Source organism: Pinus tabuliformis, chromosome 7, assembly GCF_031772625.1.
Source record: "Pinus tabuliformis cultivar Carrire ecotype Pingquan chromosome 7, CPIR1, whole genome shotgun sequence".
Classification (NCBI taxonomy): Eukaryota; Viridiplantae; Streptophyta; class Pinopsida; order Pinales; family Pinaceae; genus Pinus; species Pinus tabuliformis.
The window spans coordinates 1,602,599,870-1,602,671,958 of NC_142293.1; positions in this window are offsets into that span (position 1 = coordinate 1,602,599,870).

Here is a 72,089-nt window from a genome sequence, read left to right on the forward strand (position 1 = left end):
AGAATGAAGAAACCTTGCAGCATCTACTGGATACTTGTCCGCTTGCAACTCAAATTTGGGAGAAGGTGGAATTTAGAAGTCAAAGACGATGCAGAGAGGCGGGATGCATAATAAAAACCATACGGCAATGGCCGAAAAGCCCCTGCAACAATGGACTGCTCAACCACCTATGGAACATAATTCCAGGTATTTTGCTGTGGAACATTTGGAAGGAAAGGAATAGGCGCATATTCAAAAACCTTAGTTCGAATAAGGAGGACATATGGAACAGAGTACATGCCAACATCCAAGAAACCATGCTATTAAAGACTTGGACTCAACAGGATCTCCCCACTGAAGACAATGAGAAAAATATCTTAAACAACTGGGGATTGCAAATGCCACAGGAATTAACTACACAGCAGACAACAAATTGCAAAGGCAGGGAAGATGGGAGATGGGAAGCTCCACCCATGCACTCATACAAGCTCAACTTTGATGGGGCTTCTAAAGGTAATCCGGGTACTGCAGGATTTGGCGGCATCATCAGGGATCACCAAGGAATCCTACAACAGATTTACTTTGGCAACCTAGGCTGGGACACCAACAACTCAGCAGAGCTGGAGGGTATGTGGCAAGGATTACTTACAGCTAGACGACACAATCTTCAACCGTTGATTGTGGAAGGAGACTCCCAAATTCTCATAAACATGGCCACTCGCATTCAGAGTGGGTCACAAGCCAGGAAGGTAGCCAATAGCTGGAGATTGGAGGCCAGGCTCAGCTACATGGCTGAGGAAATATGCAGCTATAATGCCATCTCTTTTCATCACACTAAAAGAGATGGCAATAAGATAGCCGATCTTCTAGCTAATATAGGGGTAGACTCAGATCAGTCCTTCCTTGAGGGAAACCTGAACATCATTCCCAACAATCAACTCAAGCAGGATTGTGAGAGTCTCATTCTCAGGGACAATGAAACCCCGGATGCGGGTGTCGAATCGAGAAGTACAGGCATGCCACATGCAGCGCATGGGCTGCCTCGTGTAAATCCCACAGCTCCCCGAAGGAGGACGTCTTATGGCAATTGAGCCCCCCAATTTGTTAATGCATTCAATGGAGGAGAGGAGAGGTAGATGGAGGAGCAGGGCGGAATTAATGTGCACCTGCAACGAGGAACTGGAGGAAAATATCACAGGCTTGATGGCTCGAGCAGGGTATTTTGGTCTGAGGAGAGTTGGCGGTCGTGGAAGCACAGCAAGCTTCGGCCAAGGACTGTTTCATTACCCTGTGGCCTGGAAACTTGTCTTTGCCGCCATTCTGGTTGCTGGGTTGGAAGGAGAGGGCAATTTGAGTTTTTGCAGCAACAAGTCTGGAAAAGGAATTGTCGGCTCTCAAGGGAAGGTAGCCAAGGTGAAAGCTGGGCATCTGAGAGTGAATTGGAAGGAAATTGCTGCTGCTACCAATTCCAGGTTCACCCTCGAGCATACAGAGGAAGCTTTAGACTTACAATGGTTAAACTTCGAGAACGACAGCCATGCAGAAGAGGTCCATCGAGAGGGTCTTCCTCACGAACCCCTGCAGCAGATGAGCATCACCACTGCTGCTGCTGCTACTGTCACCGGCGAGCTCGAGCAACCCCGCTACCCATTAGACAATTTGTGGAGGTCGGGAGTTCCTGTGAAGGGAAAACGGAGCTTCCTGTATTCGGCTCTGTGGTATTCACCTTGCCAAGCACTGAGGATAACGCAGGCGTTAATGCCCACATCTCCATCATGTTTACCAAAATTCCGGAAGAAGGTGAGGAAGAACACCCCCAGGACCCGCAGGAGAAGCAAATGGAAGACCCGGGTAAGGAGATTAGCCTTGGAAAAGAACACTTGTCTGTGGAAAAGAACACTGCTGAGGTGCTTCCAGCGTCTGATGCTGGAAGCTTGGGGGAATCAAGCCTGCAAGACCGCTTCCCTCCGGTGGGGCCACCTCCTCCAGGTGTGGAAGAGGAAACATGGCGGAAATTGTGGGAAGGGCGCGCGGAAGGTGATGGGTGGGCTTACGTGGTTGAAGATACGAGCCTGGTTGAAGAGGCGGAAGCACACCTCGCGACCATCCTTCCATCTTCAGCTCGTCTCCAAGATTAAAGCTGTGGCGGGTAACGTCCTGATTTTGTCATTTGGTCCTCTGGCATTTGCTTCTTCTGTCTCAGTCTTTTGGCATTTGCTTCTTACTTCTTTGTCCTGTTTAATTCTGAGTCTATGGTCGAGTCTATGGTATGGCCTTATCTTTGGGAAGTCGAATTGGATAGCTGACACCAGTGACACAGTCACGCTTACATCTGTCAGATATAAGGGTCAGACTATCTCTGCTGTTAGCCCCTCCGTGGGCAGTCATGTGTCTGGTTTACTGCCTTGAGAGTATGGTTCGGTGCTGCCCCTGTGTGGGAAGTTTTTGTTCTCATAATTCGGTTTGGTTTTGGCGAAGCTGCCCCTGCGAGGGAGCTGTAAGGTCTACAGTCAGGATTCCCAGGGTTACTCTTCAGGCTCTGGAAGGCATGTCATGCAGTTTGTAATCTTCTTGTATATATAATATAATGCTTAGATAGTTTTTACAGAGAAAAAAAAAATGTTGAGATAAGGATTGAGAAATTATGTACATCACTAATGAAAATAATGAATTGAGTTCATGGAAATCTTTGTTTTTATTGTCATAGTTAGATGCATTGCTCCATTTCTCTAGAATTTCTTCTCCTCCAAATAATTGATTGTAGCATTTAGGAATAATGAAGGAGCTATGATTGTCTTTTCTTCTATATATTCATAGAAAAATGAACACACACGTGTTTAGGAACATGATGTTATTAATCCATGCACATGCCTTCCCTTGAACCTAACTTAGTGGACTAGTTGGCAAGTGTATGTGATAGTGTGAACACTAGTAGGGATAATGTAAAGGGAATGTGTGCAGATTGTTAACACTGTGTGCCTTCCATGTGAGTATATAGCTAGGCTACCTATTGCAAATTTTCACCCATCAACTTCATGCAAGGGGATTTATGGATTTCATGTTTTAAATAAATGCTTAAGGGTGTTGATCTAATATTCCAATAAATCTATATTATTCAATACATTTGAATAGTCCTATAATATATATATATATATATATATATATATATATATATATATATATATATATATATATATATATAATCAAACTTATTATAATCACAAGAACTATATTAAATACTAACTGAGCTAAAATGTAAAAAAAAAAGTAATTTCAAATATCAAACCATCAAATATAATAAATACTTCACAAAAAAATGCAAAATGCATGGAGGAATTTTTTTATTCATTCTATTCTCCCTTACAACATAAGTTTTCTTGTAGATATGGTATCTGCCATCCTAGTAAAATCTCAAAATGTAGTCAATTGAAAAAAACCTATAAGACCTTATATTAGATTCTCATACAACAAATAAGCCAATAATCGTTGAAAGATATTCGTGTAGGAAATAATTCATCAATCCATATAGAAAATAGGACATTAACACCTAAATTTATATAATTAATATTATGGTTGGATGCTATTGCATTGTCATGTCAATATACAAAATGGAGTTGCAAAACTAATTAATGTGCTTAATCCAATTTTTATGTATAGTAAATTGTCTTATTCAATCCATTGAAAGAGAAAATGTAAATTATTACTTTGTTTTAGATGATGGCATAAATTAATTAATTTCATTTAATTTGAACATAAATCCCTTAATAACATTTATTTTTCTTTTATCTTATTATAATTAATTAGAAACCATGTTTATTAATAAAAAGTCAAATTAACTTAGCCTTAAAGGTTTTTGTGAAGTCTGAAGTAGTTAAAACCAAAGCTTGGCACATTGCCTCTTTAAGATGCTTAAAGAAGATAGTTTCTTCTAAGGTCCAAAAAAATGCATCTTTCTTCAGTAATGTTGTTAGAGATGTTATTATTTCCCGTAATTCTTAAAAAACTTGCAATAATCCTCTGTCAACCCAAGAAATCCTCGAAGATAATTTAGGGTTGTGGGGATTTTCCATTCCTTGATAGCTTTAATTTTGTTTGGATATACCGTAACACCCTTATGAGATACAATATGACCCAAATATTCCACCTCCTATACCCCAAAGAAACATTTGGAGGTTTTTGCATACAATTGTTTCTCCTCCAATAGTTTGAGCACTTTGTCAACATGTTGAGCATGGTCCTTCCAAGACTTGCTATAGATTGGTATATCATCAAAAAATACTAACACAACTTTTTCTTAAGGAAGGGTTTGAAAATGGAATTCATCAAACCTTGAAACCTGGAAGGTGCATTAGTAAGGCCAAAAGGCATGACCAAAAATTTATAATGATCTTCATGAATTCTGAACATTGTTTTCAGAATGTCTTCAATATTTATTCTAATTTGATGATATCTTGAACAAAGATCCAACTTGGTGAAGTAAAATGCTCCATGCAATTCATCCAAGAATTCATTAATGACATGAATATGAAATTTATCTTTAATAGTGAGCTTGTTGAGCTTTGTATAATCCAGACACATACACCGTGATCCATCCTTTTTGTGTACCAATACTACTAGAGCAGAGAAAGGACTTTATCTAGGTTGAATTATACATGCCTCTAGCATTTCTACAACTAAAAATTCAATTTCACGCTTTTGGGCATTAGGATATCTATAAGTTCTGATGTTTGGAGGAATGCTTTCTAGAATCAAGTGAATAACATGATCATGATCACAAATAGGTGGGAGGCCTTTGGGAGTCTCAAATACCTTGAAATGATTGTCCAAGATTCTTTTTAGATATGGAGAAACACATGATTTTGATGTTTGAACATATAGTGCGCATACTTGTGCAATTATAACTCATTGTTCTTTATTCAAAAGCTTTGGCATGCCATTAGAGTTGATTATCTTCCCTGGTTTCCCTAATATGTTGTAGCACCCCTCCTCCCACACTTACCCAAGCTAACTGGTCCACCGGGGTAAATATGTGACGAAGAGTTACTATGATATGATTCAACTCCCGAAGTACAATTAAGGAAGTGGAATTGATAAACCAAAACCAAATTGACCTTCCTCGGGAGCTACAGTACCCCTAAGGGTTAACCAACCACTCCAGGTGCCCAACCCTTGAGTTAACTTTCTTTTTAACTGAATTGGACCCCCATTCACTCCCATAACAAGGCCTCCATGCGACTGTAACCCTCTAGTCACTCCCACAACAAGGCATCCATGCGACTACAATATTTTTTAGGCAGTTTTGTGCTAGTGACTCCAAATTCTGAGCCACTTTTTCAGGGCTAGGACTCAGGTCATTGCCCAAAACTTGATGAAATTATCAGAAATAATAAATAACAAGAAGACAATGACTCTAATGAAAAACTTGAAAAAGTACCTAACCTGACTCATCCTAACCATGAAAGGAATTTTGTTAAACACATCATGAACATGTAATGTATAGGTCATAAAAACACACCTGAACATAGGGACCTCATACTTATTTGAGATTTGTCAAGAAGGTCTGATTCCGTTTCACAATAACTACATTATCATCTATTAGGTCATTCATTCATTATCTATTCATCTACTAATCAAAACATGATGAGAGCCATAACTCAAATCCGTCATAAACCATGCTTATAACCAACATAATAACAAAAGTAGAACAACCATTAAAGGCACATAATAACAAGTACATTTACACATAATACACAAAACAAAAAGAAATCGTATTAACATATGCAAATCCAATCATTCAAGGACTTCCACGTACCACCTGACCATAGATTGGTCCAAACCAAATATTTCTTTTAGCCAATCACCCCCGTGCCATATTTTAAGAATGAATGTGGGATCTCATGGAATAAACCAAGAAAACTAAACTAAGGCTTCTAGAGGCCAGACCATTTCAACCCTCAGCCAATGGTTCCACCTCACGACTGGACATCACTAACCATCACCAGATCATTCTCTATCCAAGTTGTCTAGGGCTCCAGAGAATTTGTTCCAACCCAACTTCCAGGACTAGTAACTCAAACCAAAACTGTAGTTGGGCTATAGAGTGTTTGTCCAACCAAGGGTCCTAGGATTGGTAAATCAACCCACTAAGGACTCCAACCAAGGATTTTAGGACTAGTAACTCAACCGAAGCTATTACAGATCATTTGTCCAACCAAGGCTTTAGGAACTAATAACTCAACCCACAACCATAAGGAACATGAGCACCAACTAGAAAAAAAGGTAAAACCACAACACTGTGGCTATCTAGGAATGGAAAGGCTAGGTAAAGCCATTATCACTCCAGGAAATCTTCCATGCTGATGAAAATCATAACCGAATAACCACATGCATATTCCATGCATGTCAAAACTAGCAAATAAATCATACATGAAACTTGATACCTGCAAGAAAAACCCATTGATCCTGATGTTCTCTTATGCTTTCCTACTCTTCCTTTTCCTTCTTGCTCCAAATCCTAGGTAAGCCACACTCCTCCAAGAGTGCTCCAAGAAAAATCTATGTGTCAAAGAGCATGAGAGAGGGAATAGAATGAGAGTGCCTAAGATTGAACTGACAAAAGTTGTGAATTGATACTCAGAAGCCTTTTTATCATTAAGGCCTCTATTTTCTTCATTTTCCATTATTTTTCCTTCATTTTCTTCCTCACCTGCAACCTATGACCTTTCACGTTCTTTTTCTCCTATTTTCCATTATTTTCATAAATAAAATTCAAATAAATGTCTCATGCCTTTCCAAATCCTTTTCCTTTGCCAATTTCCATAGACATTAATTAATCCCAAGTGATCCCCATCACTATGTTTTTGCCCAACATTCATCTTGGACTACGTGTCCTATGACCTTAGTTATATTTTGCCTTCATTAACTTTATAACATGGATTTTTAACGTGAGGTTGTTACAAACCCCTCCCCTTTAGGGGAACATTGTACTCGATGTTCAATGACACCTACAACCAACAAGATCACTGAAAACCAAACATACTTCCCATGGAGATTTATAACTTAGCTCATTGCAGTATTTACAATGAAAACCTCCTGAAAATCAAACCAACATGACACCCATACCGCTTATTGGAGATTTATAACACAACTCATTGCGGTATTTACAAATGAAAACCATATATAAATATGTACATATACCAAAACTGCTTTTCCTCAACTGAAAACCAATGAATGATACATAACCTGCATTTGATCATCCATCTCCCATCTAGCTTCATTGGGCCCAAAGTGCTTCCACTACATTTAACCTACTCAATTGCTCGGTTATGAAGCATAAGCATATTTCTCTACAAAATGCATTGAGGATCCAACTAGAATTCTCCTTCTGGTTCCACCTACAACATAGACCAATCAATCACATGATCAACATACTTAAGATACTTCTTAAGTAATGACACATCGAAAACATCATGGAATTTCACTTTCAGAGGCAGTGCAAGTTGATAGGCCACTGATCCAATCCTCTCAAGGATCTTGAAAGGCCCAAAATATCGAGGTGCTAGCTTCGCACGTGACCCAATCCTCAAGGATATTTTCTCGGGCTTGTTGGAAATAATACTAAGGGGGGGGGGGTGAATCAGTATTATCAAATCAATATAACTTTTTCATTTCCATATTAAGATTCATATACGCTACTTCAGTTAAGGAAAACCGCGTGTATACGCAACTGTGTTTAATCCAGTAAATTTATGATTCAGTTAGTTGATCCTTAATGAGTACATCAGAATAATATTAACCATATGAACAGTAAACAGGAGCAGTAAAATAGAACAGATCATCACACACAAGAGGCACACATGAACACCATGATATAAGGTGGAAACCCAATGTGGGTGAAAACCATCTGTTGCAAGTCGTCTCTATCTTCTTTTAATAAGAAACTTCTTTTTACAATATTTTTGTACTGGTGTAGTCTTATACCAGTACACAAGCTTCTACCTACAGAAGGCTACAACATTCTTTCATTCTCCAGCTTCTCCTGGAAGGGAGCTACAACCCCCTTAGCTCTTGTACTAGCCAATCCTTTTACTAGTACGTAGGTGCCTGCCACCGAATGCTCCAACCTTCACTCATTTTCCAGCTATTACTGGAAGGGAGCTACCACCCCCTTAGCTCTTGTACTAGCTGACATACTAGTACGTAGGTGCCAACCTACAGAAGGCTACAACCTTCTCTTTCAACCTCCAGGTACCACGTTTCATAAATTTTTAGACTGGATACTCCTGGAGCACAACACCATAATTTGAAGGCCACTTTTCATCTAATTTTCATATTGGACCCATCAATATCATTGAAGCACACAATCAATCAACACTAGTATCATCAATCTATGAGTCACCCAATACTGAATCACTGAAACCCTATCAACAAAATGCAGTCACCAGAACACAGAGCAGAACACTGAATTCTGCAACAATATTCAGAACCTACTGTATCATAAAAAATCATGCATCAAAGTGCATACGCTACTTGGAAGTGCCGAACCAGCGTGTATACACAACTTCACCAAGTCGAACCAGCATATATGTCATTAATTACCTACTTATAACTTCGCTCCACTTCCTGACTTCAGACATACCCAGATCATTACATATACAAAGATAATATGTATGTTAGCAACCAGATCTAGTTCATCAGATCACATAAAGATAAGTCATTCTGATCCTGATCCATTATAAATCTCATCCATCAATGCTGAAGCTAAACATAATCAACCAATCTGAATATGCAGAATACTGACACCAATACACAGTCATCATAACTCATCAACAAATAGAAACACCTGTAACTTCAAACATCATAGCTCATATGGTATACGCTACTTAGATGTATCTAACCTACGTATGTACGCTCTTTTATCATAGTAAACCAGCGTATACATCTGTAAATATTCATTCATGATTTGCAACTATTCCAAACTTGAGTTATACCCAGATCATAACACTTACAGAACATTACATGCGTCAGTATATAGATCTAGACTAAACAAGATCAAACCGTATAGAGATGATTCATTCTAAGCCATTAGATCCCGATCTATCCTTAGATCTTGTTCTCCATCAACTGTTGAGATTCCTCCTTAGCTTAGATCAAGCAATGCATCATGAACCCATAACCTGCATACTGGATCTCATACTTTATCAGATATTTAAGACTTTCTCAATGCCTTTGCCTAATGATCTTCTTCTCCTTTTATAGTCTTAGGCCTTACTCAATACCATGGTACAAAATCATTGAGAACCAATACTAGGGACCCAATACCTGGGTTCAACATTTCGGATGCAATACCAAGGACCAAAACCATAGGTCTAAATACCACAGACCCAAAAATAAGCTTTCCCACATGTACGCGCTTTTCCGCGCATGAAAGTGCGTGCACACGCATACGTGACTTTTGATCAGCAATCCCGCGTGTATACACACCTTTGTATATAGTGAACCTGCGTGTATACCCTAATTGGTATATAGCGAACCTGTGTATATACGTGAGTTGGTACATAGTGAACCTACGTATAACCTGCATATGTACGCGACTTGGTATATAGTGAACCTGCGTATATACTCTTCTTTCTTTATTCTTTGTAGTCTAATCATCAACTCTTAGCTACTGACCTACTGCACTATGATCTGTCATCTGTGTGAGTTGCCATCAAGGACAACACTTGTATCATAATTCCAACAATCTCCCCCTTTGGACTTAATGGCAAAGCTAACTTGTCGTACTGAGAACTGTCATCTGGTTCCTTTGAGCTGTCCTGCATCCCATGTATTCTGTCACATCTGATATCTCTTCTGTAGATTCATCTAGTTATATATAAGTGAGTTGTTCTTCTACGAGTGGGTTTCCATCAAGTACAACACATGCATCATAATGCCAACAATCTCCCCCTTTGGACTTGATGGCGACAACACCAAATCACTCTACCCCTTTGACATCAAGGGCAAAGGGCGGACCAAGATATTCTCTTTCCTTGATAAACATTCCGCTATCCATACTCCTCCTGAGTACCTACTAAAATCTTTGAATGAGCTGCCGCTTTGTATATCCCAAGGTGTACCAATCTGTCCATGCTCCCTCTGAGTACATGCTGAAATCTCTGCTCTGCTGAAGTGTGCTATTCATGCTCCCCTTGACTGTAAACAAGGTCTGCAAAAAGATGTTCTACAATAAGAGCATGACTCTATCATAAATGACCTTCCTATCACCAAGGAATCATACATACATCCATCTCCCAACCCAGTGGGGATACACCAATATTTACTCATCCACCCAACCAAGTGGGGATACGCCAGATACCAAATGTTTGTACATGGCTGAAATATTACATCATCCTTCCCATGCATAGTGGGGGTACAAATTACATCATATGACCAAAAGGGATTCATCAAATGACTACAATAGATAGAGACAAACTATTACATCATGAGTCTTGATATGACATTTATAACAGTGACCAACAGCAACAATCCTCATCCACATGAGCACCAAGAACTATAGGAATCCTGCATCATAACTATATTATATGATCTTTATGCATATGACGACAGCAGCATATGAGTGACTCATCATCAAGTAATGAAGATGTGTATTCAAGCTTTGTACTTCTCCTTATCCTTATGAAGATCACCACCATATATGCATCATCAGAGAATCAACGACAAATCTGATCTGAACACCAACTATGTAACCCTAAGAATCATATGAGATTTTATCATGGACAACTCATAACCATATCATAGCAATATGTATCATTTAGCCATATAAGCATCATCACCAAGGACTACTAACCATAATGACAACAATGCATTAAAAGTATATGCTCCCCCTGAACCTGTGCCATCTTGTTCACTGCCAGATCTAATCATGCATATATAAGCAAGAAGTATCAAGGCCTCATCATCATCAAGTTAGTATCAAAACAATTCTAAACATCTTACAAGTATCAAGACATTTCCACACATCATCAATAGAATGTAACCATTATCAAATAGAGCAAGTAATGGATTGAATCATATCAGACTCTTTTCCTAAGCCTCTCCCACTGCTTTTCTCAAACTGACATATACGTGACTGTGCACTAACTAACTCACATATATACACGACTTCCATTTATGAAACTTGCGTATGAGATTTAGGACACTGAATTTTTACACTTTCAGCTCCCTCTAAGTCTGTTATGTTTGTATATTGTGATGTGCCACATCTTTCTGACTGTACTTCCTTCTTCTTCCATATCTTCAAGTGTGATGATGTTTTCTCCTTTTGGTATGTTGCCCGTAATTTGTTCTTGCATTCCTTTGCTATATGTCCAATCTTGTTACATGCATAACATCTTACATGTTTCATATTCCTTCTGTAGCAATCAATAGCTTTGTGACCAAACATATTGCAAGAAAAACAATATCCCTTAAAGTACCTGGAACGTGATGATATTTCTGTGTGATGGTCTTGAACCATTATACTTCTGCATCTGGCTGCAACATGTCCAAGATTATTACATACATAACATTCAACATTATTCATCGGGGGAGTAAAAGATTTTCTTTGAAGAATTTCTTTCCTTGGTTGTTGATGGGATTGACCTCTCATCTCCTTGTTGAGTATTTTAGATTGTGCATTAGAGTTCCTTGTCTTATTTTGTGAACTAGATTCACCTTCAACAGATTCATGAAAACCAAGACCAGTTTTGATAGCAGGAGACCTTTGACTACTAAGAATATCATCCAAGATCTTAGTACTATCTTGAAATCGTAAGAGCTTATCCTTTTCTTCTAAGTTATCTTTTAGAATATTTACCTCAACCTGAAGTTGCTCTTCCTTTTCACGACACTACTTCTTCATGTTTTCTTCAGCTTTTCTTCCTTCTTCCAACTAGTGTCTTAATTCAAGAACTTCATTTTCTTGTTTTTGAAGAGCTTGGAGTAGTTCTTTATTCTGCTTATTTGATTCTTCGAGATCTTCTTTTAGCGAGAGGATTATGGCTTCAAGACTTTCATAGTAACCGGATCTTTCTCTGAGTTTCTTGATTGTTGTGCTCCTTTCATTTACTTCATTTCTTAACGATGTCACTTCATCCTGCAACTTTTGACATTGATATTCCTTATCCTTGAATAATTTCCTTACCTTGTTTCCTTCCTCTAGTTGAGCTTTTAGTTTGGTAGCTTCTTCTTTGAAGGCACATTCCCTTTTGTTCAATAGATCTTGTTGATCTCTAATTTTGTCTGTAAGCCTTTTAAATTCTGCCTCTATTTGATATCTTTCTTGCTCACCCATAAGAGCAAATTTAGTTGTTTCGCTATCACTTTCATCATCTTCAAATGGATGGATAAATGTATCACCAAAGGATAACAAATTCATACCTGATAGTTCTTTTGCTTGTTCATCTTCATTTTGAAGTGATTCTGAATCTGAAGTGCTTCTTCCACATATTCCCCAATCGATTCTCCCACTGTCATAGCTCTTCTGAGATGTCTTCTTCTTCTTAGGTGCTTTCTTCTTAAGCTTCTTTCCCATTGTTCTATGGATCTCCTTCAAGCGATCAAGCTTCTACCAAAGGACTTGCTTTGATCCCAATTGTTGGAAATAATACTAAGAGGGGGGGGGGGGGTGAATCAGTATTATCAAATCAATATAACTTTTTCATTTCCATATTAAGATTCATATACACTACTTCAGTTAAGGCAAACCACGTATATACGCAACTGTGTTTAATGCAACACGCGTATATCTAGTAAACTTATGATTCAGTTAGTTGATCCTTAATGAGTGCATCAGAACATTATTAACCATATGAACAGTAAACAGGAGTAGTGAAACAGAACAAATCATCACACACAAGAGGCAAACATGAACACCATGATATAAGGTGGAAACCCAATGTGGGTGAGAACCACCTGCTGCAAGTCGTCTCTGTCTTCTTTTAATAAGAAACTTCTTTTTACAATATTTCTGTACTGGTGCAGTCTTATACCAGTACACAGGCTTCTACCTGCAGAAAGATACAACCTTCTCTCATTCTCCAGCTTCTCCTGGAAGGGAGCTACAACCCCCTTAGCTCTTGTACTAGTAGATCCTTTTACTAGTACGTAGGTGCCTGCCTACCGAATGCTCCAACCTTCACTCGTTTTCCATCTACTACTGGAAGGGAGCTACCACCCCCTTAGCTCTTGTACTAGCTGATGTACTAGTACATAGGTGCCAACCTACAGAAGGCTACAACCTTCTCTTTCATCCTCCAGGTACCACGTTTCATAAATTTTCAGACTGGATACTCCTAGAGCACAACACCATTATTTGAAGGCCACTTTTCATCTAATTTTCATACTGGACCCATTAATATCATTGAAGCACACAATCAATCAACACTAGCATCATCAATCTCTGAATCACCCAATACTGAATCACTGAAACCCTGTCAAAAAAATGCAGTCACCAGAACACAGAGCAGAACATTGAATTCTGCAACAATATTCAGAACCAACTGTATCATCAAAAATCATGCATCAGAGTGCATACGCTACTTGGAAGTGTCGAACCAGCGTGTATACGCAACTTCACCAATGCGAACCAGTGTATATGTCATTAATTACCTACTTATAACTTCGCTCCACTTCCTGACTTCAGACATACCCAGATCATTACATATACAAAGATAATATGTATGTTAACAACCAGATCTAGTTCATTAGATCACATAAAGATAAGTCATTTTGATCCTAATCCATTATAGATCTCATCCATCAATGCTGACCTGTTGCACTATGATCTGTCATCTATGTGAGTTTCCATCAAGGACAACACTTGTATCATAATGCCAACAATCTCCCCCTTTGGACTTGATGGCAAAGTTAACTTGTCGTACTGAGAACTGTCATCTGATTCCTTTGAGTTGTCCTGCATCCCATGTATTCTGTCACATCTGATATCTCTTTTGTAGATTCATCCAGCTATATATAAGTGAGTTGTTCTTCTACGAGTGGGTTGCCATCAAGTACAACACATGCATCATAATTCCAATAGGGCTTGATACACAAGTACACATGCTCCCCAACCTGAAACTCCTTAAATGCCCTGTGATGATTTTCACAACTTTTCTGCCTATCCTATGTTGCCTTTAGATTCTTCTTGATAACCTGCATTTCATGTTTCATCTCTACCAACATGTCTAGTCCTACCAATACCATGTTCACTGAATCACTCCAACTGATACGAGCATTACAAATTTGCCCTAGAGTGCCTCAAACAGTATCATCCTCAGTGGCTCTTGATTAAGCAAACTCAACCAGTGGAAGATACACTTCCTAGTTCTTTTGCTAATGCATATCGTACATCCTCAACATGTCCTCCAAAATCTTGTTGACCCTCTATGTTTTTCCATCTGTCTGTGGATGATAAGCTATATTGAAAGCCAACTCTATTTTCAAACTTGTAAATAATTCCTTTCAAAATCTGGAGGTGAGCTTAGCATCCCTGTTTGACACAATCTTATTCAGTACTCCATGCAACCTCACTACATCTTTGATGAAGACTTGTGCTACATCATTAGATGAATAAATAGGATTCACTGTAATGAAGTGTGCTACCTTAGTCAACCTTTCAAACACAACCATAATAGAATCATGCCTTTTGGATGTCCTTGGAAAATCTATAATGAAATCCATGGAAATGACCTCACATTTCCACTCTAGAATCAAAATCAACTGTAGTAATCTACCTGGATGCTTACACTATGCTTTTACTTGTTGACAATCCAAGCATCTAGCCACAAACTCTGCCACTTCTTCAAATTTGGCCAATAATAGAACTTCTTCACCATTGGGAATGTCTTCTAATATCCTGGGTGACCTAAATACGACTTAGCATGAAATTCCCTCAAGATAAGCGTCTTGAGCTCACTATTGTCTGACACATAGATCTTGTCCCTAAACCTAACTAAACCATTTGATGTGAGACAATAGTCCACATCCTGATCACCTGTATACTGATGTAACATGTTCCTAAGATGCCTATATCTGTCATCCTGTTGACCTTCCTGCAAGATTTGATCCTATAGATTTTTCTGGTATGATCTCATAACTGCAATGTGATTTACATGTACTCTTTGCTAAGATCATTTGAAACCCTATTCTCTTTCCCTTTAATGTACCTGATCTCGAAGTTAAACTCATTGATCATGGCCACCCATCTAGCCTACCTGGAATTCATAGTTTGTTGGTCAAATTAGTATCTTAGTCCACTGTGATCACTCATCAATACAAACCTCCTGCCAAGAAGACAATTCCTCCACATCTTCAATGCATGAATGATCACTACCAACTCAAGATCATGTGTAACATAATTCTGCTCGTGCTCATTCAGTTTCCTTGATTCATAGCACACTACATTTCTTTCTTGCATCAAGACTCCACCAAGTCCTATTTTACAAGCATCTGTGCATACCACAAACTCTTTGTTTGGATCTGCGATCTTTAGAACTGGAGCAATTTTCAACAATTACTTCAATTTCTCGAGACTAGCTACACATTCTTCTATCCATTCAAATTTCTTACATTTCCTTTGCAATGATGTAATAGGATAAGAAATATGTGAGAAGTTCCTAATGAAATTCCTATAATAACCTGCTAACCCCATGAATGATCTAATCTCATCCACATTCCTAGGATCTTTTCATTCCATGATAGCTCTTATCTTTTCTGGATCCACTATTATGCCTTCCTTGGAGACAACATTCCCCAAGTAATGTACCTTTTTCTAAAAGAAAATACACTTAATAATATTAGCGTACAATTGATGCTTTCTTAGCAATCTCAATGTTGTTGCTAAGTGTTCGACGTGATCTTCTTCATTTTTAGAATATATCAATATGTCATCAATGAATACAATCACAAACTTGTCCAGATAAGGACGCAACACATTATTCATCAAGCACATAAAAGTAGGTTCAGCATTAGCCAAACCAAATGGAACTACAGCAAACTCATAATGCCCATACCTGGCCCGGAAAGAAGTATTGTAAATGTCCTCTTCTTTGTTGCATACCTGATGATAGCCTTATCTCAAATCAATCTTCGAGAATCAAATTGTTCCCTTCAACTAGTCAAACAAATCATCAATCCTCAACAACATATATCTTTTCTTGAATTCAATTGCCTATAGTCAATACACAACCTAAGAGTGCCATCCTTCTTCTTCACAAACAATATTAGGGCACCACACGGTGACACACTTGGCCTAATTTATCCCTTTTCAAGCATTTCCTTCGAATGTAGCTTCAATTCTACTAACTTTGCTGTGCTCATCATGTAAGGTGCCTTTGATGTGGTGTTGCCCTTGGAATCAACTCAATAGAAAATTCCACTTCCCTGTGAGGGGGTAACTCTAGAATCTCTATGAGAAATACATATTGAAACTATTTTAGAATTGAGTACCTATTCAAGATTTATGCATCCTCAACATCCTTACCTTTATCACTAGAAATATGTACTACAAATAATGCACACCCTTTCCTATGGTTGTGCTTTTCCTACATAGCTGTAACCATTATGACCAATGTTGTCTTCTTCTTACCCTTTAAGGTCCTCTATTCTCCATTGTCATCCAAGCATTCAATAGCCTTCTCATAACACTTCTTCTTGGTCCTATGAAGATACGACTAGTCCATACCCAACAACATACTGTATGATCCCAATGGAAATTGTCAGGCTAGGAGGGTAGCTCTGAATCAATTTGTTGCATTTGCATTAAGATAGAACATAGATATATACATAGAGAGGGAGACTATTGTGTTTCATCTCCCAATGTCTCTTTGTCTTCCAATTCTCTTTATTTTTCTATTTATAATATTTATATGGATTTACATAATCCCAAATATTAGGTGTCAACATTCCCCCCTTAATACGAAGGGATGTTGGTGAGTCCAAGCATCATTATGAATCTTTCAAACTTTTCCATTCCAAGCGCTTTGGTGAAGATGTCTACAATTTTAGCATTTGTGGAACAATGTCGTAGGTGGATTGTTTTGGCCTCAACATGATTTCAAATCACATGGTATTTTGTATTGATGTTCTTGGATCAATCATGGAACTTCGGATTCTTGGCCAACTTTATTGCAGAAGTGTTGTCAATCAAAAGAGGAGTTGAATGCACTTGTTTCCCCTGCAAATCTTCCAGAATTTTCTTGAGCCACACAATTTCCCTCGTTGCTACCACATATTCTACGTTAGTTGTGGAATCTTCTGGAGCTGATTGTTTACGCGACCTCTGTTATAGCTCCAAATCTCACTCTTATGGTTTGTGATGCTGTACTCATGGCCTAGGGCAACCCCTCCTTCCAGACCTGGTCCTAAAATTTAAAAAATAGTGTTTTATCCCTTATACGCGATATTGCCCTGAGTTAAACGCGTGTAAATGCGGGTATGTGTATAGCCAACCCACGTGTATGTATTAAAACACTTAAAAAAATATAACGCTCCTTATTTTCGGGCGGAGATCGCGGGTTTTACCTGCTGATCACCTGTTAGTGCCCGTGGCCCAACTGTTCCCAACCAATTCCTAACTAAAAAACTACTTTGGAGATGGTATAAAAAGACCTCAAAGGGAAGGCCTAAGGGAGGAGAGAAGAGAGAGAAAGGTTATGCTGAGATTTTTCCCTTGACCAGGTCTGAAGTCCCTTGTGCCTTTTGCACTTCCCCCATTTTGTACAGGAAACCTTTGTTTCCTTGTGTGTTGATGTTCATCCACCATTTATGTCATCATGGAGAGAGTCATGGAAGGAGTTTGTTAGAGGCTTGAGGCTGGAACGGATCCGGAAGGAAGCTTTGCTTGGAGCCTGCTGAAGGTGACTCAGGTGAAAATATTCCTTTTTATGTACTTTATTTGTCTATAATAAAAGAAACACATGTCTTGGTTCCCGAAATGAATCTTCTTTATGTTAATGATATTCATGTTTAGAATTCATATATAAAAGGTTGTTTGGATTTCATAACTAACTACCTTTCTTTGTAACATGAAGATGATTTCTTTATAAGTTTTTGTCCATATACTACTGTGTTCTTTGAATTGGTTGTTTTGCAGGACAAAAGAGAAGAAGGGAACTCCAAGAAGGGTTTGGACCCTAAAGGCCTTCTCAAACGTAGGACCAAAGGTACGTACCCTTATCATAGAATTTGCTTATAATAGCATAATGGTTGTATGAATGCATGTTTCTTTGAATAGATAACTTTCAGTCTGCTAGGGTTTCAACCCAAAAAGCCCTAGGGGAGTAATTCCCTCTATCAACCTCCAAGAGACATCTCATGATCAAAGATTCATAACATAAACTAAATTAGATACCCTAGTTTATTTATCTCCATCAAAATCTAAATTAGAGTATCCAATCAAGCTGAAGTTACCCACCTGTGTATACTTGAGTCCAAAGTCTTGAGTTCCATTCAAGTACTTTAGAACTCTTTTTGCTACAGACCAATGACCCTCACAAGGCTTTTGCATAAACCTAGAGAGGATTCCAACAACAAATGAAATGTTTGGACTGGTAGCAGTCAGGTGCTTGAGACATCCTACGAGATGTCTATACTTTGTTGCATCCTCAAATTCTTCTCCTTCAATGGATGTGAGATTTAAGTTTTGTTCCATTGGGGTAGTGAATGGATTGCACTCAACCATGCCAAACTTGTTCAACATATCTCCAATGTACTTCTTTTGATATAGGAATATAAAATCTAGATTTTGAGTTACTTTAATACCAAGATAGTAGTGAACATAGCCAAAATATGTCATTTCAAAACCTTTCCTCAGTTCTTTCTTTATGGACGCTATGTAGCTCTCATTGTTCCCTGTCATTAGAAGATCATCTACATACACCATAAGATATACAATTGTTTTTCCAACTTTCTTGATAAACAAAGTTGCATCATCAAGATCATAATGTTTGAAGTTGAGTTTCAAAATATTCTCAGTTAACTTCTTACCGGGATCGTGGTTCTTGCTTGAGGCCATACAAGTATTTTACAATCTTGCATACTTTGTTTTCCTGACCCTTCATAACAAATTCTTCTAGTTGGGTCACAAAAACATTCTCTTTCAAATCTCCATTTAAGAAAGCAATTTTTACATCCATTAGATGAAATTTCCAACTGTTCTGAGCTGCCAAGAAAAAAAGTGTCCAAATGGTAGCCATTTTGTTGCAAGGGAAATTTTTTCCTCATAGTCGACCCCTTCCTTCCATGCAAATTTTTTTTCCATAAGCCTGGATTTGTGCTTGTCAAGTGAGCCATTTGCTTTATACTTTCTCTTGAAGACCCACTTGCAGCCAACAGGTTTGGTCCCCAATAGAGGATCAACCAAATTCCAAGTACCATTCTTTATCAAAGCATCATATTCTTTCTACATATCTTCTTTCCATTCATCATGGGAAGCGACTTCTTTGAAGGAATTTGGTTTGAAATATGTAGATAAATTCAGTTCACAATCATAAGAAACATTCATATCAACCGGTGAATCAAGATTGTTTACATCACCTCCATTATGTCTAGTTGAGCTTCTTGTTCCTGTCTTTCCAACCTCATTAGAATGAACACTTTCAAGTGTCTCTGCCAGTAGTTTTGGAGGACCTTTATGAGATGGCCCAGGCTTCTCATTTGATTGAGATGGGGTTGAATCAATATTTAGTCTCCCAATTATGTCAATCACATCACTCAAAGCGTCATGAGTGGCCGGATCTTCATGCGGGGGAGAGAGTTCTTCATAAGAAGATTCCATATATTGATCCAGTATAGGAATACCCCCTTCAAGATGTGGAATCTCATTATCAAACTCTTGAAAATACTTTGCATGTCCAAATCTATCGAAGTGATCAAGTTGTCGCTCAACAACATTGTCATTCTTGGAAGATTAAAGAAAGATCACATCTATAGATATTATAAACTTCTTATTCACTTCATCATGGAGACAATATTATTTGGAGGTGTTTGAATACCCCAAGAAGATACATTTGTGAATCCTTGCACCGAGTTTGTTTCTCTGTTCCTTGGGTATCAAGGTATAACAGGTGGAACCAAAAACCCTGATATGCCTCACAGAATGAATGAGGCCATACCACATTTCATAGGGAGTCTTGTTTTTGATAGCATTAGATGGAAACCTATTCTTTATATACACAACACATAGAACTAAATTAGCCCAAAACATCAATTTAACATTCTTGAAAACATCATGGAACGTACCATATTTAAGATTGTCCTGTTCATTCTTTCAACTACTCTATTATGTTGGGGATTATAAGGCATGATTGTTATTTTGATCCCATGTTTGCGAAGGTGTATTTCAAATTCTTTTGATGTATATTATTTTCCATTATCAGTATGAATAGATCCAATATGAGATTGTGCATCATTTTCAATCCATTAATGAAAGTTCTTGAATATTTCAAAAGCCTCAAATTTGTTCTTCAATAAATAAACCCAACACATTCTGGTGTAGTCATCAATAAATGTCATCATATATTTATTACCATTTGTATAAGGAACAAGCATCGGGCCACACAAATTAGAATGAGTGAGTTCAAGTTTTCTATGTGCTCTGGAATGATAATAATGAAAATACAGTTTGTCGTGCTTTCCTAAGATATAAGCATCACATTGCTTAAGTTTCCTAGGAATTGTAGGCAAACCAATAACACCATTTTTCTTCAACAAATGGAGGTTTTCATAGTTCAAGTGTCAAAATCTAGCATGCCATAAAAGACTTGATCGAAATGTACCTTCATCATCATGAGAACTGTATAAAAAAAATTGTGCACGATCAAAGGTTCCTTGCAACTTCATAGTCTTTCTTCATCTATCCCAGTCATGACAAGTGAGTGATCTGATGCTTTTCTAACCTCGATCTTTCCACAAAATATATGAATATATGGTCCTTGATGTTAGATGTGGACCAAATACAACAAGTTTCTCCTCAACTCCAGGAGGTTTAGAACATCATGTAGAAGAAAGTTTGGAAGACCTGGCAGCTTGAGCCTGATTATGCCACGCCCTAATGGTTTGAGTTTTTGACTTGTCTGTAACGTATACTGCTACATCAACATTATCAATGAATTATTCAAAGAAATGTCTTTTGAAATTCATGTGGCAAGTTGCTCTTGAATCAAGCAACCAAGCATCTTTCCATGAAGAAAGTGAAGCATTGAATAAGTCTTCAATTACTCCAATGTTGCAATATGCCACAACATAATGAGTGGATTCAAGTGCTCTAACTTTCCCTTTATAAGGTGTTTTACCTTTTCCTTCATTTCTTTCGTGCTCAATTCTATCCCAAGGCATCTTACAAGTGGAAGTATCATTTCCATATCCATTGCATATTATGCAATGAAGATTATACCTTTCTTGGATTTGTGCGCCCCCACCTTGCCGCTAAAATTCTTCCTTCCTCTTCCTCTTTGACCACGTCATCCTCTAGAAGAATATTGTGCATGATTGTTCTCCTTTTTTGTAAGGCACACAACTTCTTTAGTAGAATGAGGAGTTGTCTTCTTCCCAAAATCCTTTTCTCTCTCAGTAAACTTCTTCTCAAGGGAGTCAATGGTAATCTCCTTAAGGTTTCCACTTGCTTGCAATGACTCAAGATAATGTGAATAGGTGGGCTATAGTGCCTTAACATAAGATATGAGAGTAATATCTGTTTCAACACCAATGGATTTTATGTCACGCATAATGGATCTTAATTTTGATGCTCAGACAAGAGGGTCATCATTTTTTAACTCAAGGTTGAACAACTTGATCATCAATTGAACAACTTCAAGTTCAGAGTGCGAGTCATACAATTCCTTCAACTTCTTTAAGGTTGCACCATATTTCAGAGTATGAGAAATATCGTGACACACCTCTTGATTTACTAACATTTCAATCAAGGTGTAGGCCTTGTTTTTCTTGTTTTCCCAAATGGTAATCTCTTTGTTTGAAGTGGGCTTTTCCAGTGCATTGTTTCATTCTTCACGAATTCCTTTACACATTTAATTGAAAATGAGGGTGTGTTTTATTTTCATAGACCAATCATGGTAGTTCTATTTGCTAGAAAGAACTACCCCCACAATGGAGATGAGTGAATGCATCATATAATCTAATTTGGCCTTAAAATAATTTCAGTGATTGCAACAAAAGGTTGATGACTTGAGTGGCTATGTCTTCTAAAAATCATTAATATATCTCCATCATATATATAATTTTTATGGCATACCAACCATATATAATAATATACCACAACCTCCTTTCAAAAACCCATATATATATACCACAACCTCCAACCTAAATTAATGCATATACGACCTTTTCATAACTATTCATCATACAGTATATATCGACCCAAAACAAAGGAACACAACCTTTTCAAAGTCTTAAAAAAACTATTTATCAAATTCCCAAAAAAACTTTCAATGCACCAATCAACATAAATCATACCGCATAGTCTTCAAAAAATATTTAACACAGTCTTCAAAAAAAGTGTTTAACACACAAGCAACATATACTGTATACAAGTCCCACCTCTCAACACCATGGCGCAAGATTTGAGAACCAACTTATTCAACAACAATACGCCACTACATTCAACTATGATATCATACACGGTCTTCAAAACTAACGAACTATTATGCACCAAATATAATATACATATGACATGACTCTCAATGTACAACATTCAATTTAACAACTCTCATACTAGATTTGCATTAAGACTAGGTTTTGAACAACACACCAATTCAAAACATGCAACAAAAATGCAATAATGACCATTCCACACATATATCATTGCTTCAATATATCAAATAGAATGAAACAAACATAACAACACATTGAAAACACACCAACACATTCCAATACACCATATGCAACGTATTTCAACTCCCACACAGTGATAAATCAATGAACCATTCCAATGCATAGTCATTTCGTCCTATCCACACATCGCACAAGACTTTAGTCAATCAATCATTGCACAAACTTTAAGACTGATAAGTATCACAACATGATAAAGCATCAAATAATTTCGACTAGCATTCAACCAAACGCAGCACTAGGAGTTTAATTCAATGTATAAGAAGGAGATAATGCGCACATAGATTTGAAATTTAGAATCTAAAACTAAATTTGAGGGGATAGAGGTTAGATAACATATCCAAGAATATAGCAGGAGTTACATAGTGGAAAACACTAAATGGGACCTATAGTTCTGATACCATGTCATGCTAGGAGGGTAACTCCGAAGGAATTTGTTGCATATTCATTAAGATAGAACATAGATATATACATGGAGAGGGAGACTATTGGATTTCATCTTCCAATGTATCTTTGTCTTCTATTCTCTATATTTTTCTATTTACAATATTTACATGGATTTAACTAATCCCAAAGATTAGGATTCAAGAGAAGCACATTCAAATGTGTTGATGTAGGCATACCATTCAACTTAAATGCACTAGATATTACCAAATGATGAACTATTTTCTTAATACCTATAGCCAACTGTACTAACCAAGATTATGCATGTAATTATTTATTCAAACCACACTTATCCACTAGTTCAGGGTTAGCATAACTATAATTAGATCCAGGTTCAATCAAAATAGAAACAAATTGATCACAAAGCTTATCGTCCATATCAATAATATATTCCTGGTGATCTTCCTTCATGTTATCCAATGATGCATAAATATGAGGAATGATCTATCCAACATCCCCAACTGTCTACACCTCCTGAGCATTGTAGATTTAAGGTCTACTATCCTGTTGTTGTGAACAATCTCTCTAGATATGATCTTTTCCACAAGTCCAACACTGTAAAGGCTTCCTACCATCACCCTTATTCTCCTCCTAAAACTGAAATACATGCCCTCTATCATATGCATTGAACTTATTAGGTGGTGTTGCATTCTCTTTGTTACCAGTGTCCTGAGGTCTTGTTCGCTTCTTATCCCATTTTCCTTTATTCTTATCATTACCCTTCCAATCCTTCTTAGTCTCATCTGTGCTTCGATTTCTCATAACAATGCTTTAGCTTTTTCATGGCTTCCTCCAACGATCTAGGCTCATCAAACACAATCTTGTCTTTAAATGCTACCAAAAACTCACTAGTGAATCTCTGAATCTTTTTTTTCTCCTCCTTAAGATAAGGCACATACCTCAATAACTCCAAGAATCTTCTAGTGTACACCACATCAGTCATATATCCCATATTCAACTCATAGAATTCTTTTGCCCTGTCATCATAGTATCTCTCTTATAAGTACTTCTTATGGAAAAGTCTCTCGAAATCACTCCAAGTCAACTCCTCTTCCTGGATTCCTTTGACATTCTTTATATCTTCCCACCAAATGTCTGCTTTACCTTTAAGACTGGACGTAGTTATTTTGGCCTTCATGTTTTTTGAGTAATCATGCAATATAAATAACTCATTCATCCTAAGAAACCAATATTTTTCAACTTGTGACTTCCTCATCTCTCCATCAAATGTAGGTGGCTTTGTTTTCTTGAACTCATCCGACAAATATCCCATGTCACTCCTCCTGTAAGGATGATAACGATGATGACCATGGTACCTTTTTGAACCATAACTAGAGTAAAGCCCATGTCCATTGCCTCGTCTATCAGGTGTATCCAATAATCTTCCATATCTAATGGTATCATCTCTATCTGACTTGTGCCCACCATGAAACCTACTTCCATATGCTCCATTAGTTCTGTCCTCCTATATATGATTGATCCTAAGTATTCCTTTCCTCTGCAAGTCTGAAAAATTCTAAAGGATGACTAAATTAATGTATTCTTGTTTCTCCTGTGTCTTGGTAAGTCTCTCTTGTGACTGAATGATTTTGTCAGTATCTTATTTGAAACTCCTTATTTCTTCCTTCAAACTTCTAAAATTTTATGCTATGTGAGGGGAGTACTCATCACCATGTTTCTCATCTGATCTATAGGGAGAATCCCATGAACTATAATCCACCATTTTGCTAGTCATATTTGATCTTCTTCCTGCAAGTATATGGTGTCAGCTAAAGAAAAATATAAACATAACCAACATACCTCAGTATAGTTCAGGGGAGGATATATCATCTGCAAGATCAACCAAATTAGCACAATACATGTATAAACATAATCATAGTAGTATATAGACATCATCTCAATCATCATCCTAGTTACTATGCATGATGCCACAAATTATAACACCAACTAGACACAATGCATGCACACAAAAATATAGACACTGACATGCATATACAACCAACATGCATTCACGACAAACATATCCCAACAACAACATCATCAAATTCTACATGAAAATGCAATTGAAACAATGACTACAACCATGAATACATAACAAACACATAGAACACAAGAATAATGAACACATATGCAACTGACATGTATGCATGGTAAACATATTCCACCCATCTAGTCCAATGGTTGAACCATGCTCTCATACCACTCTGTAGTATCAAATATCACCAAAGAGAATGGACACCACCCAAAGAGAACGAAACCCACTCTAATACCACTTTGTAGCACCCCTCCTCCCACACTTACCCAAGCTAACAGGCTCACCGGGGTAAATATGCGATGAAGAGTTACTATGATATGATTCAACTCCCCAAGTATAGTTAATGAATTAGAATCGACAAACCAACACCAAACTTGCCTTCCTCGAGAGCTACAAGACCCACAAGGGCACACCAACCACTCCAGGTGCACAACCCATAAGTTAACTTTCTTTTTGACTAAAATGAACCCCTAGTAGATCCCATAATAATCCCTCCATGTAACTGTAACCCTACATTCATTCCCACAACAAGGCCTCCATGCGACTGCAGTATTTTTCAGGCAATTTTGTGCAAGTGACCCTGAATTCTGAGCCACTTTTTTAGGGCTAGGACTTAGGCCTCTACCCAGAACTTGATGGAATTCTCAGAAATGATAAACAACATGAATAAAATGCCTCTAATGAAAAAATTGAATAAGGACCTGACCTGAATTATCCTAACCATGACAGGAATTTCGTCAAACTCATCATGAACATGTAATGTATAGGTCATAAAAACACATCTGAACATATGGACCTCATACTTATCTAAGATTCGTCAAGAAGGCCTGATGCCCTCTCACAATAACTAGATTATCATCTATTAGTTCATTCATTTATTATGTATTCATCTACAAATCAGAACATGATTACAGCCATAACTCAAATCTGTCATAAACCATGCCTATAACCAACATATAACCAACAAAATAGCAAGAGTAGAACAACCATTAAAGACACATAATAACAAGTGAATTTACACATAATACACAAAAGGAAAAGAGATCTTATTAACATATGAAAATCCAACCAAGTAAGGGACTTCCAGGTACCACCCGACCATAGATTGGGCTGAAACAAATATTTCTTTCATCCAATCACCCCCGTGAAATATCCTGAGCATGAATGTGGGATCTCATGGAATAAACCAAGAAAACGAAACCAGGGCTTCCAAAGGAGAAACCACCTCAACCCTCAACCAATGATTCTACCTCACAGTCAGACATCACTAACCATCACTAGATCGGTCTCTATCCAAGTTGTCTAGGGCTTCAAAGCGTTTATTTCAACCTGGCTTCGAGGACTAGTAGCTCAACCCACCGGGTAGCAGAGCATTTGTCCAACCAAGGCTTTCAGGACTAATAACTCAACCCACCAAGGGCTCTAGAGAGTTTGTACAACCAAAGATTTCGGGACTAGTAACTCAACCCAAGTTGTTACAGGGCTTCAAGAGGATTTGTCCAACCAAGGCTTCAGGAACTAATAACTCAACCCATATCCATAAGGAACATGGGCACCAACTAGAAAACAAAAGGTAAAATCCACAACTCCATGGCTATCCAGGAAATGGAAAGTCTAGGTAAAACCATAGTTAATCCAAGCAATCCTCCATGTCGATGACAAATCATAAACAAATAACCACATGCATATGCCATGCATGTCAAAACTAGCAAGGGACTCATACATGCAACTCGGTACCTGCAAGAAAAACCCGATGTAGCTACTAATCCTAATGTATTATTGCGCTTTCTTGCTCTTCCTTTGCCTTCTTTCTCCAAATCCCGAGTAATCCACACTCCTCCAAGAGTGCTCCAAAAAAACTCTAAGTTTCCAAGAGTATGAGAGAGAGATAATAGAATGAGAGTGCCAAAGTCTAAACTAAAAAAAACTGTGAACTCATCCTCAGAAGCTTTTTTTATCATTGAGGCCTCTATTTTCTTCATTTTCCATTATTTTTCCTTCACTTTCCTCCTCTCATGTGACCAATGACCTTTCACCTTCATTTTATCATATTTTCCATTATTTTCATAAATAAAATTCCAATAAATGTCTCGTTCCTTTCCAAAGCCTTTGTCATTTCCTTTGCCAATTTCCATAGCCATTAACTAATCACTAGTGATACCCATCACTATGTTTTTTCCCAACATTCAGCTAAGTTGTAATACATGTCCCATGACCTTGGTTATTATTTTTCCTTTATTAATTTTATTACATGGATTTTTAACCCAGGGTTGTTACATATGCCCCTTAATTTAATTTTCTTTCCTTCCAAGGAAAAATTCAAGAAAAGTTCTTGAAAATTAAAAGCTATCGTCCCCAAATATTGTAACCATTGGATTCCTAATACAACATCAACATCACCCATTGGAATAGAAAGCATTGGAATATTCAATACATATTCCTCCATGTTTAGATTGATATTATGGCACTTCCCTTAAAATTTTATAGTTCCTCCATTTGCAACCATCACTTGACACTCTGGTGCTAGATATAGAAAGTAATTTGATTCCTTAGCTATCTTACAATGAATAAAATTATGGGTACTACCAAAATACATCAACACTATTTCTTTTTTTCTTGATATATCCCTTTACCTTAAAAGTTTGAGAGAGTGGTAATTCCTGCCAATGCATTACAAGATATGATCATATTCATTTCTTCTTTATTTTGGATTGGTTCCTGGTGTATATCCTCTTATTTTAATGGTTCTTGTTCATTTTCTTCCTCCTCTTCATAATCTACGTAAAATAATTTATTCTCAATATACTTATGACCCTTAGTGTATTTGTTGTCACAACTATAACAAAGCCTTTTTTCTCCTTTTTCCTCCATTTTTTGTGGTGTCAACCTTGTAGATTTTGGAAGGCTAGGAGTAGTAGCACTTCCATATTTATGGATGTGAGTGGTATATTTCCTTGTTGCCATAATTTTTCTTTAAACTTTTCTTTCCACCTTGAATACCTTCTCCAATGAATCAAGTTCCCAAATGTAAACCTCATGTTGGATATTATCCTTTAAAGTCCCCATGGATACATCAATCCTATGCTCTTTGTAATATCATTTACCTTGATATTCAATCTAGTCCTTAATGTGTTCCATCATTGTACCCTTTTGTTTGAGATTTATCAATTGGCTAAAGAATGTATTGCTCTTTGTATCCTCATAGTGTGTTACCAATTCTTCTATAAAAATTGTTCAAATGACAATTGATTTACGAGAACAAATCCATCGATACCACACAAATTGATTTTTTTTATAAATATAAAGATGAGCATACCTTTTATGTGTGTGACACATCATGTAGATCAAATAATTTCTCCATTTGTAGTATCCATGTTACCAGATCCTTTCCATTAAACTTCCTCATATCAATATTTGGAATGCGGTTAGTCTTCATCGCACTATTGGAGTCTCTAAGATCATAATTTTATTCCTTTTGTCCTCATTATGATTTTCATGGAGTACCTTGTCACCACTAGGAAGCCTTTGTTGCAACAACTTTGTCAAACCTTCCTTTAAACCTTCCATGTCCCCTTTTATTTTCTTTTCTAAACCATCCATCTTAGCATTCGATTAATTTTTATTTTTTCTTTGTGAGAGTGAAATGTTTTTCACTTGGTCTTGTAACTTTGATATATCATGTTGCATTTCTTCCTCTTTTTCATGTGTCATAGTAGAGATTTCTGGTTGCTTACTGGGTGTATCCATTTTCTTGTTTCAAGGCATGTTGGAAATAAATAATGATATCTATGCTTCACTATGCCCTTTGAATCACTTCAAACTGATTTTTCAAACAATATTTATGAAAATTTAAAATATACACACATTTTTTCTTTCTTTATGGATCTTGATCTTAAAAATGTTTTATCTCTATAATTTCGTCTCTCCCAAGGTATGAAATTTTATATTGTGGTATCCATGAGTATTATTTCCAATGCTACAACTCAAATCAAGATTAGATTCTTCCAGATAAAGTTATGCCCAATCTCCCACGATGACCTGATTATGTATTGGTTCAGTAGAGCGAACTTGTACGTAATGCCAGATGTCATTGTTTCAACCTTCGACCCTGAAAATAATACATGATAAAATAAAGTTCGTGCAATTTCAATCACTTCTAATGAAATTCAAATCTGATGCTCATAGAGAAATTTATGATGATTTTCCCTGGGTCACCTGTTTGAGACAAAATTCTAGAGCATGCAAAAGCCCTAACTTCTTTGGACTATATCTTAGAAAATATAGCAAATGAAGATCTTAAATTTCTACATGAAGTTCACCGAGATGTCAGCTCGACATGGTATCAATTTCTACTTTTGAAGCCTCACAGAAAAAACAAATTATAACGAAAATTCCATGATGACCTATTGAAGTAGCGAAACCATAGAATCCAAAGCTCTAATACCAAATGTTATGTAACTAGATCACAAAATGGAAAAAAAAAATAGATCAACAATTTCAGAATAACCCTCTTCGAGGAGGAAAACTCCTTTTACATCACATAAATGAACAATTCTTTCATGATTCAAATGTCAAGACCTCCTTGGTATATATAGGAGTCTAAGGGGTCACAATATAATCAGAGCCTACATAAAAATAATAATGTAAGGGCACAACAATGAAAATAGTGTGCTTTTATGGAACACAAAAATAACAATATGTGGGGGGGGGATACATGGGCACAACAATAACAATAAGTGGGTTTCACTAAGAATAACAATAAGGGGGCTACACTAGTATTATACAGACCTAACATTCAGTTAGATGTAATTCATCCAAAAATTGGTCAAAGGAACTATTGTTGTCATATTGTTTCTTTTCCAAAATGTTATACAACATTTTTTTCTTTTTTAATGTGTTATCTACCAAGCCAATTGGTTCAAGAACTTTCGTGCTTCTCATGGGTGGGATTGGAAAATTGTATCTACAACATGAGCCTTTTCTCTTTTTACAACTTTTGGTATGGTGGTGTTTGTGTATTTTTGAAAGATTTGGATCAAGGTGGTCTATGTTACAAGTTATATAATTGTCGATAAAGTTTTCAATGTCAGAGTTATTATTGACTCCATATATTGGTTCATTTTCCACCCATAACGAACCATATTCATGTTTGGTTCCTCTATTTTAGAAATCAATTACGAATTAGTAATCCATTATCTCTCCAAAGAATGTATTTTCTTGAGATATCATTTGCTTTAAATCATTAATCCTATGCCTATAATAATGAGTACAAGTTTGTTATGAAACCAGCTCACAAAAAGATAGAAAAGAGAGATCCACGCCTTAGAATTCAGCCTCTTTGAGGGGGCAACCTCCTTTACATTACATAAATGAACAATTCTTGGATGATACAAATGAAAAGACCTCCTTCCTATATATAGGAGTCTAAGGGGTCATAACATAATCAGAGCCGACATAACAATAATAATGTAAGGGAACAATAATAACAATAGTGGGCTTCTATGGGGCACAATAGTAACAATATGGGCACTACATGGGTACATCAATATAATAAGTGGGTTGTACTAATAACAATAAGGGGTTACACTAGTAGTATAGGGGCCTAACATACCCCTCTCCTTCAAAAAGTGTTGTCCTCAACTCTTGAGTAGTTCTTGATGCTTCTGTATAAAATCCTTGTCCTCCCATGTGGAATCTTCAGTGGGTAAGTTCTTCCACTTGATGAGATACCCTGAAATTGATTGATTTCATAGCTGTCAGGTTCTTGTTTCTGTGACTGCTCCAGGTTCCAATATGATTTTTCCTTCCTCTTCAATTTCTAGCAATATTGTTTGAATTAGGATCTTTTGAAACTTTTGAATAAGTGGCCATACTTCTTCATCCTTCTTCCATTCATCCCTTGCTTCGTTTATCCAATCTGGTTGGATAATAGAAATAGCACAAAACAATGCTTCCACATCCTCATCCTTGAAGAGTCTTCCCATTTGGTAAGGTCCCCATTTTTTAAGTGCATGTAGTATTGCCGAAATTTCCTTCTCATAAATAGCTTGCTTGAGATGTAGTAGTAAAAATACCCAATCACCTACATCAAAACATTTTTCACTACGATGTTGATCTACCTATTGTTTCGTTTGATTTTGCACTAAAGTGGTGTTATCCTTTAAAAGTTGGAGGACTTGTTGTTGATGCTCGATGTGATCTTTCTCTACTTGAACCTTTTTCTTCTTGATATTTCCTTCTATCTCTAGAGTTTGAGGACTGGTAATTTCTTCCAATCCTTTACAAGATATGGTCGGATTCATTTCTTGATGCTTGATGTGATCTTTCACTTCTTGAACATTTTTCTTCTTGATATGTCCTTCTATCTTGATAGTTTGAGGAGTGGTAATTTCGACCAATGAATTACAAGATATGGTTGGATTCATTTCTTCTTTCTCGATGTGATATTTCACTTCTTGCACCTTTTTCTTATTGATATGTCCTTCTATCTTGAGAGTTTGAGGAGTGGTAATTCTTGCCAATTCTTTACAAGATATTGTCTGATTTATTTCTTCTTTCTCTGGGGTTGGGTCCTAGCTTATATCCTCTTCTTTTGTTTCTTGATCCTTTTCTTCCTCCTCTTCATATTCTATGTAAAATAATTTCTTCTCAGCACACTTATGACCTTTAGTGCATTTGCTATCACAATTGTAACAAATCCCTTTTTCTCTTTTTTCTTCCAATTGTTGTGGTGTAACCCTTGTAGGTTGTGGAAGGCTGGGAGAAACAACACTTCAATCTTTATAGTTGTGAGGGGTATGCTTCCTGGTTTCCATAATTTTGCTTTCCACTATGTCACAAAGCTCTTTTACTCTTTCCAATTGTTGTGGTGTTGCTCTAAAGAAGGTGTTGCTCTTTGTATCCTCATAATGTGCTATCATTTCCTCCGTGAAAATTAACCACATAACAAGTTGTTTACGAGAACAAAGCCCTTCATACCATAAAAATTGATCCGGTTCTAAATATGAAGATGCAATTCATACCTTTTGTAACAGTGGTACACCATGTAGATCAAAATATTGCTACATCTAAAGTATCCAATTTACCGGATCCTTGCCATCAAACTTCCTCATCTTGCTTTTTCTTGATTTTAGGAGCTCAATCTTGAAACGACTGTAACTCTGTACTTTCGGATCTTTAAGTTCTGAAATTGCGATCTGTAGTAGCCCTCTACATCCTCTTTCCAATGCCACCAGTCTTATCCAAATTGGATTCTCCAAGAAAGAGTTATGCACAATCTCCCAAGATGACCTGATTATAGACATTTCCAGAAGAGCGAACTTATATGAAGTGCCATGTGTCATTGTTTCGACCTTTGGCTCTGAAAAATATATACAAGAAACTACAGTCCGTCCTCTTTCTGTACCTTCTTACTAAATTTCAATCCAATGCTCAGAGAGAAAGTTATGACGATTTTCCCCAGGTCACCTTTTTGGAATGTAATTCAGGAGTTTGCAAAAAGACCAACTTGTGCAGATCATATATCCGCAAATATAGCACGAAAAGCTCTAAAATTCGGACCCTAGATTCAGTGCGATTTCTTCTCAAATGGGTTTTTTTTAGCTTTTGAAATGTCGTAGAAAAAAAAAATTTACAGCGAAAATTCCATGATGACCTGTTTGGAGCAGCGAAACCCTAGAATCCAAAGCTCTAATACCAAATGTTATGAAACCAGCTCACAAAAAGATAGAAAAGAGAGATCCACGCCTTAGAATTCAGCCTCTTTGAGGTGGCAACCTCCTTTACATTACATAAATGAACAATTCTTGGATTATACAAATGAAAAGACCTCCTTCCTATATATAGGATTCTAAGGGGTCATAACATAATCAGAGCCGACATAACAATAATAATGTAAGGGCACAATAATAACAATAGTGGGCTTCTATGGGGCACAATAGTAACAATATGGGCACTACATAGGTACATCAATATAATAAGTGGGTTGTACTAATACCAATAAGGGGTTACACTAGCAGTATAGGGGCCTAACAAAGTTATTGGATTCTTTCTTATAAGATAGTCAATGTTGCAGTCTTCTTTTTTTTCTTTTTTCTTTTTTAAGCTTCGGTAGGACCTCTCATTTTCAAGTTTTTACATGTCCGTTATTCACCCCATTTCCAGGGAGGGTAGCACAAGAATTGAACCCAAGATCTCTGGTTCGGTGAGACTTCATTTCCACGGCCATTGCCACTTGAGCCACCCCATGCGGACAATGTTACAGTCTTCTATTGTTTCAATGTGTTTTCTTTTTTCCTTTTGTCACGTAGTCTAGTCAATGTGTTGAACAATGAATTCCATTGATGTTTAGTGCTTTTAAACGTGACAAAGGAAGCTAGTGGGCCTTGTTGACATATCATGGAAAATATTTTTTTCATCATTTGTTGAACGAAATCAGGGGAAATTCTTATGTGCTTGAAATCCATGTAACCAATGTCACTTTTAAGAAGGTTTTCTAGGTTTGGTTTGCATTTAACATCTTCTATTAGTAATTTTTTTTCTTTTAATTTTCCTTTTCTGATTCTTATTGAAATACATGGAAGGAATTTTTCAATTATTATTCACAATGTTTTGAAAAATAAATTAGTTGGGTGGTAAGAAAAATCACCACTATAGTACATTAATTTCCATTTCGCTATTTTTTGGTAGCGAAATCTTTCTACATTGTCACTATCATGTACGTATCCAAATAAAAGGGTTGGGAAATTAATTTCCTCTTTATATTTGTCTCTAAAATTCCAAGGGGGCATTTCCCTTCAACTAGAGCAAGTTCGATCAGCTTGTCTCGCAAATCATGGATGCATTGGGACCCTATGTATCAGTGCACCAATGTATCATTTTGTGTTTCATTTTCTGTATTGCTACTTGCTTCGTTTCCATGTTTAATGTCTACATTTTAAATTGGAGCATTCAAAGCAGTTGATTGTAGGATGCTATCTCAATTTCTATTTATGCATATGTTTTTAGCTCTATAAAGGTGCCAAGAAAATAGTTCTTTCAATGCTTTCATGACATTGTGTATGCGAACTTTTCCTATTTGAAATGAATTTTGGTATTCCAATAATATTTTCAATGCAACAACAATTGTTGTTGTGTCTTCCACAGATTATGGCAATGCATTTCGAACAATGTTTGTTTGGAAAAGAACATTGATAATCGATCTTGTTAAACCCATTTGTGATCGTTTGTGTCCCCATTGTCTTATTTGTGCAAATGAAATTCTTAATTCTATCAGATGTTCTTCAATTTATAAGAGTGTGGTTGCAACTCACAATGTTTTGTTTCACCTAATTTTCTCATGTGAATAAAATTGTGGCAATTTTCCATTTTGAAGTGCTCTTTTGCAAACTTTGCATATTACTTTCTTGGGCAGATTTTTATGGTTTTCAAATAAATTTACATAAATTTGTTCCAAGTCTTGTCCAATGCTACCTCATATTCTTTTGAAACTACCTTTTTTTACATATTGGACATTTTTTCTTAGGTGTGTCTTCTATCTTGTCTAGGTAAATTGTTAAAGGATTTTTATGGGATAAGTAACGACGTTGACTTTGTAGCTTTTGTTTGCATGATTTTTTTTATGGTTTTTTGTTTCTAAATGCAATAGTTGATTTAATCTATGGACATTAATCCTATTGTTTTTATCTTTACTCATTGGCATCATACCATAGTGAAATTTGTATTAATGCCTATGCACATTTGTCAATATAAGACCATGTTGTGTGCGCAAGGAGATTGTTTCTATTGGCACCATTTGACAATGTACATTGTTTTTGTTGCTATGTTTATCTATTGACGAAGGTGCATAATGGGTGTGCAATGGGCCTATTTCAAATGACATTATATTGTACGTTTGATTTGAACTACTGTTTCATGGGAAATAATTGACAACGCTCCTAGTTACAGAGGACCATTCTTGTATGTTTACTTTGAATATTATCACTACACATTGCAAACAAAATGCCCTGCCTTCAACCCTACCTTTTTCATATCGCATTTCCACACTAATAAGCTATCCTTGCCAATTTGCAACTTTTTTTTACTTTTTTATGACATCATTTGATAGATGGTTTTGTAAACAATGTTATGCATCTTGTACATTGCACACAATCGAATTGCAGAATGACTGTGCAACGTAAAGTCTTAAGGATTCTACATCAAAGTTAGGTGCTATCAAATGACAGTGTAGAGAACATGTTATCTCCACAAGTGGATATAGTATTTGTCCCTACAATTCATGGATTTTCATTTTATAATTCATCATTTTTCGATAGCTTTGTAGATCTTTGCAAGAAGGAGATAATTATTTATTGCATGTTACAATGGATCAACCTATTTTTTTGTACAACAATGGTTCATAGTGTCCATTAAGACGATTCACATCATGGAAAAATATGCGCAATGGGTTTGCAGTTTCATTTGAATTGAAAAGAAAATAGCTTTTTATTTGTGACTGACTGAATTCCTATTGGTAAATTAAACCATTTGTCCAACCAACATATGGAAAACGTATCTACCCATAGTCCTTGTTCATTTCCACTAGGGCCATTTGAATCAGAATGATGCATTCTATGCAAATATGTTTCGACGTCATGAATTCCATGAAGCTGATATATGCCATAAAGTGCTAGCTCATAATCAAATGGTTATATTGTTTCTATGTGACCTTGTTGGAAGCACATCAAGAAGTGGTCTATTGTTCCATTTCACAATTCAATGGATACATAACAAAAATGCAAAAGAACTTCAATTGCAATGAAAAGGAAATCACTTGGAGTGTTTGAAAATGCTTGAAACCTAAAAAGATTATTGGTGTTCAAGACATCATCAATAGTGGCATCATTGTTGTGTTGTTTTTTCAATTGGTAATTTTCAACATCAATTATTTCAACCATCTTTGTATAGTTGTTTGGTCAAAGTTTTTGTTGAAATTGCAGCTAAATGTGATTGTCTTGTTGTTGCAAGATTGAGAAATTTGCAACAAAAAAAAGAAATTGTATTTGCAATGAAAAAAGACTAGCAGGACATTATAATGCAATGTGGAACCAAACTGTCGTTGTTACTTGCATACATTTGCAAAACACTTCTGCAAAAGAAGATAATGAACTTGCTGCATGAGTTTCTATCAATGAAATTATTAACTTATGAAATACAATGAAAGCAGTAGCAAACTTCAATAAAGGAGGATAATCACCAATTACTGAACAGATTAATTTCCATCATTTGTTTAATTGGCCATCATTATGATGCCAACACACCTAGAAGGCCAATAAATAATGTCGTAAATTCCAAATGCTAGGAAAATCATCCCATATATTGGAAGATTATTAGGAAATTTAGGCTCATTTATGGTATAACTATTTTCTCTTCTCTTGATCATTGCTGGATGTATTTTTTTGTTGCCTGTATTGATATGGATATGTATGCACAGTAAAGCACAACCTTGGAAAACCAGAAAATCCATAGACTCTAGCAAAGTATCGAGAGGAGAAATAGTGTTGTCCACTTTAACTGTGAGTCAAGGGATGTGGTTCTAACTCCCGTATAACAAATATCTGTAATTATAACACTATAAATAACACCATCAATTCCTTTGGCAAGATTGTACTGAAAATAATGAGGTTATCACAATAACAAACATGATAATAGATTAGATGAGGGAGACCGGGGAGTTATTAGTTTCATGGGGAACATGTAAAATCATATATATAATTTAAAATTATCCTTATTAAATAAGTAAACATAATGTGCATACCATGAATATAGTTTAATAGTGTTGTCTATGCTATATGAAATTAATACTAAACGTGGCCAGCAGACGATCTGCTAAGTTGTCTATGCCTTTGTGCAGGTCACGAGTTCGAGTCTCTTCTTAACCGAGGGCCATCCTTACGGGCTGGGCGGTTTCTCCTAGAGGTTATAGTGGCAGCCGGTGGGATTCGACCTCGTGTAATGCGAGTACGATACCACCGTCGTTGCTAATTCTGCTAGTCACCAAAAAAAGAATTAATACTAAAAATTTTAAAATCAATTTAGTCTAACTATTCATATCAGTTAATGTTTATATGAAATTATATAAATATTTATTGATTTACTTGGACTGGTACGAGCCAAGAAGAACATAAATCTTCCAAATTGCATAATATGATGTGAATTTTACATGATATCCGAAAAACCTAAATTTCAAGCACACTGCATACCCATAAAAAAATGACAATGTTCCCACTCTTCTCAACATTGGAATGATCTGGCATCATTTGAACTGGAACTTTGTATAGACTTGCAGATCTTTGTCTGAGGGAAATCAGGAACCTGCCAACCTACGATACAATCTAAAATTTCATTTTCTTTTAAATTTTCAACTTGAAAAAACAAGAAAACAAATTAAGAAAAAAACTATGCAAAAATTTTCGAGAATAGGAGTCTCTGCATCTAGGATAAATGATATTCCAAATATGTAACATCCTTAATGCAAAGATAACTGAAATCAGGAAGCTAAAAACTTAACTTACGAATGCGAAATGCACGTTTGGCACAAGTTTTTCAAAATCATAGTAGGAATTAATGTACAACCATTTTCCATATAATATCCAACAGACACTCATTTAACCACAATGTTTTTCATGGAAATACAACATTCAAAGGAAAACAAATTATATATATTCACAAGCTTCAATGAATTTTTTTTTGATAAACTCTATAATTCCCTGTTGAAAGCTTGGATAATGTTGCCTTACAACAATCATACAAGGCACACAAACAACCACCTACAAGAAAATGGACAATGCTACCCAACTTAGATGTAAATTTTATTATGGAAATTGTTCTATTCAGGAATCTGAACGCAAGCACTACAAAACGATATATTAAAAAATAGTAAAAAGAATATGATAACTATTGGAAGAAAAACAAGTCAAATTTACATACGTGTTCTTGTGTATGCTAAAAAAATATAGCGAATCTAAAGGAAATTGTTTAACTAACTACTAGCTCTAGTCCACAACTTTCAAGCTCCTATTCAACCAAGACCCACCCCAAACTCAATGACTGCAACATGATTTATTTTTTTTTGCAAGCTAACAACTAATTTATTATTTTGATGGTGAACATGTAAGATCATATGCATAAATTGAAATAATATTTATTAAAATAATTAAACATAACTACCACCTCTAGTACACAAATTTCAAGCTCCTATACACTGAACACTAACCCCAAACTCAGTGACTACAACGTAGGTTTTTATCTGCAAGATAAAAACTAATCTTACCAATTCTAAAGCTCCTAAACTTTCTCTTTTTCACTGACTAGAATGGAAAAAACCACTAATAATCCCCATGCAGGTAGCCATCAAAAGACGTGGCTTTGTTTTCAGTGCCAGTCTTTTCATAAAATTAATACCATCCCGTTAATTTTCAATATGCCATCTACATGGATTCTGCTTGTTATCCATGGTGTTTCATACCTCCAACAAAGCATTTCATCCCCAAATCCTATTCATAATTGTTTTAAACCATATCACAACAAAGATAATCCATTAAATGCCACTTAAAAGTCAATCTTATCCCATGTACATACTACATCCAAAGAAATGTAATTTGTATCACACACTAAATGAACACAATAATGCAACAAGGATAATAATGTGATATGGTAATTTAAATTTCGTTTCCAATGAAAACATCATGTCATATCTTGTGAGGTTATATGTTAAACAAAACACAAGGCTTAAATGGTGTCCAACTCCTAGTTGTGAGTACGGTGTGCATATTGTCATTATAGAGCAACAGATCGAATGCCGCCAACGTCACCTGCAGTGAATACTTCAACATTTTTTTGAGAGACAGAAAAGGAGTCGGAAGTTTTCCTCATCTTCAATACAATGCTCAACCTCCAACTGCACAGTACTTAATGGAGGCTGGGTTTTACTACATTCCATCATGCATGATGAGGAGGGTTACAAATTAACAATCATTACACAATAAGAGAAATAATACCAAAACCAATCGAATCCACGCTAAATAAAATAAAATATTTTAAGAAATAATTTGAGGTTAAATAATAGCATGAGGTCAACCATTGTAATAATCAATAATAGAATTACACATCATATTTTCGTATTTGTCATCTTCTTATTTTAGCAGAAATGATGGTTTGACGACAAAGGTGCATTCATCCATTAGTGTTGTGTTTATAAATATGCATTCTCATGAACTATGATTCAATGGATGAGAAAATGTTATCTGGATTGTTTGATGAGATGAAATATTTTGGATATTATGCAAAGCATTTCCTAGTGAATGAATCATTTCGATAGCATTTATTTCTCTCTTTTCATGTTCTCTTTGTATCCTTTTAAATGCATTTGTCATTGATCTATCAAATTTTGTCATGTAATATGTGCAATATGATGCAACTACGTATGCATTAAGAACAAATTGGGCATCAGTGTTTGCATTCCAGAGTTGCGACATTTTCTTTGTAAAGCTATTGTTCCAAATGTGAGAGGGTTTTAGTTCCAATAAAATCATTGGTTGCTTCAGTGTACTTTGTATTGCTACAATGTAATCAGATTTAGTTAATTGTAATTCATCCAAAAATTGGTCAAAGTAACTGTTGTTGTCATATTGTTTCTTTTCCAAGATGCTATAAAACAAATGTTCTTTTTTGTTTAATGTGTCATCTACTGAGCCAATTGGTGCAAGAAATTTTGTGCTTCTCATGGGTGGCATTGGGAAATTGTATCCACAATGTGAGCCTTTTGTCTTTTTACAACTTTTTGTATGGTGGTGTTCATGTATTTTTGCAAACTCTGGATCAAGGTGGCTTGTGTTACAAGTTAAATAATTATCGACAAAGTTTTCAATGTTAGAATTACTATTGACTCCATATATTAGTGCATTTTCTACCCATAACAACTCATGTTCATTTTCACTTCCTCTATTTTGGAATTCAATTACAAAGTGGTAATCCATTATCTCTCCAGTGAATGGTTTTTCTTGAGATATCATTTTCTTTAAAGCAACAATTCTATGCCTATAATAACGAGTACAAGTTACTGGATTCTTTCTTATGAGATAGTCAATGTTACAATCTTCTATTGTTTCAATATGTTTTCTTTTTTTCCTTTTGTCATGTAATCTGGTCAATGTGTTGACCAATGGAGTCCATTGATGTTCAGCGCTTGTAAATGTGACAAAGAAATTTGGTGGGCCTTGTTGACGTATCATGGAAAATATATTTTTCTTCATTTGTTGTAGGAAATTAGGAGAAATTCTTATGTGGTTGAAATCCATGTAAACAAAGTCACTTTTAACAAGGTTCTCTAAGTTTGGTTTGTATTTAACATATTTTTCTAGTAACTTTCTTTATTTTAATTTCCCTTTTTCGATTCTTATTGAAATGCATGAAAGGAAATTCACATTGCGTTAGTTTTTGGTAGTCAAATATTTCTACAATGTCACTATCTCGTGGCTCTCCAAAAAAAGGGTTGGAAAATTCATTTACTCTCCATGTTTGTCTCTGAAAATTCTAGGGGGGTGTTTCCCTTTAGCTGGAGAAAGTTTAGTTAGTTTGTCTTGCAAACCATGGATGCATTGGGACCCTATGTATTATGCACCAATGTTTCAGTTGGTGTTTCATTTTCTGAATCACTACTTGTTTCCTTTTTGTGTTTAAACTTGACATTTTCAATTGGAGCATTCAAAGCAGTTGATTGTAGGATTCTATCCCAATTTATATTTATGCATATTTTTTAAGCTCTATAAATTTGCCGAGAAAATAGTTCTTTCAATGTTTTCATGACATTGTTGTTGGAAATAATACTGAGAGGGGGGGTGAATCAGTATTAGTCAAGTCAATAATCTTTTTCTTTTCATACTCAAATTCATATACGCTACTTCAATGAAGGTAACCCACATGTACACGCAACTGTGTTTAAGGAAACAAGCGTATATCCGACAAACTAATGATTCAGTTAATTCATCATATGTTGATCTTTAACCTATGCATCAATTCTTTATTAAACATTAAATAGTAACCATCTGTAGTTAATAACAGAGTGAACCATCACACATAAGCAGCACACATGAACACCAAGATTTAAGGTGGAAACCCAATGTGGGTGAAAACCACCTGCTACTGTCGTCTTTGTCTTCTTTTAATAATAAGAAAATCTGTTTACAACATTGTACTGGTGCAGACTCACACCAGTACATAGGCTTCTACCTGCAAAAGGTTAATACCTTCTCTCATTCTCCAGCTTCTACTGGAAGGGAGCTACAACCCCCTAGCTCTTGTACTAGCCAATACGTTTACTAGTAAGTAGGCACCGACCTACAGAAAGCTACAACCTTCTCTCTTCCTCCAGGGACCACATTTCATAAATTTTCAGACTGGATACGCCTGGAACACAACACCGTAATCTGAAGGCCACGTTTCATCCAATTTTCATACTGGACCCATCAACAACATTGAAGCTCAAAATCAATCACCACTGCAATACAACTATCAAATACATCTACATCAACCAATCACTGAAACTCAATCATTACTTTCTTAATCAACCAAAATTAATCAATCATTGACAATCTCTGAACCTCTGACACAATTAAATCAACCACTCGTTCATACTTTAATCAACTTCAACAAATCAACTAGAACAGAGAGATCACTATAACCAGTACATAGATCTGTACCCAGAACATTGCATCATCATTTAGAACCAGTTGTAATCTCAAAACCATGCATCAGAGTTCATAAGCTAATTGGAAGAGCCGAACTAGTGTGTATACGCAACTTCACCAAAGGAACCAGCGTATATGTCATCAAATACTTATTTATAACTTCGCTGCATTTCCCGACTTCTGACATACCCAGATCATCACATATAAAGGATACAAAATGTGTTAACAATCAAATCTAGCCTATTATCAGATCACACAATGATAAGATCTCATCCATCATCACAGAAGCAAATCACACTCAATCAATCTGAATATTTAGAATACTGTTACCAGAATACAGTCATTAGAACATAAAGCAAAACCCAGAACTCTGCATCAACAACCAGAAGCAACTGTAACTTCAAACATCATAGTTCATAAGGTACAGACTGCTTCGATGTGTCGAACCTGCATGTATATGCACTTTTACCAAAGTCAACCAGTGTGTACATTTGTAAATATTCATTCATTATTTTGTAGCTATTCCAGACTTCAGTTAGACCCAGATCATAATATTTACAGAACAACACATGCGTTAGTATACAGATCTAGAATAAACATGATCAAACCATATAAAGATAATTCATTCCAAGCCTTCAGAGCCTGATCCATCATTAGATATTGTCCTCCATCAACCGCTAAGGTTCCTCCTTGACTCAGATCAAGAAGGGCATCATAAACCCATAACTTGCATACTGGATCTCACACTATCAAATATCCAATGCTTTTCTCACTTGGCCTCATGATCTTCTCCTCCTTATATAGTTTTAGGCCTTTCTCAATACCATGGACCAAAACCACTTAGGACCAATAACTTAGCTTTCCAAGGTATATGCGCTTTTCCTTCTATGAAAGCACGTGTGTACATTATACACTCCTTTTGTTCTGTTAACCTATATGTATACACATCTTGGTCATGTTGAACCTGCGTATACCTCTCTTTCTTCATTCTTTGTAGTCTGAACTGTAATTCTTTGCTAATGTCATGTTGTATTGTGATCTTTCATCTGAGTAAGTTGCCTTCGGAATGGATTCCTTGAAACTGTCCTTCATTTCATCACATTTGTAAACACCACTGTTATGCATTCTGTCACATCTGATATCTCTTCTATAGTTTCATCTAGTTACCATATACAAGTGAGTTGTTCTGCTACAAGTGGGTTGCCATCAAGTACAACACATGCATCATAATGCCAACAATCTCCCCCTTTGGACTTGATGGCAACTATGTTGGTGTTGATTACCACAATCTGTAGGAACTGTTAGAGATAACAAGCAACACCAAAATTCTCCCCCCCTTTGACATCAAGGGCAAAGGGTTGACCAAAAAGAAGACTTTCATATTTGAACAGCTGAATATAAACATTGATCATGCTCCCCCTAAGCACATGTTGAATTTTCTGATTAAATTCCCCCTTTTTACATGCTGAGATGCACTATATCATCCATGCTCCCCCTGAGCACATGCAGAGTTTGAAAGAAATATTTTCTAAAAGAATAACATGACTCTATAACTCAACTATGTGAGGATGACCTTCCTATCACCAATGACTCATACATACATCCATCTCCCAACCAAGTGGGGATATACCAAATTTAACTCATCTACCCAACCAAGTGGGGATATACCAATTGTTTATACATTACATCATCCATCCCATGCATAGTAGGGTTACAAATTACATCATATGATCAAAGGACTACAACAGACAGAGACAAATTATTACATGATGACCTTTAAATTGAATGATATACATGACATTTATATCAGAGACCAAATATCTAAACAAGATCATGATAGTCATCAACAACTATCATACACCATGTATGATCTGCTCCATAAGCATCTATCGACATCATCCAAACCAGCAACCTGTATATGTCCATCATTAGTTCCCAAGATATGACAATGTAAATATCATCAACCTATGACAAAGAATGTCTGCATATAGATATCAATGCATCCGCTTGATCTCATCAAGATCAACTTTCTTCGTTTCCTTAGTAGAAAGAGCCTTATCATAACCTTCCATGAATCAACTCTACATATGTCATACAAAATCATTTTCATCATATGTGAAAAACACCATATTCATCACATCATTATCAAGAACTGCATGATCTTTCACAAGAACCCTTATATCAACCATGTATCATCACTAGGGAACATCCCACATTTGATAAGCATCAATCAATATATGTGAGTATCAACCTATCATCATAAGGTAAGAACTCATCAGCATTATGTGTCTAAGTAAGCCATGTCTTCAAATAGCTATGTCTTCATGCAACCTGCAATAACACCATTCTATTTTCCAACCAACAATATTTATCAATATGCAACTGTGAGTAATCATCCATGTATCCAACATACTCTATATCCATAAAAAAGATAGCACTACGTATCTAGCAAACCATGAGCTCATGGTCATTTGTCAAGTTTTCTTGATATCATCAACTGAACAACAATCCTCAACCATGTGAGAGCCAAGAACTATAAGAATCCTTCATCATAATTGCACCATATGATCTTTATGCATCTTTGAAGACATGATGACAACAACATAAAAGAAATTAGTGGATCATCATCAAATAATGAAGTTGTGTATTCAAGATTTATACTTCTCCTTGTCATTATGAAGATCACCATGTAAGCAACATATATGTACTATATGCATAATTAAAGACTCATCCACAATTATCCATAAATCTGATCTGAATACCAACTATGTGACCCCAAGTATCATATGAGATTTTATCATGGGCAACTCATAACTGTAACATAGCAAGATATAAGCATCATCATCATTGATTAGGTACCAAAGGCTTCTAATCATAATGCCAACAATTCTTTATTACAACATGCTCTCCCCCTGAACCTGTTCCACCTGTTCACTGTCACATCTAATCATTGCATATATCAACAAGAAGTATCAAGGCATCATCATCAATCAGATATACATCAAGTTATCAACAACTTGTTAGGATCAAAACACTTCTAAATAATATCCAAAGACTGTAGTCATCTATGAAAGAAAATGTAACTGATAATTGTCTGAATCATAACACATCAGTTTTCCTGTGACTGTCCCACAACATTTTTCTCAAACTACATATACGCGACTGTGCAGCTTTGAATTCGTGTATATACGCGACTTGTATTCATGAAACTTGCGTATGAGGTTTAGAACATTGAAGTTTCATACTTTCGGTTTTTCCTGGGTCTGTCATGCCTGTACACTGTGCCATGCCACATTTTTCTGACTGTACTTCCTTCTTCTTCCATATCTTCGAGTGTGATGATGTTTTCTCCTTTTGGTATGGTGCTCGATATTTTCTCCTGCGTTCCTTTGCTATATGTCCAAGCTTTTTACATGCATAACATCTTACATGTTTCATATTTCTTCTGTAGCAGTCAATGGCTTTGTGACCAAACATATTGCAAGAAAAACAATATCCCTTAAAGTACCTGTAAGCTGATGAAATTTCTGTGTGATGGTCTTGAGACATTCTACTTCCGCATCTTGCTGCAACATGTCCAATATTATGAACATTCAACATTATTGATTTGATGAAATAAATGACTATCATTTCCATGGTTAGGAGTAAAAGATTTTCTTTAAAGAATTTCTTTCCTTGGTTGTTGATGGGATTGACCTCTCATCTCCTTGTTGAGCATTTCAGATTTTGCATCAGAGTTTCTTTCCTCACTTTGTGAGCTAGATTCACCATCAATAGATTCATGAAAACCAAGACTAGTTTTGATGGCAGGAGACCTTTGACTACTAAGAATATCATCCAAAATCTTATTACTATCTTGAAATCGTAAAAGCTTATCCTTTTCTTCTAATTTACCTTTTAGGATATTTACCTCAACCTGATATTGCTCTTCTTTTTCAAGATATTGTTTCTTCATGATTTCTTCAAAATTTCTTCCTTCTTCCATCTGTTGCCTTAATTCAATAACTTCGTTGTCTTGTTCTTCAAGAGCTTGGAGTAGTTCTTATTCTACTTATTTGATTTTTCAAGATCTTCTTTTAGAGTGAGGATCTTAGCTTCAAGACTTTCATAGTAACTGGATCAATCTTTGAGCTTCTTGATTGTTGTGCTCGTTTTATTTACTTCATTTGTTAATGATGTCACTTCATCCTGCAACTTTTGACATTGATCTTCCTTTCCCTTGTTTCCTTCCTCTAGTTGAGCTTTTAGTTTGGTAACTTCTTCTTTGAAGTCACACTCCCTTTTGTCCAAAAGATCTTGTTGATCTTTAATTTTATCTGTGAGCCTTTTAAATTCTACCTCTATTTGATATCTTTCTCTCTCACCCATAAGATAAAATTCAGTTGTTTCGCTATCACTTTCATCATCTTCAAATGGACAGAGAAATGTATCACCAGAGGATAACAAATTCATACATGATAGTTCTTTTGTTTGTTCATCTTCATTCTGAGGTGATTCTGAATATGAAGAGTTGCTTCCACATAACCTCAATCAACTCTCCCACTGTCATAGTTCCTTTGAGATGTCTTCTTCTTCTGAGACGCTTTCTTCTTTAGCTTCTTTCCCATTGTTCTACGGATCTCCTTCAAGCGATCAAGCTTCTACCAAAGGACCTGCTCTGATACCAATTGTTGGAAATAATACTGGGGGGGGTGGGGTGAATCAATATTAGTCAAGTCAATAATATTTTTTCTTTTCATACTCAAATTCATATACGCTACTTCAATGAAGGTAACCCGCATGTACACACAACTGTGTTTAAGGAAACAAGCATATATCTGACAAACTAATGATTCAGTTAATTCATCATATGTTGATCTTTAATCTGTGCATCAGTTCTTTATTAAACATTAAATAGTAACCATATGTAATCAATAACAGAGTGATCCATCACACATAAGCAACACACATGAACACCAATATTTAAGGTGGAAACCCAATGTGGGTGAAAACCACCTGCTGCTGTCGTCTTTGTCTTCTTTTAATAATAAGAAAAACTATTTACAACATTGTACTGGTGTAGACTCATACCAATACGTAGGCTTCTACCTGCAGAAGGTTAATACCTTCTCTCATTCTCCAGCTTCTACTGGAAGGGAGCTACAACCCCTTAGCTCTTGTACTAGCCAATATGTTTACTAGTACGTAGGCGCTGACCTACAAAAGGCTACAACCTTCTCTCTTCCTCCAGGGACCACGTTTCATAAATTTTCAGACTGGATACACCTAGAACACAACACCATAATTTGAAAGCCACGTTTCATCCAATTTTTATACTGGACCCATCAATAACATTGAAACTCAAAATCAATAACCACTACAATACAACTATTAAATACATCTACATCAACCAATCACTGAAACTCAATCATTACTTTCTGAATCAACCAAACTTAATCAATCACTAACAACCTCTAAACCTCTGACACAACTGAATCAACCATTCAGTCATATTTTAATCAACTTCAACAAATAAACTAGAACAGAGAGATCACTGTAACCAATACACAGATCTGTACCTAGAACACTACATCATCATTTAGAACTAGTTGTAACCTCAAAACCATGCATCAAAGTGCATACGCTACTTGGAAGAGCCAAACTAGCGTGTATACGCAACTTCAGCAAAGCGAACAAGCGTATATGTCATCAAATACTTACTTATAATTTCATTGCATTTCCCGACTTCTGACATACCTAGATCATCACATATAAAGGATACAACATGTGTTAACAATTAGACTTAGCCTATTATCAGATCACATAATGATAAGTCATTAGATCTCATCCATCATCATGGAAGCAAATCACACTCAATCAATCTAAACATTTAGAATACTGTTACCAGAATACAGTCATCAGAACATAAAGCAAAACCCAGAACTCTGCATCAACAACCAGAACCAACTGTAACTTCAAACATCATAGTTCAAGGTATACGCTTCTTCGATGTGTCAAACCTACATGTATACGCGCTTTTACCAAAGTCAACCAGTGTATAAATCTGTAAATATTAATTCATTATTTTGCAGCTATTCCAGACTTCAGTTATACCCAGACCATAATATTTACAGAACAACACATATGTCAGTATACATATCTAGAATAAACATGATCAAACCATATAAAGATAATTCATTCCAAGCCTTTAGATCCTGATCCATCATTAGATCTTGTCCTCCATCAACCGCTAAGGTTCCTCCTTGACTTAGATCAAGCAGAGCATCATAAATCCATAACCTGCAAACTGGATCTCACACTTTATCAAATATTCAATGCTTGTCTCAATTGGACTCATGATCTTCTCCTCCTTATATAGTTTTAGGCCTTTCTCAATACCATGGACCAAAACCACTTAGGACAAATAACATAGTTTTCCAAGGTATATGCGCTTTTCCTTCTGTGAAATCGCATGTGTACGTTATACGCTCCTTTTGTTTTGTTAACCTGCGTGTATATGCAACTTGGTCAAGATGAAGCTACGTATACCTCTCTTTCTTCATTCTTTGTAGTCTGAACTGTGATTCTTTGTTGATGTCATGTTGTATTGTGATCTTTCTTCTGAGTAAGTTGCCTTCTGAACTGATTCCTTGAAACTGTCTTGCATTTCATCACATCTGTAAACACTACAATTATGCATTCTGTCACATCTGATATCTCTTCTGTAGATTCATCTAGTTGCCATATACAAGTGAGTTGTTCTGCTACAAGTGGGTTGCCATCAAGTACAACACATGCATCATAATGCTAACAGTTGCGCACACAAAATTTTCCTGTTTGAAATGCCATTTTGTATTCCAATCGTCTTTTCAATGCAATGACAACTATTGTTGTGTCATCCATAGATTGTGGCAATGCCATTTGAACAATGTCTGTTTGGACAAGAACATTGATAATCAATCCTGTTAAACCCATCAGTGATTGTTTGTGCCCCCATTGGTATTATATGTGCAAATGCAATTCTTAATGCTACGAGTCGTTCTTCAAGTTCTGAGAGCATGGCTACAACTGGCAATGGTTTGTTTTGCCTAATGTTCTCAAGTGAAGAAAATTATGACAATTTTCCATTTTAAAGTGCACTTTTGCAAACTTTGCATATTACTTTCTTGGGAATATTTTTATGGTTTTCAAAAAAAAAAAATTACATATATTAGTTCCAAGTCTTGTCCAATGCTCCCCAAATTTCTTTTAAAACAACAAATGTTTACATATTTGACATTTCTTCTTAGGTGTGTTTTCTATCTTGTCTAGGTAAATTTTAAAGGTTTTTCTTTGATAAGTAACGATGTTGATTTTGCAACTTTTTTTTGCATGATTTTTTATGGTTTTTTGTTTCTAAACACAATAGTTGTTTTAATATATGGACATTGATCCTATTGTTTTTATCTTTTCATCATACCATAGTGAAATTTGTCTTGATGCCTATGTGCATTTGTCAACATAGGTCCATGTTGTGTATGCAAGGAGGTTGTTTCTATTGTCACCATTTGACAATGTACTTTGTTTATGTTTCTATGTTTATCTATTGGCAAAGGTGCATAATGGGTGTGTAGTGGGCCTGTTTCAAATGACACTATATTGTATGTTTGATTTGAAATACTATTGCATAGAAAATATTTGACAACTCTCCTAGTTACATAGTACCATTCTTGTATGTTTGCTTTGAATGTTATTTTTTCTCATTTCAAACAAAATGACCCACCTTCAACCCTACCTTTTTCATATGGCATTGTCATATTAATAAGGTATCCTTGCCAATCTACAATTTTTTTTTTATACTTTTTATGACATCATATGATAGATATTTTTGTAAACAACGCAATGCATCTGTTAGGGTCCCACCCTAACCCCCTTATTTATGTAATGGGATCACATCATAGTCAAGAGTCAATAAAGCCCATATTAATAATTGTAAGTGGTTAATCTGCAATTAATGACGGAACCACAGTTAGTTGCAAATGGGCCGTAGTATTAGATAAATGGTATTAATAAAACCCACGGTATTGGCCCGTGGTATTGCATGTATGAGTCATATATAGAGGATAGAGACTCCCTGCGAGGAGCATCGTGTCTTATTTTGTAATCGAGCTCTGCTCTATTGGAGGTTGCCCCCTCGAAGAAGCAAGTGAACATTACTCTCTGAATAATAAAATCATTGCTATTCTGTGTTCTGGGTATCTTTTCTTTGCATATTCTGTATTTGGGTATCATTTTGCAGGTTAAGAGCATAACAAGTGGTATAAGATCACTTTCCAGGGCCGGTGGGATCTCCATTTCTTAGCAAAAAAAATTTTTGTCTAGAGACGTGTTCCGACATCTTTAAACCACGGGATCTGTCGTTGAGCGCATAAACTTGCGGATTTGGGGAGGCATGCACGCAGGAAATACAAGAGGTGGTCACGTCTGTTGGACTCCCTTGTAACCCCTGTGGGTACCCCTTCGAGTAGTAGCGCATTAGACAGAACCACGCATGGACTGTCTTCCACGTACCCTCTAGGTATATCGGAAGCCCCCTAGGCTCCCTTGAAACCTCGCCATAGATAAACCGTCAGTCGTCTTGCGGCTACAGTACACCGAGAACAGCACTCAGAGAGATTACTCGCCCGTACAATAGGGTAGTCGGGTTGTACAGCTAAGGGTACGGTCGATCCTCCTTAGTTAGAGCCCTGAAACATTGGGCCGAGTACTACTGCCAGACCCTTATGTATATTGCGATCTGTAGCACCTGACACTCCTCAAGACCATAGTTCCCTTTTCTATCGAGGGATCACACATCATCTCTTCCAAATCCGCATGTGCAAAGGGGTGCAGCAGCAGCAGACATCAGTCCCGCAATCTCGAGTTCGCAGATCAGCCATTCCGATCTATTAGATCCATCAGATCCGCAGAAGAAGTCTGTTCCGCCACCCAGAGCTATCAGATCCGCCATTCAGATCCACCAGATCGGAGTCATTGTGAAGGGTTTCGGGGCGCTTATTGGTGATCTAGCCCATCAGAATCAGGACAACGAGCTGAGCATAGTGGTACCATTCACTTCTTACTGAAAATTTTCAAAAAAATCAGGTTGGTGTATGGTAGAAACTAGAGCTCAAGTGATGGCCAATGAAAGGATGGACAAACTTGAAGAATCAGTGCAAAACCTCCACATTCAGCTTACCGGACTATGTAGCATGGTCGAGAAAATAATCCCGAAGGGCAAGGAGCAAGCCCACTAGGAGGCGTATAATGGCAATGAACACAATGAGGGTGAGTCTAGCCACTCTCCTCACGTCTGGCACACCCACCAACAACCCAGTCAGTGACCTCCCAAGTTGGATATGCATAAATTTGACGGTTCTCACCCGTCGGCATGGATAGCACAAATGGAGCAGTATTTCAAACTGAATCACATCTTCGATGATGAGACTCAGCTTATGTTGGGAGCATGTACTTGGAAAATGAAAGGTGGCAATGGTGGGAATGGCATCAACGTTGCACTGGACCTTTTAGGACTTGGACCAAATTCACCAAAGCTCTTCAAGACCGCTTTGACCAGGAGTCATCTTTTTTGGGTCGTCTTACTAAGCTCCGACAGACTGGTACAATGGATGAATATATTACAGCTTTTGAAGCCTTAGCCTTCCGCACTTGGGGTCTCTCAGATGTGTTCTACATGGAATGTTTTATCAGCGGTCTTAAAGAAGCTATCAAATCCCAAGTCCTACTGTACCACCCTCCCACATGGACGGAGGCTTGCAAGGTAGCTCGTACCGTGGAACGTGCATTAGCAGCCCAATACAGTCACCCAAATTTCTCTACTAAAGGTCGCCCCCCACAGGCTCACAACACGACTCAAACACTTAAGGTTCAAAAGGTGTCACCTGCGGAAATGGCCGAAAGAAGAAAGCAAGGCCTATGTTACTACTGTGATGAAAAATACTCCCCAGGTCATAAATGCAAGGAGCCCAAATTTTTTCAAATTGATGCCACTGACTACAGCTCAACAGAGGAAGATCCACCACTGGAGGAACATGAGCCACTAGAAGAAGACAACCAAAAGGACAATGTCTCTGATGAACCAGTTATTTTGTTGCATGCTTTGGCAGGGATTTCTTCCCCTAAAACTCTCAAAATCAGAGGTTTTATTAAACATCGCCCAGTAGTAGTCTTGATTGATAGTGGAAGTACACATAATTTCATCCATCAAAAAGTCGCAGAAGCAGTGCATTGTTTTGTACGAGCAGTTTCTAACTTCCAAGTTCAAATTGCGGATGGAGGCACAATGAAATGTGAAGGCCGCTGTGAAAATGTCAAACTTCAAATGGGGGATTATCAGTTGAAACCCACATGTTTGTCATACACATGGGGGGTTGCGACATTGTCCTCGGCGCTGAATGGCTCCGCACTCTTGGGCCAATCACAATGGATTTCCAGGAGTTATATATGAGTTTTAAGCAGAACAACTACACACATACCCTCCGTGGACTCCAGGCGGGAACCCCCTCTATCATCAGCTCGCATAGGATGGAAAAATTGTTAAAAAAGGGCAATCATGGAGTTCTATCTCAATTTAATGCCATCCAGGCAGTCGAAACCAAGCCTCTGCCAATTCATCCTGAGATGCAACAGATTTTAAATAACCATCTGCCGGTCTTCGACAAGCCTCATGAGCTTCCACCCTCACGAGGGGAGCATGATCATAGCATCACCTTGGTTCCAGGGGCCCAACCCCCAAATGTGTGCCCATATAGATATCCGTTCACCCAAAAGAATGAAATAGAAAAAATCATCAAGGAACTTTTGGAAGAAGGTGTCATTCATCCCCGCATTAGTCCTTATTCATCCCCAGTGGTCATGGTGCTCAAGAAAGATGGGGAGTGGCGGATGTGTCCCGACTTCAGGGCCCTCAATAAGTTGACAGTCAAAGATAAATTTCCCATCCCGGCGGTTGATGATTTGCTGGATGAACTCAATGGGGCTCAATTCTTCACTAAGCTGGATCTTCGCTCAGGCTACCACCAAATTCGCATGAAGGAAGTCGACATTCCCAAGACTGCTTTCAGAACTCATGAAGGCCATTATGAATTCCTGGTCATGCCATTTGGTCTTTGTAATGCCCCCTCTACTTTTCAGAGCCTTATGAACCACATTCTCAAACCATATCTCAGGAAATTTGTCCTTGTCTTCTTCGATGACATCCTCATCTATAGTTGCACTTGGGCCGCACATCTTCAGCATGTAGATCTACTCTTGCAACTACTTCGCAAGCATAAATTATTTGTCAAGAGGTCTAAGTGTTCGTTTGGCATGGGAGAAGTAGAGTATTTGGGCCACATTGTGGGGCGTGAAGGTGTCAAGGTGGACCCCAAAAAGATCCAGGCAATGCAGGAATGGCCTCAACCTAATACCTTGAAGAGCTTGAGAGGATTTTTGGGTCTCACAGGCTATTATCGTAAATTTTTCCGCAACTATGGTCGCATAGCGAAGCCCCTCACCCAACTCCTAAAGAAAAATTCATTCTTCTGGAATGAGGAAGCACAATAGGCCTTTACAGCTCTAAAAAATGCCGTGTGTTCCACTCTAGTCTTAGCACTACATGACTTCACCAAATCTTTTGTCATTGAATGTGATGCTTCGGGTACAGGTATTGGGGAGGTCTTAATGCAGGAAGGGCGACCGTTGGCCTTCACAAGCCAACAACTAAGTGGGAGGAATCTGGGCCAATCTACCTACGAGAAGGAAATGATGGTCATCTTACATGCAGTCGAGACCTGGCAACCTTACTTATTGGGGCGACGTTTCCAAATCCGCACAGATCATCACAGTATTAAATATTTTTTGGAGCAACGCCTATCCTCCCCACAACAAAATAAATGGCTCGAAAAAATGCTGGGATATGATTATGAGATCATTTACAAGAAAGGGAAAGACAATAGTGTAGCAGATGCATTATCTCGCCAATTTGAGGAGGAAAGTACTCTGCTAGAAATTTCCCTCCCCATTCCAGAATGGATTGAAGAGGCTCGCAGGGAATGGTTTTCACACCCCGGGCTCTCCCAACTCATTTCTCAATTGCAGGTAGATTCAAATTCCACCAAGGGCTACTCGTGGCAGGATGATATTATTTGCTACAAGGACAGAGTCGTAATATCACCAACATCCACCCTCAAAATTCGCATTTTGGCAGAATTGCACTCATCTCCCATTGCAGGACATTCGGGCTTTCAGAAGACGTATGCTCGCACCAGAAGATCATTTTTTTGGACAGGCATGAAAAAGGACATCCTTACTTTCATAGCAGAATGGGATGTCTGTCAACGCCACAAAGGGGAAACCGTCAACACACCAAGCACATTACAACCATTGCCCATTCCGGCATCAATTTGGACGGAGGTTTCTATGGATTTCATTACAGGTCTTCCAAAGTTAGGGAACAAGTCAGTCATCATGGTGGTTGTGGACCGACTATTGAAGTATGCTCATTTCTGCGCCCTACCCCACCCGTTTACACCAACTTTGGTCGCTCAATCTTTCATGGATCAAATCTTCAAATTGCATGGCATGCCCACTTCTATTGTGTCCGACCGCGACCCGATCTTCACCAGTAATTTTTGGTAGGAACTCTTCAGGATACAAGGCACTCAACTAAAACTCAGTACTTCCTATCATCCACAAACAAATGGTCAAACCAAAGCCGTCAACAAATGTCTAGAAACCTACCTTAGGTGTTTCACTTTAGAAAAGCAACACCTTTGGGTACAGTGGTTACCTCTGGCTGAATGGTGGTATAACACCAACTATCATGCCACCACCAAAATGACTCCCTATGAAGCAGTATATGGTCAACTCCCGCCTTCACCTACTTCGTATCTCAAGGGGTGCTCAAAAGTACAAGCAGTGGATCAACTCCTACAACACCGCACAACCATGCTCGCCCATCTTCGAAAGAATCTTCATCAAGCTCAGAATAGGTAGACCAGCATCGCTCAGAACGCCAATTTCAAGAAGGGGATCAGGTCTTTTTACGGCTACAACCATATAAGAAAACATCACTCAAAGACAAGGGGTGTCAGAAACTATCTCCCAAATTCTACGGACCATATCAAGTACTTCAGCGCATTAGAGAAGTGGCTTACAAGTTGGCCTTGCCACCTACTGCCAAAATCCATCCAGTTTTCCATGTCTCATGCCTCAAGAAAGTGATTGGGAACAATTGCAGAATTCAGACCAGTCTACCTGAATTGGACGAAGAAGGGTCCATCTGGCTTCAACCCGAACAAGTCCTAGACACACGAGACAAGCAACTGCGCGGCCGCATGATTAAGGAAGTCCTCATCATATGGAAAGACACCTCTCCGGAAGATGCAACTTGGGAACCAGCCACTATTCTTCAGCAGTTTCCGTAGCTTCAGCCTTGAGGACAAGGCTGGTCTTAAGGGGGAGGGCATGTTAGGGTCCCACCCTAACCCCCTTATTTATGTAATGGGATCACGTCATAGTCAAGAGTCAATAAAGCCCATATTAATAATTGTAAGTGGTTAATCCGCAATTAATGACGGAACCACAATTAGTTGCAAATGGGCCGTAGTATTAGATAGATGGTATTAATAAAACCCACGGTATTGGCCCGTGGTATTGCATGTATGAGTCATATATAAAGGATAGAGACTCCCTGCGAGGAGCATCGTGTCTTATTTTGTAATCTCGCTCTGCTCTATTGGAGGTTGCCCCCTCGAAGAGGCAAGTGAACATTACTCTCTGAATAATAAAATCATTGCTATTCTGTGTTCTGGGTATCTTTTCTTTGCATATTCTGTATTTGGGTATCATTTTGCAGGTTAAGAGCATAACAGCATCTTGTGCATTTCACATGATCGAAATTGAAAAATGAGTGCACAATGTAAATCCTTAAGGATTCTACATCAAAGTCAGGGGCTATCTGTTGAAAATGCAGCAAGAAAGTTTCAATTTTGATTTTTGCCTTAATTAAATTGAGGAAATTCAAAATTCCACATCAACAAACAACTTGGGTGATCCGAATTTAAACAGGAACACAAAAAATTACAGATATAACCATAAATACAAAGATGCAACATAAATAACACTCATTAATATCAAATAATGAAGTATGCTTACAAATAGAATGGAAATAAAACTAGCTCGGGCGATGGTAGCTTATCTCTGAGAAGAGATGTGGCGGCTACATGCCTCTAAACTGTGTTACAATGAGGCTCAAGGGCCTATTTATTACTAAAAAAAATGAAAAAACTCAAAACAACCAAAACCCTAACCCCACGAGATGAAACACCAAGATTTTATGGGCCCCGTTGGGGTTAGTTGGGCAACCAACTTCTGGGGGTCGTAACTTGGTCATATTATCTTTGTTTGGCACGTATGATACCTTGTTGGAAATTTCTATCCGAGTACTATAGGTTTTTCCATAGTTTCTTGCCTATGTTTATGTGCCTACAACGGACCTAAAAAAATGCAGTTTAGGGGGTCAAAACTGCTCCGAAATTTTAGGACCCGAAAAACTGCTAAAAATAGTAAATGTTGAATTAAACAAGGAAACAATTGAAACTGACTGGAGGTCTAGGTGGAATAGGTGGGTGGCCACAATATTCACCTGGATCATTTGCCCCCCCAGCCTTAGGAAGCAATGGCCCCCATTGCGTGCAGAACCTCCATGAGGTGAGGAAATTTTTGTTGAACCTGGTCCCTGGTGAGCCTCTTGCCTTGGTGCAGGAGTTGGCTAGCTTTGACAACCCGATATAGTTGGATCTTCTATTTGCGAGTGTTCTTGACATGTGTGTCCATAATATCATCAATTGTGTCATGTCCCATGCAGTCTGGATTTAACTCTGTTGGTGTGATTTGTTCTACAATGTCTGATGTGTCTAGTAATGATGGGAAGTATGGTCGAGGACGGTCCACATTGAACACTTGGTGTAGATCAAGGAATGGGGAAATACTAAGCTCAAAATCATTGTCTCCCAAAGCCTTGGTAATGGTGTAAGGACCATATGATAGTGGTTTGAGCTTTTGATGGGCTCTTGTAAGGCATTCTTTCTACAAATGCAACCAAAATTTTTCGCCCACCTGAAACTTGTGTGGCACCCGATTTTGATCATGTCACTGCTTGTACTTGGAATTTGACTTCTCCAAGATGTCGTGAACCTGCTGGTGGATGTGTTGGATGCGTTCAATAAATATGGTCGCTTTATCTGCCTTTAATGATGCATGTGTGGATTTTGTCAGTGTAGTCGCCTGAGGCATGGTAACATCAATCATACACAACAGTTGAAATCCTAGACCCACTTGAAAGGGACTATGACCAATCTAGCTATGGAGAGCTCTATTATAACTATGCTACACATATGGAAGACTCTCATCCTAGGTTCGAGGATTCTTCGAGTTGTACATGCGGAGTATGTGCACTATCATCCTGTTAACGACCTCCGTCTGGCCATCAGTATGGGGATGGAAGGCAGTTGACATAGTGAGCTTGGTCAGGTCCACATGCACACCATGCTCTTCTATGGTGCACCCTAAGTATTGGACCTGGCTCATGCCAGAGGTGTTTTTCTCCAAGTTTGCACACAATTTATGTTGCCGAAGAGTTTGAAGGACCTACTGAATGTGTTGCAAGTGTTCTTCCCAACTCTTGCTGAAGATGAGGATGTCTTCTAGATAAACCACCATGAAAGAGTTGGTAAAGGTCTGCAAGATGTCATCCATTAGCCTCATAAAAGTATCAGAGGCATTTTTCAACCCAAAGGGCATAACCAACCATTCAAAAAGGCTTTCCTTAGATTTAAAGGCAATCTTCCATACATTTGTGGGCTCTATTGGAACCTGGTGATAATCAAACTTCATATCAATATTGCTGAAATACTTGGCCCCCTTGAGTTGGTACAATAGGTCATCAATCTATGGGATTGGATACCTGTTCCTGACAGTGATTTTATTTAATGCTTGATAATCAATGCAGAGCCTCTAGGTTTCGTCCTTCTTTTGTACCAGTACAATCGAGCTCCCACAAGGTGAGGAACTTGGTTGGAAGTGCCGTTTTTGCAACAACTCCTGGATTTTCCACTTGATCTCTTTATTTTCCAGAATGGAGTGGCGGTATATCGGCCCGTTAGGCAGAGGTGCTTCGGGAGTCAGATCGATTGAATGCTTGACTTGACAATGCAAGGGTACCCCCATGGATGAGGAGAAGATGTCCCTATATTCTTCGATGACTACATCCACCTGTTTCTGTTGCTTGGAGGAACCCTTCCCAAGGGCCATGGTCTTGGCTACGACCTTCCCCTTACTTTGAGAGAAAATTTGAAATAAAACAAATTTCTCAGTTTAGGAGATGACCTTACTACATTACTTAGCAGAGATCAAAGAGATGGTGGTAGGTGGGGCTACCTCCGATATCCTGTATAAATTAGTACCCAAGGAAATAATAAAGGAGCGAGGTCTAGAATCATATACAACATGTCTTTTCCATAAGTATAGTTTTCCTATTAATACATCACAAACTTCAAGAGGAGAAACATCACACAATACCTCATCTAAGGAGGGCTTGATGTTGTAGGGAAGGTGACATTACTGGTTAACACATAGATATCATCCTTAGTGAAGCCACCTGATGGTGTACGACTATGAATGTGTTGTAGTCGATAGGCCCAGCCGCTTCATGACCTCTACTGAAATGAGGTTATTTTGGGTCCCACTGTCGACAATGAACTGCAACGGAAAATCCTTCACCCACATCTATGAGTGGAATAGGTGCTCCCCCTCTTCTGGATCTTCAGGCTCAATCTTCTGGATCTTAGTGGTGGCCACAGTGGCACTAGGCTCCGCATCAGTGATCTGCTTCCCTTTGTCATTCCCCTTGTCAGGTTCTGACTCAGAGTCGGAACATGCGTCGAACTTAGAAGCCTTCAGCTCGGCCACGAGTGATTGTTTGGCTCGACACTCACTTGTTTTGTGAGTGGAGCTCTTATGGAACTCACACCACTTTCCCATGTCCTTCTTTATCTTCATGGGGTTTTTCTTTTCTTGTGGTTTCAGTGGGTTATCCTAGGTCACCTCACCTTGGCTTTGCCCTTTTCTTTGCAATTTGGGGGCGTCTTTCCCTTGCTTCGGATTCGCAAATCCAACGTCTTGCCTTTTCTATTTAAGGTTATGCTCAATCTTGACAGCATATCAGTATGCCATGCCAAGCGAGGAGATGTCCAGGAACTCCATCTCATCCTGGATGTACATGTGTAGGAAGCCGCAGTACTTGAGTACAAAATGTTTCTCAGAATCCTTGATACCCAACTTTGTGTGAAGAGTGAAAAAAATTGGTAAACTCTGGCATGTCTTGGTCCCTTCCCTGTCGTAGTGTGGTCCACTTTATGTATTTATTCTCATTGCTCCCAACGAGGTAGTATTGCTCCTTGATGGCATCCCGGAACAAATCCCAAGTGGGTGCGGCCAAAAATAGTGACGGTGTACTTTCATCCTTCTGCTCGTAGTAGGTTTCTCACTAGTCCTTGACGTGGGGGATGGATTTGAGAAGAGAAAAAGCAATCTTTTCCCTGCTAGAAAAATGATGAACAAAAAAATATCCTTCTAACATATTTAACCATTTATCTATGGAGTTTGCATCTGTCTAACCCTTAAATATGGGAATGTCAAATTTAACTTCTAACTTAAAGGGTATGTCGCTTCCAGAGTAGCTGCTGGAAGTAGATGTGTCGCCCCTAGGTAGCCACTTAAGGATCCAGGAAAATTTTTCCATCATCACGTTCCTTTGTCACTCGAGAGGTTCTTCGAACAATATTTTGATAGGATCTCCTGCCCCCTCATCTTTATTTTCTTCCACCATGGGAGGCGTTGGGATTTACGAGGCTAGTCTTGCAAATGTTCGACCAGTTCAAGCCCTAACTCCTTATATCCTAACCTCGTTGGGGACATGCAAAGAAAAACATAGAACGAGTAGACCGCTCTGGTACCACTAATCCAAAGTTAAACAGGAATGCAATAAATTACAGATATAACCATAAACACAAAGATGCAGTAGAAATAAAACTTCATTTCATTAATATCAAATACTGAAGTATGCTTACAAACAGAATGGAAATAAGACTAGCTCGAGCAATGGTAGCTTATCTCTGAGAAGAGATGTGGCGGCTACATCCCTCTGAAATGTTTTACAATGAGGCTCAAGGGCCTATTTATTATTGAAAAACATGAGAAAACCCTAAACATCCAAAGCCCTAACCCTAGGAGATGAAACACCAAGAGTTTATGGGCCATGTTAGGGTTAGTTGGGTAGCCAACTTCCTAGGGTCGTAACTTGATCATATTATCTACGTTTGGCACGTACAATACCTTGTTGGAAAGGTCTCTCTGAGCACTACAAGTTTTTCCGTAGGTCCTTGCCTATGGCTATTAGCTTGCAACGGACCTAAAAAAATGTCGTTTAGGGGGTCAAAATTTCTCCAAAAGTTTAGGACCCAAAAAACTGCTAAAATTGGTAAATGCCGAAATAAAGAAGGAAACAATTGAAACCAATTGGAGGTATAGGTGGAATAGGTGGGTGGCCACCAATATCCACCTAGATCATTGGAGGAGTTAACTAAGGTGACATAACACCTGTCACTTAGTTAAGAACACTCTTAATGAGTTGAAGTTCAATTTACTTGAGTTTATTCCTAAAAATTAAGAGTTTAGATCAAGTAATTTGAGTTAGGGATATGAAATTCAGTTGTGTGTAGTGAGTTCCTAAATTTTAAGTGTCTAGGTTGAGCTAATATCAATTGTAGCACTTTAATTCAGCTAAATTGAGTTATGTTCAGTTAAACTAGTTCTAACTATTGGAGGAACTAGTAGAAGTTCAAGTTGTGGAAGTGAAACTTCAACCACAGTTAGTGATCATCCAAATAACTAATAAATTAGCCTAAATTATCTCATGCATGCATAGAATTCAAGTTACCTAGTTGAGATGGAGATTTCAAGGCAGTGTACTATCACTTGTAGACTATTCCGAAGTGTATAGGTGGTGCACATAGTTAGAAGAAGGAACCTAGGGAATTGCGCATTTCAATAGTGGGGAATTCCTAATTCATAGGGGCCAGTTTCCCAAAGGAACAACGAAATGAATTAGGAGCTTGGAGGGCTTGAAAATTGGCTGAGTGTTATCTAGAGTCAGTCAGTTAGGCAGAGGGATAGATTATACACTTGAAAGGTGTACTCAGGCTTGAGCAAGCATATGTATTTCATCTCTATTATCTTATTAATGTAATATAGATAGTAAGGTGTTTTGAGCAGTGTGATGTTTCCTTTTGCATGTCTATGATTTGTTTTATATATAGTGAATTAACTTTCGTATATCAGTAGAGTAGCTTTGAGTATTATGTTTTAGTAAATTCCATGAGAAGTTTCGAATCTACACATTAATTTCTACATGGTATCGAAGATAGAATCATTTTAGAACATAGATTTCAAAGTTGTCATCATGGAAAATTTTGGGGGCTAATATTCGTAGGTGGGCTAATTTCCCATGGTTTTTCCAACAACAAAAACATTCGTCGATTTCTATTTTTTCTAAAAATGATTCGCCCAAACTTTAGATTATAATTTATTTATTTATTTTACATTAAAGATCACCAAAATTTTATAGACACTATATATAAAATCATTAGAAATTTGAATATTTTTACTGATATATCTAAAAATATTTTACCATTTATATATTAGGGAGTAGTAAGATTCTCCAAGGTTTCTAAAATTTAAGATAATTTTCCATTCTTAAAATCTTCCTTAGTTGTCATAGCAGGAGGTTCGATTTTGAAGATCAGTGTTGCGATGTTTCTTTAGGATTAAGAAGATGGCTTCAATGGACTCAAGCTCGAGTAAGCCTTGGAAGGAATCTCAAATTTTTTTGCATGGAAGAACTACATGGAGGTAGTATTGGATGACAATGGGTTGCTAGCAAACATCAAGACAGATGTAGAAAAACCCCAAGCATCCAAAATCTTGCTTAGTGGAAGAAAGATGTGGCCAAGGCGAGGGTAATCATATTGGAGGGAGTACGAGACCATATTGTTTCAAATATCCATAAGAAAGAGAATCTGTATGCAATGTGGCAAACATTGACAGATCAGTTCCAGAACAGTAGTGATGACAAGAAGCTGGCACTCAAGGACAAACTTCGAAATATCAACATGCAGAAGAACAAGAATATTATGCAGTACATGAGCATTTTCACACAATGTCATGCTGAACTTCGTAAATTTAGTGTTACTGTAGCAAAGGATGATTTTGTAAGCCTAGCCCTTCTAGGCCTTCCCAAGAGCTGGCACAACTACCAAGATTTGGTAAATGAGAGGGAGAAACTACCAAATTGGGAATGCCTATGGTCCGACTTGGTACAAGATGAAATAAGGCAAAATACCAGAGATGGGACCTCATCCAAAGAAGAGTAAGAGGATTTTGCATTAGTTAGCAAAAGAAGGAAGGCCAAGCGGAAGAAGTCCCAAGGTGAGGTTAATTCCAGCCAGGAGGGAAAGAAGAAAGACTTGTCTAAAATCAAGCGTTTCAACTTGTTATGTTCCTATACCAATAAGTGTCATAATTTTTGAATGGATGAGGTTAAATTTGTAATATGTACATACCTTTGCTTTCTGCAAATGTTTTCCATATTCAAAAAATAAAAAAATAAAAATAAAAAAATGTAAGGAGGGTATGTCCCAAAAGAAAAATTAAAGGACAAAAAGAATGAAAAAGGGTCAAAAAGAAAGATGAAAAATGAACTCCAAAGAAAAGGAAAAAGACCATGAAAGTGTGCAAGTCCAAATGCCACTACTATTTTATTTTTTACAATAATGATTGTGTGCAACTTGTTATTTATGCCACAATCCATGGTAACCAACTAGTTTAATCTTGGCTATTCCATGTTTTCAATTTCATGCTTAGAAATAGAGAATAAAATCTGACCAAACTGTTTAATCTTGGTAGATAAGTAAATAGGTAGAGAAAATAAAAGGAGATCAACAGTTTAATCTGAGCCCTTGGATGTAATAAGGATAGATTTAGATATATTTCTATTGTAAAAGAAAAGAAAAGTTTGATAAGGGTTTGCCAGTTTAAGTGCACCCTAATAAAGAGTAGAAAAAATGGTAGGATGTGTAGATGGGTAAGTAGGTGAATGGTTGCAGAATTATGGTGATTTATTGGATAAAATCATGTCATTTACTTTCATCATCAAATTTCTTAAAGTATGGATGACAATGGGACAGTTACAAAGTCAAGTGATTAATTTCCCCATTCATTTTACCTTTTCACTAATTTCCCACAAGCAAAAATCAAAGTACCTAAAACCTTAAGTTAAAGGGGCTCAGAGCATTTCTCTGACTTCTGGAGGGACTGGACCCTCGGCCCAATAACTTATAAAGTTTTAAGTACTACAACCCCCTTACAAACATTAACTCCCTCCATAAATATTCATCTCACCTAAAAATCCCTTTTCCTAAGGTGACATTACCATTTACCTAGGGAAAGTAATAAACCTTACCTGAAACCCCCTTTGTTTACATAAAAAACCCACAAAAAGCATTAAACCTAAGTTATGATATGTAAATTCAAATGCATGAAAAAATGTGTCAAGACATCATACTTAGTGCAATTTGTTTTTTCGCTTCCGTTTCACATTAACTTTAACTTTTACTATATTTAACTCTTGAAAAATAAACCGCTTTCCTGTATATTTACTTAAAATACCAAATGTTAAATATCTCGCCCCATGGTTTGAAATATAAACTGTAATAGTAAATAATTAAATGGATTAATTAGTTTATCCGCGACTAATTAAGAGCCATAACCCCTTGCCAAACCAAAAAGGATTAATTAATCAAACAATGATTAATTAATAAACCTTCCTCCAATCAGCTCACCCCTGACGTCATTAAGCCGCCATAACCCACAATTAAAATCCCGCTGGGCCCCTCCATTAACTCCCCGATCAAATCTCACTCCTGATCATTGTACGATCTGACCCTTTCAGATATAACAGTTATCGCTCATATCGAGCAACCTCCGATGCTGACCTTTACCCACCCACTGTAAGCGGTTTTACTATTCACCCCTCTGCTACGTGTCATCTGATGAATGGCATCGGGTGGACCTCTCCCAATACCGCCAAGTCCCCAAAAGCGGTGTGATAGATTCCACTTACCGCCTCCACTTACCACCTTCATTACACGACAAAATGTCACCTCTGTCAGTTGGTGCCAACTGTCGCTTTCCCATCATACCCGCCAAAATCATTGACTTTACAAATAACACTGAAAAAACTCATTTTTTTTGTCTTTTACCAAGAAAAGAACCTTATGTTCTCCACGCAAGCACAAAGTACGTTCGAATTGTCAACTTGCTACCAACTATCAACCTTCCACAACCGTTAAACTCCATACCACTGTGTAGACCTATGTGCCTCATGCAAATGGTGCACTAGTACCATTAATCCATTCAGACAACCGAAACCAGGTATTTACCCTATTTTCGACTAAGAAACCCTGTTTTTGTGCCAAAACTGAGCTAAATTGCTTTAAAAATTAAGTAATTTAGTAAGTTAAGCTGTCTGATAGTCTTGAGATACTATGTGAAAATCCAATTTTTCCATATTTCATTGAAATTCTTTGCCCTTGTCCGTGAATCCACAAGAACCAAGGATGGATGCCCCAATTGCTTTGAATGTCATGCCAGTTACTACTCCCCACAAAGATTTAGACCATCTTCCCCTAGATGACAAATATTTTCATATTAAAGACCTCATCTTTGAAGAATCCCCTTTGAAATTGCATTGCAGACACTGAGATAACTACTTGAACCATGCAGATAAGATAGGCCTCTAGGAATCAAACTTGCCCAAATATCAATTCCCCAGTGTTCATGTCTTCCTGGAGATTGTTCACTATTGTCATGCAAACTATGACCCTATCATGAGAGTTGTAATGTCCCCAAATCAGAAAGTTCTATTCACTATCACTACATAGTCCATAAATGAGATGTTACAGTTGTAACCTCGTGAAAACCTCACCCCCCTTACCATTGCTGACTTGCTTGACAGATTCTCTAAGTTATCTAGTTCCAAAAGTACTCAAATCCTTCAAACTTTCATTGTTGAAGAAAAATACATGCCAAAGGACCCCCCTCCTTACATGTCATCCTTCTTTTCTGATCTGGGCAAAGATATCACATCAATGATATCATGCATTTTATGTTTTACCACTAGTGAATATATAGTTGATATCATTTTTGCCTACATGTCTATTTTAACCCCTGGCCAGCGTCCTGCAGTTAAATTTGATTATGCGAAATTCATCTCAGATAAGATGCATGATCAGTTTCCGAGATTGGAAAATGAAAGAGTGTTCAAATATTCATCATTCCTTTACCATTTATTTCTTTACTATCAGACTGATATGTTTCCCCTCCCTGTCCAAAAACTTGATACCAAAGGGAATCCTAGATCTGTCATCTTCTGGACCCCTATGTTCCACAGGTCTAATTCTCCCTACCCATATACATATTTCATTGATCTATTTGTACACCCAGTGGCTACCATTTTTCTAGGATGGCCTCCACCCAGGATCAGTGCAGACATCAGGAGGGTCTTGCAATTGTCAAAGCAATACAAAGTAGGGGATTGATACTTGTACCAAAACCATACAGAAATCAGAATCTATGGATGTGAGTTGCCACCTTACAAAATGCCAAAGTACCTCCCCATGAAAATATTTTCTCTGGACTACTACAGACACATAATCAATTCAAATGAGGTGAATTTTGTTAAAACCAAGAAAAAGGCTCAACTAAGAATAAAAGATCATCTTGGCCCTTTCATTTGTAACAGTAGAGAAGCAGGAAAAGAGGCAGATGAAATCCTCCAAAGGTTGAAATTAAAACAGAGTTTCATGTGGACCTATGACCCTCATAGCTTTATTTGTAATAGGAGACAGAAAAATAAGCTATCTCCTTACATCCACCATAGGATCCCAGAAATTGAACAGTATACCAATCAAACTGCATGGATGGAAAACACATTAGTAGAACAAGATGGTACAGAGCTTGCCATTGACAATGTATTGATGGATTTAGATAGGAGGCTTGATGAATATTTATTTGTACAGGTGCCTAGAGAAACTCCATCTCAAAGGCAGTCACAAGAACACAGTGGACAGACTTCGGAGCAAGCAGGGCCATCAGGCCAACTAGGATCATCAGAGCAGGTAGGAGATTTAGAGCTACCAGATATTTCAGAGGAGCTGAATCAAACAAAACAAAATATGAGAAATCCCCACATTTTGCAAACTCCTCTAAATGAGGTGAAAAATCCAAAAAGAGACAGAGAGGAGGCCACTCCTTCTACCATACCTGTTAATCAAACCTATGCTAAGAGCTAAAGGTTAAACCCATTTTATGAATAGTAATACACTGAGGAAACAGCAGGCAACACAGTGGTAGAAAGAACTGATAGTGTGCATACTATCCCTTCAGGAGGTACACCATCTAATTCATAGTTCCAGGTATTAGAAAGGCAACAGAGCACAAAGGTATCTTCCTTCAAGACTCCTTCTGGTCAGATCTAGGATATCAAAGAAAAGTATAAAGAAATCAAAGCAAGGAATGAGAAACTAAAAGCTCAAACCTATGCTCATTATCTCAGAATGGCTCCAACTAACTAGACAAGGCTGATGTCAGCCTTTGACATAAAGGAAGGAAAGATGCAGATGAGCTTTTTTAAGTCAACTATGCAACAACCAAGATCAATGGTTGACTATTTGAAAACTGGTTTTGAAGTTTTGGCAAAGGATATTCATCCTATTGATCAAATAGAGCTACATAAGAAAACAGGTGAAATGGTCTACTCCATGTTGACCAACAAATCAATCACGACTCATCAACTACAAAACTCACTGAATAACACATTTGCACAACTTCAATTGGAAAAGGCCTCTTCTTAGGCCAAAGACACCAAAATAAATACTTTAGAAGACTTGTTCATAGAGCTGGGACATGATCCCAAGGATGTCAAAGCAGCAGAGCGATTAATAAAGAAGAAAAATGATGACATAGTTGCACTAAAGAAGCAACTCAATATTCCTCCTGTTCACCATCCTCAAACTGTTGAAGTTTTAGAAAAACAGAAGGAGGAAGAACTTATGGACCTAGTTCTTAAGTTGAATGATCAATTGAAAGAAACTGAGAAAGAATTGGAGAATGTGATACAGTCTAAGCAGAGTGAGCTGGCCACCGCTTCTCAGGTTGTAATACCTACAGTGTCTACAGTAGTACCCTCCACCCTGGCAGCTTCCTTGGCACCAACACTTCCACTAGTAATGGCATTGCCAGTAGCAGGGACTACTTCAGCCACAAGTACATTGACCAGTATAGGGATAACAACAGAAAAGACAGATGAATTTGTTAAGGCTATGGAAAAAATGAACATCCAGGTCACAGAATTGAAGAAGCTCAGAGAGCAAGTGACAAGTTTGGAAACAAGTTGTGAACTTGCACAGATTCAGCATAAGGAAGAAGCACGGAAAAACCAAAGGATGGTGGAAAGAATAAGAATCCTTGAAAAGGATTGACTCTAGAAAAGCCATTGGGAGACATCAAGGATATACTATGGAACAATATCATTGTTTCCATCAATGATATTTGGCCTTCCATTCAGGTTATTTTTTAGCAAACTAAATTAGTCAAAATAGCCATGGAAGCCATACAAAAGACAAAGGAAGAATTGGGAGACAAGCCTGAGCAAGCAAATCAGTTGATAGATTTTTTGAACAGTAGAAACAAGTACTAACTGGATGAATTAGAGACTCAGGACAGAACAACAACTAGTATCGAGATAAAGAAGGTTCTTACTAAAAGGAACCTAATGCTTAATTTGGAGAAAAGATGTCAAAGCATTCAAGCAGACATCGACAACTTTATGTTAAAATATGGCATTTTCAGAGAAAAAGGACTTCCTAGTCCACTGGTTATACATGACAAGTTAATGACACATGAAGCTTACATTGAGAGATTGAATAAACAAGCTAGGAGCCAAGCCAGTTCTTTAGGGGTAAAAGCATTGCCTACAGGAAAAGTACTTTATGATGGTCTGGAGAATCTGTTCTACATAGAACATGAAGTCAAGCATTTGTTCACCAGCAAACCTAATTTTGCCAAATATACAAAAGCCGATGAAGTCTACAGGAAAATGATCAGAATAAAATTACCAGATAATGAATGGTGGACCAGTTTGACAGATTTACTATAAGTTGCTATAGTAAATCTAGAGGGTAAAGATAACTACCAAATGAAAACAGGTAACACAGGATTAATTAGCACAGGTGAAGAGTATCAGTAGGTCAAAGATAAGAATGAAATCCAACACATAACTACCAAAGCAACTGCAAGAGCCAAATGTGAATTCCAGCAACCAGCACATTCACAAATAAATGGACAACAAGCAAACTGTTTTCCATCTGCCTCTATCTTCGTGTGGAAGATATTTTTTGTTTTCTAGAAGAATTCTCATATGGTTATGAGATATTTTGTATTAAATTGTGTATAAATACTTCACAAGTTGAAGTAATTAGGGTGGATTAAAAAACATTTCTTGAGACATTTTGTTTTAAGCTAAGGAGCTATTGTACTCAAGATTGGATTGGTTTACTGGATTATGAAATAAAGCTGAGGACATTTCACTCGATTCTTGTGCACAGTTGGAACAAATAAGTATCATTTTCTCATGTTTAAATCTCGTTTTTTCTTTATGTCATGAATTATTCATATGTGTTTCTTATAAAATCAAAAAAGCAAACAAAGAATGATATCATCAGAATTAGCTTATGTGCTCTCTGTTTTAACTGTTTGCTTTAATTTGTGTTTTCTACTAAACTGCCATGGTCTGGGGATTCTTAATTTCCCCCTTACTCCCATAGTTTATCCCCCCTTTGGCCCATAGTACAGGATTCTTCATTACCCTTTGCTACTTGCCATCCTTCCTTTCTTCATCCTGATCCCGGTTAAAGATTCTTCATTGCCTTTGGCCCTGGTTAGGACTTTCCATTCATTGAAACCTGCAAATTTTCTCTCTCTATGTTAGCCTGCCCTGTGAGCTCTTACCTCAGTGATAAATCAAATCCAATTAAACCTTTCTTGATTGACTCCATAGCCTAATGGCCTAAATATTTTCTCTGCCCATCTGTCTTCTTAATTCCACCACCCAATCAAAAAAACCAACCCTGGACATCAAGAACTATCCTGAAATCTTATTCAAACAAAGTTAAATCACAAACAGAGAGCCCTCTCTGGACTTAGGTTGGCTAGAACCTAAGTCTAAAAGATTTGTTTGTGGTTACCTCATGCCATTCCTTCTTCGATAACTTCTAAGGAAGAAACCTGAGTGATAACATAGTGTTGACCGTACTGGGGATTCAAAACCCTCAGTTTCAATAAACCTTTGAGGAATTCAAATTTTTATTTCTAAGCATCTTAAAGGGTTATTAGAAGTTATGTTGTAGCTCTAATACCACTTGTTGTAGATCTAACCCAGAAATATTATGGATCTGATATAAAAGTATAAGATAATACAAAATAACCCAGAAATAATATGAAATGATTCACTTTATTGATCAAACCCTTAAGGTAGGGCAACACCATACATTCACTCCTTAAGGAAGGAGAACACTCCACAAGCCATATGCCTGTTCATACAATAATACTTGTTGTAGCTCTGATACCACTTGTTGTAGATCTAACCCAGAAATATTATGGATCTGATATAAAAGTATAAGATAATACAAAATAACCCAGAAATAATATGAAATGATTCACTTTATTGATCAAACCCTTAAGGTAGGGCAACACCATACATTCACTCCTTAAGGAAGGAGAACACTCCACAAGCCATATGCATGTTCATACAATAATACTTCTCTTCATCTTCCTCTATGTGGAGTCTCTAGCCTTTATATAGGCCTCATACATACAATACCATGCATCATTACCATGGTTCCCTCATACCATCAACTAATACCATGGGCCCATTACATTATTATTAACTACTTGTGGTCCCTTACATGACATGGGTTAACCACCTTATTTATTACTATGGCCCATCCCATTATTACATTATTACCTTGGGTACCTCCCTTGGTACCCCATATTATCCCCCCTAGGTATATAACAAGTTATTTCTTAAAGAAGTTCATAAAAAGTGAAATATAATCATAAAAAGCTCAAAATCTAGCTTCAGGGAGAACTCACTATACCAGGGCCAACCCTGATCTAAATCCTCCCCCTGTATTTGAAAATCCCAACCTTATTTCGAGAATAATCAGAAGACAAGAAATTTCAGTAAGCCCTAGACCTGTTTTTAGATCCAATTCATGCCCTGTTGAGTGGTTATTCATTGAAGACATCCCTTTTGATGAGTATTTTGGTCTTTCTCTGTTCAGAACCACGTCTGATAGTGAATTGTTGGACTTAGTCCCAGATCTAGAATTCATCAGAGAACTTGAAATCCAACGAGCCAACTTGTCAATTAATAAAAATCTACTGAACTCCCCTTAGTCATCCCTTACCACTGATAGACTCCCTGGACTTTCCGAAACAACTTCAACATCTTTTAGCTCATCATCATTTCCCCACACCTCTGAAGATCATCCCTCAACCTCATCTCTATCCATACCTTCAATCCCTCATCAGCCCATCACTACCCCTCAAACACCCATTACCCCTGTTATACCAACTCCCCTTGTTGTCCCAAATCCTCCAGTTACCCCAAATCCTGTTCTCAATCTTGTACAGCTTAGAGCTATGGCCCTCAGATATGCTCCCCTCATAATCCCTGCTCCTCAAGGTTCCTTACCAGCAGATTATCAAAGTAAAATTACCTCATTCGATAGCACTAGAACATACACAACATAGCAGCACACTAAGAAAATGACAAATTATTTTGAACTACACAAGATTGACATAGGAGATGTCCAAAGTCTAGCTGGAGAAGTGAGGACATGGTTTAGATCTTTGCCCACTCATAGCATAAATATTTTATAATTCCTTTACCAACAATTCCTTAATAGGTTGGAGAAGAAGAAGAACCCCCTTCAAATTCTATCTGAATATGGAAACCTTAAAAGGGGACCAAATGAAACTGTTCAAAACTACTGTACCAGGTTTAACAACGTGTACAATCAATCCCTCTTGACCTTAGGCCTCCACCTGGTTTAGCCCTGATTAAGTTTCCAAATGGATTTGACATAGATATGGCTTTTCAGCTTAGAGAAATAAATCCCCCTACACTTGAAGATATGAAAAGTGTAGTCGTTAGTGTAGAAGCTAATCTGCTATCCAAAAGGGCTAAAGTTAGAAATGAGAGAAAAACACCTTTGAAAGATGAATCTTCACTCTTTGATCAGAAAATGGTTGCTTTAGCTAAAGGAATGGAAATGTTGATAGATAGAATAGAAGTCATTGAAAGGAAACGTCACTGGGATAACCAACAGGCTAATCCAATAAGGAATCCAAACTTTAGGAAAAACCAGAACCAAAACACTTGTAAAAATGGACCTGAACAGAACATTAGGCCACCTTCCAAGAAAATTATGTTGAGACTTCCCACTAAGAAGACCCTGAGATAGACACTCAGATCAACCTTATGGTTTTAGATAACGAAGAAACTATTTGTCTAACTCAGGATGATCAAGAATTATACATGCTTCAATAGTTACAAACTCAAACAGGAGAATCTTTCGACTACAAGTAAGGGTATGACTCTACTATTTTCGAAGTTCATAAACAGTACAACTTAAGAAGCAAGAAGAACACTGATGTTCCTAATCAAAATAAAAAAGCAATACCTAACCAGCCTAAGAAAGTAAAAGCTACAAATCGGAATCCTCAAGTTATAAAAACCTTACAAATCATTTCTAGACCACATCAAAATCCTCCTAGTCCCACCA